At 50.0% G+C, this 60,948-nt stretch overlaps 4 protein-coding genes, 1 non-coding gene and 1 pseudogene across 7 annotated transcripts; 3 read left to right on the top strand and 3 right to left on the bottom strand.

The window, feature by feature from the left end:
• Window positions 1–5,699: 5,699 nt before the first annotated feature.
• On the top strand, window positions 5,700–6,754 carry SDHAF1 (succinate dehydrogenase complex assembly factor 1). The gene has a single exon (XM_049786682.1). It carries the CDS (start codon window positions 5,734–5,736, stop codon window positions 6,052–6,054), a length of 321 nt encoding a protein of 106 aa, XP_049642639.1. The 5' UTR covers window positions 5,700–5,733; the 3' UTR covers window positions 6,055–6,754.
• Window positions 6,755–8,318: 1,564 nt separating this feature from the next.
• On the bottom strand, window positions 8,319–12,958 carry SYNE4 (spectrin repeat containing nuclear envelope family member 4). Its single transcript, XM_049786702.1, is given in 8 exon segments — window positions 8,319–8,533; window positions 8,615–8,673; window positions 9,287–9,384; window positions 10,647–10,908; window positions 10,995–11,174; window positions 11,406–11,549; window positions 12,618–12,765; window positions 12,870–12,958. Coding segments are annotated over 8 exon segments (1,158 nt in total). The 3' UTR covers window positions 8,319–8,355.
• A 1,634-nt stretch (window positions 12,959–14,592) lies between these two features.
• Window positions 14,593–20,730, bottom strand: ALKBH6 (alkB homolog 6). Its single transcript, XM_049786659.1, has 6 exons — window positions 20,640–20,730; window positions 20,278–20,346; window positions 18,041–18,101; window positions 16,450–16,601; window positions 16,178–16,294; window positions 14,593–15,186 (listed from the first exon to the last, which is right to left on the bottom strand). Exons 1-6 carry the CDS (start codon window positions 20,700–20,702, stop codon window positions 14,923–14,925), a joined length of 726 nt encoding a protein of 241 aa, XP_049642616.1. The 5' UTR covers window positions 20,703–20,730; the 3' UTR covers window positions 14,593–14,922.
• A 1,930-nt stretch (window positions 20,731–22,660) lies between these two features.
• On the bottom strand, window positions 22,661–43,190 carry CLIP3 (CAP-Gly domain containing linker protein 3). 3 transcript variants are annotated; one of them, XM_049786599.1, is made up of 14 exons: window positions 43,055–43,190; window positions 42,561–42,743; window positions 36,050–36,189; window positions 35,864–35,957; window positions 35,524–35,685; window positions 34,858–34,973; window positions 33,827–34,063; window positions 29,425–29,560; window positions 29,159–29,287; window positions 25,502–25,645; window positions 25,312–25,435; window positions 25,056–25,120; window positions 24,602–24,674; window positions 22,661–24,160 (listed from the first exon to the last, which is right to left on the bottom strand). In XM_049786599.1, exons 2-14 carry the CDS (start codon window positions 42,727–42,729, stop codon window positions 24,106–24,108), a joined length of 1,644 nt encoding a protein of 547 aa, XP_049642556.1. In that variant the 5' UTR covers window positions 42,730–42,743; window positions 43,055–43,190; the 3' UTR covers window positions 22,661–24,105. The 3 variants fall into 3 exon arrangements, with proteins under 3 accessions (XP_049642556.1, XP_049642554.1, XP_049642555.1); XM_049786597.1 differs by having other exon boundaries at window positions 34,858–34,976; XM_049786598.1 differs by having other exon boundaries at window positions 34,858–34,976; window positions 42,561–42,790.
• A 3,823-nt stretch (window positions 43,191–47,013) lies between these two features.
• Window positions 47,014–48,902, top strand: LOC126028496 (nucleolar protein 56-like; annotated as a pseudogene).
• Window positions 48,903–55,739: 6,837 nt separating this feature from the next.
• On the top strand, window positions 55,740–55,858 carry LOC126028813 (5S ribosomal RNA). The gene has a single exon (XR_007502522.1). It is a non-coding gene; the product is annotated as a 5S ribosomal RNA (ribosomal RNA).
• Window positions 55,859–60,948: the final 5,090 nt, after the last annotated feature.

Raw genomic sequence — 60,948 nt, forward strand, 5'->3', positions numbered from 1 at the left:
TCCTGGATTAGGGGACCATATGGGACACCGGGGGATCGAACCGCAGTCCATCCAAGGCTAATGCAGGCAAGGCAGGCACCTTACCTCTTGCTCCACCGCTCGGCCCCTTCTTTTCTTTTCTTTTCTTTATTTATTTGGGTGGGTTGGGCCACACCCAGCTGTGCTCAGGAGTTACCGGCTCTGTGCTCAGAAATCACTCCTGGCAAGCTTAGGGGAACCATAGGGGATGCTGAGGATCTAACCCAGGCCAGCCATATGCAAGGCAAATGCTCTACCTACTGTGCTACTATTCCTGTTTTTTCTTTTAACTTTATAGCCTTTGTACCTTTTCTTATATTAGACTTTGGTGTTTTGTTGATGTTTTTTTTTGGTTTGTTTTTTTTTTTTTTTTTTTGGTTTTTGTGTTGTTGTTGTTGTTGTTGTTTTTGGATCACACCCGGCGGTACTCAGGGGTTACTCCTGGCTCTGCGCTCAGAAGTCACTCCTGGCAGGCTCAAGGACCATATGGGATGCTGGATTTGAACTGGGGTCCATCCTGTGTTGGCTGCATGCAAGGCAAATGCCTTACCACTGTACTATCACTCCAGCCCCTCAGGTTTTTGTTTCTAAGGACTTTCTGTAAATTAGGAAATTTAGTTCTCTGTGATTTGGATTACACGTGAGTTTTATTGTTAATGTTCATAGTGTTTGCAGGGTTTTTTTGGGGGTGGCAGAGGAACATTGGTGGTATTCAGGGATTATTCCTGGCTCTGCAAACAGATCCACTACTGGCAGACCTTCAGAGACCATATGGGGTGCTGGGGACTGAATATGGGTTGACCAGATATAAGGCAAATGCTCAGCTCACTGTACTATCTCTCTGTCCCCTTTTGATATTTTTGTTTGTTTGCTTGCTTGCTTGCTTTTTACCTAGTTTGAGATGTGTCTTTTTGACTCTGCAGGTGGGGGAGGAATTCATCCTGCCAGGCTGTCAGGAGCGCTGTGTGTGTCTGTCAGGTCATGGTCTCCAGTGCCAGCCCTTTTCCTGCACGCAAGGCACAAGCTGTATCCTCAATGGAGGCTTGTGGTGCTGTGAGTCAGGGGATGGGGCCACGTGTCGCCTGGTGCCTGGGGGCCTCCTCACCACCTTTGATGGCTTCAGGGGGCTGGCACCCACACCTGTTACACCCTGTGCCTATGAACTGGCCACCCTGATGGGCTCTGGATCCCAAGATCCTGACTGGTTCCATGTCACTGCTGATTTCCCACCCTGTCCCGGCTGCTCTACTCCACAAGCTCGGGTGATCATTGGCTTCCGGGATGGCTGTGCAGCTGTGGGACCCAATGGAGATGTCTGGGTAAGAGATCCTCGACTCCCACCCCAGCCAAGATCCCCCTCCTTGTAATCTGGTCATGGTTCTAGAGCTCTTCTGGTCCACCAATGTCTCTTCTTATCATTCTGATCTCACACTGACCACCACTAAAATGTCCATAAACTTCCACCTGAACTTCTCAGAACCCCCTGACCTCACCTTCACCTAAGCCCTGCAGGACCAGAGTAGTAGCACAGTAGGTAAGGTGCTTGCTTGGTACACAGTCAATTCAGATTCAAACCCCAAACTCCATATGGTTCCCTGAATCCCACCAAGAGTGATTCGTGAGCACAGACCCAGGACCACTGTGGGGTGGGGCCTAAAATATAAATAAAACATCTGAGAATTGCTAAATGCCTGGGAACAAATAAGGATTGGAATAGAGCCTTAATCACAGGCCAGAATGTTGTGAGCAGTCTTGGAATTCTCAAGCTGTCTGTGGGAGTATCCCTAACGTCAGTCTGGGAAGAGACAGGAAGGAGGCATAGTGGAGGAAAAGGAGAAGTCATTTTTTGGGAATCTGATAAAAAGTAACACACACATGGACTCGGAGAGATAGCACAGCGGCATTTGCCTTGCAAGCAGCCAATCCAGGACCAAAGGTGGTTGGTTCGAAGCCCGGTGTCCCATATGGTCCTCCGTGCCTGCCAGGAGCTATTTCTGAGCAGACAGCCAGGAGTCACCCCTGAGCACTGCCGGGTGTGGCTCAAAAACCAAAAAAAAAAAAAAAAAGTAACACACACGTAACCCCACATGACTATGGATTCAGAATCAAGGAAATTATTGGGGACTTAAGAAACTACCAGATCCAGGGAGCAGCACCCAAAGTTAGAGACTGTCAGGGACACAATCTCCCTAGCCATGGAAGAAAGACAAGGAAGAAAGTATAAGCAAGGCTTAGCATGAATTGATTGTGACCATTTTTGTTTTTTTGTTGTTTTTTTTTTTTTTTTTTTTTTTGTGGTTTTTGGGTCACACCCAGCAGTGCTCAGGGGTTATTCCTGGCTCCAGGCTCAGAAATTGCTCCTGGCAGGCACGGGAGACCATATGGGACGCCGGGATTCGAACCGATGACCTCCTGCATGAAAGGCAAATGCCTTACCTCCATGCTATCTCTCCGGCCCCGATTGTGACCATTTTTGTTTTTAGGTCACACATATTGGTGCTCAGGGCTACTCCTGGCTTTGCACTCAAGAATCATTTCTGGTGGGCTCAGGGACCATATGGGATACAGGGGGATTGAACCACAGTTCATCCTATGTCAGCCACATGCAAGACAAATGCCCTACTGCTGCACCATTGCTCCAACCCCCAGCAGACATGTTTTATAAGCAAAAACAAACCAGAATGCCTGTACAGGGAAAGGAGCTAGCGGTGTCTTTGGAGGTTTATAGTAGGAAAAGGACTGGAGAAGCATCAGATGCAGCCTGGCAGGTGAAGAAGCCAAAGCTTTTGGTGAAGTGACCAAGCGACCCTAACTGTGGACTTGAGAGGTAGATACTGGGGGCTGTGGTGCCTGCCTTGCATATAACTGACCTGAGTTTGATCCTTGGCATCATAAATGGGTCCCCACATACCACCAGGAATGATTCCTGAGTACAGAGTGAGGAGTAAGGTCTATTATGTGCCCCCCCCCCAAAAAAAGGAGAGTGATGGAGAGTCCCAATGGTATCTTCAGCTTCTGGGGTAGCCCTGGCAAGCAATTCAACCTATTTGTGGCTGTTTGCTCTTCCTCAAAAAAAAAAAAAAATAGGACAAGAATAGTACCACCACCTAGGGCAGCTGTGAGGATACCTGTAAAGTGTTTGATACATGTTAAGTGCTTGGTAAATGTAAGCTGAGATCGCTCTTGCAGCTTTTAATTTCTCTATTATTTTATTTAAACACTATGGTTTACATAGTTGCTCACAATACATTTGTTTCTGGCATTCCATATTCCAACACCAGTCCCACCACCAGTATAAAATTCCCTCTATCAGGGGCCAGAGTGATAACACAATGGTAGGGTGTTTGCCTTGTATGCAGCTGACCCAGGATGGACCTCAGTTCGATTCCCAGCATCCCAAATAGTCCCAAGCCAGGAGCAACTTCTGAGTGCATAGCCAGGAATAACCCCTGAGCATCACCAGGAGTGGCCCAAAAACAAAAAAAGAAAAAAATATTCCCTCCATCATTGTCCTTGGATTCCCACCCATCCCCAAGCCTGTCTCGTTGGTAGCTACAAAATAATTGACTTTATGTTGCTTGTTTACAACTGAACGGTAATGGAATTAGTAGGGGAAAACGCTTCAGTAAAAGAAAATTTGTGAAAATTGTAGTATCTTACAATGGGGGGTCATTAAGTCATTGTCTAAGGTTTACTATGTGTTGATAATTGATTCTGTTATTGGTTTTGTTAGTTAACCTTTGTTTTGTTGACCTTTGTTTGTTGGCTTCCATACTATTTTTGACATCTAATTTGGTGTGTTCCTACCGGGGTGTCAGTATTGAAAACTTTGAATGTGTCTTGCGACTGTATGTGTCCACACACTCCATAAATTCCAGGTTGTGGCTGAGCTGGCAGTGACTGTAGACATGTCTGTGATGACAGGACTTCCAGGAAAAAGTATAGAAGAGATTAGGAGGTCAGCAAGCTGCCTTCATTTACTTCGAGAAGACCCTAGACATCTCAGCCAAAATTCCAGATATGCTCAGCCCAAATACCAGCACATCTGGAATTTTGGCTATTTAGGTATCTCTGCAGAGATCAGTTGTAAAGTGGTGAAGTTGGGCCATTGGTGGGCCAACAGCTATATACTATTACTTCAAACTTTCTCCCACTATTCTTGTTTTCATCGCGCTGGAGTCAACCCAGACTTAATTCTTCCAGCAAAGAGCTTGGAGAAGAACTCTTGGAGAACCGTTACAGGCAGAGGCGCGCCGCCGGCTGTCGGATTCTCAGTCCTGCTCTCCCTCAGGTGAACGGTCGTCGCACGCGTCTCCCTGCTCAGGTATGCGGGGGCGTGGTGGCCCGCTGGGCAGAAGGCTCCAGAGTGATCATCGAGAGGTCCCCGACACTGCGGGTGCAAGTGGGGCTCCAAGGGGTGGTCGCCCTGCGCGCCTCTCCCGCACTCCGAGGACGCCTGCGGGCCGCGTGCGGAGATTACAACGGGATTGCAGCCGACGACCTGAGATTCCCGGGGTCATTCCGGGGTGCCAACCTAGTAGACATGTTCCAAGGATGCCAGGCCCGGAGCTTCAGCAGCTGGTGAGGAGTCACCCCCTATTGCTCCTGGACAGTAGAGCACCACAGGTGCCAGTGGCTCGACTCCCAGGGCCACAAACAGTCCCTTGAGGGCCTAGAGCCACTATCTTTCTGCTTCTTCCCATAGCACCGAGCAGCCAGGCCGGCCAGCCGAGACACGAGAGCGTCTCTCTTGGCCCAGTCCCCAGAGTTGGGCCTCCAGGGCGGCGGGATTGCCAGGAGCGCCCTAAAACTGCCTCAATAAATAAATAAAACTAAAGAACTTGATTGTGCGTTTTTTCTCCCCGCGTCCCACAGTTCAGAAGGTTTTTTCTTTAATCTACAATGGTCTCAATTTCTTTTTTTTTTTTAATAAATATTTAAGCACCATGATTGCAAGCATGTTTGTAGTTGGGTTTCAGTTATAAACAGAACACCCTCCATCACCAGTGCAACATTCCTATCACCAGTGTCCCAAATCTCCCTCCTCCCCACCCCACTCCCGCCTGTACTCTGGCAGGCTTTCTATTTCCCTCATTCATTTATATTGTTATGATAGTTTTCAAGGTAGTTATTTTTCTGACTAAACTCATCACTCTTTGTGGTGAGCTTCAAGTAGTGAGCTGGAACTTCCAGCCCTCATCTCTGTTGTCTCTGGGCATTGTTACAATAATGTCTTTTGTTTTTCTTAAAACCCACAGATCAGTGAGACTATTCTGTGTCTATCTCTCTCCCTCTGACTTATTTCACTCAACATAATAGATTGCATGTATTGCATAATAGATTGTATGTATAGGAAAATTTCATGACTTCATCTCCTGACGCCTGCATAATATTACATTGTGTATATGTACCACAGTTTCTTTAGCCGTTCATCTGTGCAAGGGCACAGTTCAGAAATTTATCTCGACTCAGCTTCCACTTCCTTCCCCCACAACAGTCCAAGCATTCCCGTCCCTTCTTCAAGGACAGAGAGTCGCACCAGCGGGCCGGAAGTCCCGCCCCCTCCTGTCGCGATATTATGGCGTACAACCAACGGCAACCAATGAGGGCGCGAGAGCACCGGAAACCGGGGGGCTGGGGGCGGGGTTTCGGGAGAGCTCGGGGCGGAAGTGTTGCCGGAGAACCTCGGAGTCCGCAGCCCTGCTGCTCGCTGTCATGAGCAGGCCCAGCCGGTTGCAGAGACAAGTCCTGAGCTTATACCGCGAGCTGCTCCGCGCCGGACGCGGGAAGCCAGGCGCCGAGGCGCGGGTGCGGGCTGAGTTCCGGCAACACGCGTGCTTGCCGCGCTCCGACGTGCTGCGCATCGAGTACCTGTACCGTCGCGGGAAGCGCCAGTTGCAGTTGCTGCGTTCTGGCCACGCCACGGCCATGGGCGCCTTCGTACGCCTCCGGGACCCCACCAAAGAGCCGCCCCACCATGATGGGGAGCGTCCGACGAGCCTGGGGCCTCCTGAGACCGCGTCTGATGGACGGTGACAGGTGGATGGCCCAGGCTCATCAGATGGCTCATCTGATGATGGCCCAGGGGAACAGGGGCTCCTCCACCTGACTGCAAGGGACAATCGCTCACTTATTTAATGGGAAGCGAGAAGTCTTGAGAGATGCTCAAGGGACTGCAGGAGGTCAGAGGGTGACCTCTTGCGACCGGGGTTTCAAGGATCACCCTAGTCGATGGAGACAGATTTGGTGGATAGTAACAGTTTGGTCTCTGCGGTGCGAGCCTGGTCAGCTGCTGTGGATCAAGCTGAAAGTCACTCGGTGGAAAACTACTTCCTCTTACGACGGAAACCCCTTCTCAATCCTCAGAACACACACCCTGATTTGTCAAAGAGAAATACATACATGTAAATACCCTGCACTTACACACGCCCTTCTCCTATCTTTTTGTGATTCGGAGCAGAGCTGAGTTTTCTCGATGAGGACTTGGGTGAAGCTTTGATGGTTCTTGGTGAGAACCCCAGAATCCCCCCATCCCCACTTGGAAGTCCTAGCCCTGGCTGCCATTCGTTATGATGGACTAAAAACATGAGGAAGTGGCCAAGGTCAGTCACCCCCGACTGATCACCTGCCCAGACCTCTACTTGATGGTTCTAAAAAGGAAGCTTGAGTCCTCCTGTGCTCATCTTTCCTCAGGATTGCTTGAAGAAAGTGAATAAAATTTGGAGTGTGAATACTTGCGGGTTGGTGGTCTTTAAAGATTATGTGATGGGCATGGGTTTCTTTGAGGAGCCCCACTAGACAGGTTGGTTGAAGCAGCAGCTCTCTCTCTAGCATGGAGAGATACTACCCTGTCCTGACCCCCAGAAAACCCCAAATGACTCCTAGTAAGGTAGGAGAGACGAGGAGGCCTTATTATAACGCCTGAGGCAGTCATAAGGTCCACAAACCCTTTTTGTTTGGGGACCATACCTAATGATGCTTAGGCCTTCTGGCAGGGCTCTGGGGGACCATATGGGATGCCAGGAATCAAACCTGGGTCAGCTATATACAAGACCAGCACATTATCCACTGAACTATTGCTTCGGCCCCCTGCAAATCCTTTTTATGGATTCACAAAACCTGGGAACTTCATTCTCACATCCTGCTGAGGAGTTCTGTATCTGCTGCAAGCTGAGATTTTTGTCTCCAGGAATGTGGGAGGTAAAAAAGGACCCAGAGGCCTCTACCTGAAACATTTCTCTGGTTAAAGTGGGAAATGGGTGAAAAGTTTGTAGGTAGAAGGAGAGGATCTTAGAGAAGTATACACCTCAGACGGAGAAGACAGATGAAAGAAATTGTCTCAGCCCTAATTTCAACAGCGAAGGAAGATTCCCTAATAGATATAAAGTGAACATTAGAGCTTAAAGGGTTGAGCACAGGCTTTGCAGCAGGAGGCCCAGATTGGGTGGTTAAGGGCAGTTGGTCTCCACAGACCTCCAACTTCCTGCACCAAGTCCACAGTCCTTGAGCAATGGAAAGTTCCTAACTTTAGTTGGAACTCCACTCCCTGACCCACCAGCCTCAATTTCCACCCACCCCCATTCTCCTACTCAAAGAAACTACTTGTCCTTAGATTTTTGCCTCAGGGTCTGAGGAAACCCAACCCATATATATAGGGCTGGTTCAGCTCAGGTACTGTAGAAAGGACTGGAGAGCTACCACAGCAGGTAAAGCCTTGTACTTGGCCAACCTTAGTTTGATCCCTGATAACCGATAGGGTCCCTCAAGCTTGCCAGGAGTAATCCCTGAGTACTGCTGGATGTGGTTTAAAAAAAAAGGGCTGTCCAGTCACCGCAGGGCCATGGCATCACTTTTGAGTATCCAAGAATCCCATATCTTCACAAGCCTGCTCTAGACCAAATGCTGGTGTCTCTCCAAATTCATAGGGATGGCTTAAGGAGGGAGTTGTGCAGCTGTGAGAAATTATTAGATCTAGAGGGTGGAGCCCTAATCCCATTACCCAAAGAGCTGTCTTGCCCCTTCTGCCATGAGGCATGGGCCAGAGTATGAAGCATGAAGCATATACTCCTCAGGCAGGCATCACATCTGCTAGGCCTGGATCTTGCACTTCACTGCCACCAGCACAGAGTTGAGTCAGAGACCAGGAGTCTGGTCTGAGGTGACAGTACAGGCTGCCAACTCATGTTTGATCCCTGGCATCCCATACAGTTCCCCAAACACTGCCAGGAGAAGTTCCTGCCATTTACTAGACAGATGTGCCTCCCACCCACTAAAAACAAAAGAGCAAGAGTGACTAGTCCAATAGCAGTGAATCTTTATTACACGTCTGCTTGGGCCTTAGAGTGGGGGAGGCCCATTGACATAGCTGAGCACCAGGTAAGGTGTCCTGGCCAGCTGGCTAGACGAGCAGCAGGGGTCCCCTGACATGGGCAGCAGCACTGTGGCCCCCATCAGGAGAAGGAAGAGAAGGAGGATGAAGAAGGTCAGGGGCCACCAGATTGCAGGAGCTGGGGTCCTGCAAGCGGAAATGCTGCTTTAAAAGAGGGGTCAGAGCTGCCCCCTTGCCCCTATTCCTAAACCCCACCTGATATCTCACCCTGGCGCTGCTGTCAGCATCATCTCCTGGAGCCTGGGAGGTGCATGCCGCTTCTTGGCCTTCCAGTGGACAGCAGGTGGCAAGTTACTTGGGGAGTGGACTAATCCATGTTGCCCAAGAGCTAAAGAGTTCCTTTCCCGGCACCCTCATAGTCCCCAGGGCCTCATATGGATTTGGCCCCACAGGAATAGCTGTCTCTCTGTACCTATCCTTCCAGTCAGTCCCCTTTACCTAGAAACTAGAAACACTGGCTAAATCTAGGGCTTGAGGTTCCTGTGCAGCCAGATCCATCCCTCCACTTCCATAATTGAACAGGCAATCAGAGCTTCATCAGCCACTGTCAGGGGTGGAGCCAAAATCAGAACTGAACCCTGGTCTTGCGGAGCAGGTAAAGTGAGTACAAAGTGAGTATGTCGCTCTTGGACAGCCCTTGGGGGAGTGAGGAGCTCCAGGAAAGGAGGAACTGAGCCCTGATAGCATTCAACATCCTGAGTTCAGAAAAGCCGGAATTTCCACTTTCAGTTCCATGGAGAAACAACATGCCCTTTGTGCCTAATTTGGCTTGGAATGTATGACACCCCCAAAAACATGATTCCCCAATGAGGATGCATTGAGTGTGGCTCAGAAGAAGCAAAGATTCCCATTGATATATCTGGCTAAAAACCAGCTCACCTGATTTTTCTGGAGCAGGGAGTGTCTCTGATGTCCTGCTAAGTGTTTTCGACGGCTAAGGCCTGACATGAGCAGGTCCTATGGGGCAAGAGAGGTATGAGGTCCTGGGAGAACTGGTGACAGAGACACAAAGTTGGGGAAAGGTCAGATGAACTTGTCATAGAAGTGAGAGTGAGAAGCGAGATCTCGGAAGGGACAGGAGGGCAAAGCCAAAATAATGAAGAGAAGCAGGGAAGCTGTTAACTTGGGTTTGAGTCCCAGCACCCATAGAGTCCCCTGATTTGTAGGAGTCCCAGCACCCATAGAGTCCCCTGATCCCTAGGAACAGAGCCAGGAGTAAGCTCTGAGCAGCACCAAGTGTGGCCCAAACACCACCCCACCTCCCCCAAAAAAATAAAAAATAAAAGCAAACAAACATTAAGGGAAGAGAGACATTCATTCAACAAATTGTGTTCCTGCCAGGCACTGTTCTTAGGGACTGGGACAGAAAGAGACAATGCCCTGACAGTCACAGTTCAGGAAACAGGAGTCCATAAATTAACAAGACAATGGAAAATGAAGACAGGTGGTGAATTCATGCAGGGCTGTAAAGACAATATTTGGAGGCTAGGACCAGCCTCTGAAGAAAGGACCTGTGAACAAAGAGCAAAGATGAATAAAGGGAGTGTAGGGGGCAAGGGGTGCTAGGGAACTCCAAGTAGGGCACAACACTTAAAGGTCTGAAGAAGGGCTGGAGAGGAAGCTCTGGGATTAACAGAGCTTGTACACACCAAACTGGGTTCTGTAAGGGGACATATGGTCCCCTAAGCACTGCCAGGAGTAACCCCCAAACTCAAAGCCAAGAGTAAGTCCTGAGCACTGCTGGATGTGACCCCAAACAAACACACAAAAGGCCTGAAGAAGGGACAGGAGGCTGGCATGGGTGTAGCAGGTGAGAGCAAGAGAGGAAATTCAGGGGCCTGAGTGGTGGTGCAAGAGGTATGGTATCTGCCTTGCACACGCTAACCTAGGAAAGACCGTGGTTTGATCCCCCAGCATCCCATATGGTCCCCCAAGCCAGGAGCAATTTCTGAGCACATAGCCAGGAGTAACCCCTGAGTGTCACCAGGTGTGGCCCAAAAGCGAGAGAGAGAGAGAGAGAGAGAGAGAGAGAGAGAGAGAGAGAGAGAGAGAGAGAGAGAGAGAGAGATGCAGACATGGGCAAGAGGAAACAGAGGCATGAGTGGGAGGATAAAAAAGAGAGCTGGAGAGACAGAGATGACAAAGACAGGGAGAAGAAATCCCATGAGAGAAGGAAATGGGAAGCCCTCTCAGAAGGGAAGGCCCCCAGTATCCTGTGAGTGCAGGATGGGGGAATCGCCAGCTTCTCTCACCTCAAGGCCTTGACCCCTGCTTTGGGGACGCCAATAGCCACACAGCTCACAGGGGGCTCCTGGAGTCCAGGCCATCCTTCGTGCCAGAGGGCCAATGCCACCCACATCCCCTGCTGGATCCCACTCCAGCTCTGCAGGACTGGGGAGGCTGCTGGGTGCCCAAGGGCCCCAGATCCCACCAGGTCCTGGTCTGTCTGAGTCTCCCTCCACTTCTAAGTCCTGGTCCAGTGTGTCAGCCTCCTCGAATACCTATTCAGAGGACAGAAGTCAGGGGCTGGGAGCATGGGCCCTGGACTGGGGACCTCCAGGGCAGGTCATACCAGGCTGGAACTGACCAGCTGAGCCTGCAGCTGCCACAGTCGCCAGAAGATGCTGTCCCGGTGGGTTCCCAGCGCCCTCAGGATCTGCTCTAAGGATGCCCGGGCCTGCGGTTCACTCCTCTGTGCCAGCCTCTCTCCAAATGCCACCAAGGCATCCACACGCTCTGCTGCTCCGCGCAGATCTGCCTGCAGGGCCTGGAGACACATGGTTGGAGGGCGCACACACACACACACACACACACACACACACACACACACACACACACACACACACAGCAGGGGGTACCAAAGGTTCATAACTCAAGCTACAGCTCCTCTACTTTTCTTCCAGACACTTGGACCATGAAATAAACTCATTTCCCACCCCTCAAAATCAAACCAGCACCCACACTCACCCTCTCTGCACCTGCAATCCACACTCCCCACCTGCAGTTGGACGATCCTGCTCTGTGCCGATGCCCAGCGCCCCATGCCCCGCTCCAAGTCCTGCAGCCGAAGGCTGAGCCCCAACAGACAAAGGTGCAGATTGTCTTGCTCAACGTCCAGTACCTCCCTGCTAGAAATGGGGCACTGGGGGACATAAGGGCTGAATCAAGACCAGTGAGCCAACCCAGATATTGTGCCATTTCTGTTGCCACCCCTCTTTTGTAGCTTCTAATATTTAGGGTGCTTCCCCACCAGAATCTGTCACGTCAAGTCTGTCCCAGAAAAGTCCCTCTTCCAGCCCCCAGAATTGTTTCAGCTGGAGTCAGGCTTCATGACCTTAGTTCCAAGTGTCCAGACCGACAGGGTCCTAAAGACTGAGACGTGTGGTGTGTGTGGGTCTAGACAGTAAGAGGTATTGGAACTGGATAATCCAAAGAGTGGGCCTGAGGTGGAATAATTCTGAAATTAAAACCTGATGGGGACTAGAGAGGTAGGACAGGGGTTAAGGCACTTGCTTTGCATGTGGCTGGTCCAGGTTCAATCCCCAACACTGCCTATGGTTCCCAGACTGACTATTGCTATTACCAGGACTGAGTACAGCCTGAATACAGTAATACCCAGCCCTGAGTACAGCTGGGTGTGATACCAAAACAAACCAAAACTACTGACAGACTGTTCCCCATATACCCACCTCACAGCTGCCTGTAGAATTAAAGGCTGGAGGCCAGAGAAACAGTAAAGGGATTATAATTTTTGTTTGTTTGTTTTTTGTTTGTTTGTTTGTTTTTAGCCCACACCCGGCAGTGCTCAGGGGTTACTCCTGGTTGTCTGCTCAGAAATAGCTCCTGGCAGGCACGGGGGACCATATGGGACACCGGGATTCGAACCAACCACCTTTGGTCCTGGATCGGCTGCTTGCAAGGCAAACGCCACTGTACTATCTCTCCGGGCCCAGTAAAGTGATTATGGTGATTGCCTTGCACACAGTCAAACCTGGTTTGATCCCTGCCACCCCATATGGTCCCCCAAGTACCACCAGGAGTGATTTAAGACTGTAGAGCCAGGAATAAGACCTGGGCACCACCAGGTGTGACCCCAAAACAAAATTTAAAGGCTTGTCCAGAACCTCACCTCATCTCCGGGGTGGATTTCAGATTCTGGGGAACAGAGAGGAGATGAGAGAGGCACAGGAACTGGATCACCACAGCTCACCTCAGGGTGCTTCCGCCCAACTCGATCCTCAGGGGCAGGTGTTGGCAATGTGGAGGACTCAGCAGCAGATTCAGCACCCCTTAGACTGCCTAGGAAACGCTCTGAAGAGTCCAAGGAGTCCTCCCCCAGTTCTGAGGCCTGTTCTGGCCTGCGGCATTGACAGGCCAGATAAATGAGATGAGCCTGTTACTCCAAAAAGAAAACTATCCCCCCCCCCTTTTGGACCCAACTTTCAGCAATGCCAACATCTACCTGATGGCAGCAATTTCCACTTCTCTAGGAGCTCCAGGGGGGTGGGTGTCTGAGGGGAGTCTAGGGGTCAGCAGTGGAGTCAGGGCCATTGTTGGGGGTCTGGGAACAGACCAAAGAGGAGCTCCAGCAGCAGCAGCACCTTTACCCTACCTGGGGGGACCCAGCCAGAACTCCCATTGGCCAGAAACAGCCAAGGGCCTAGGGGCAGGCTCAGCTGGACACCTCCCAGAAACCTGACCCAGGTAACTTTATGCCTTGCCCAGGTGACTCTTAAGCACTACTTAACTCTTTCCTCCCTGGGAGACCAGTGGCTGAACCTCCCAAGCTGAGCTCACCCCAGCTATATCCCCACTCAAGAGGCCTGGATTCTGTGCGCAGCGGTATGGAGTTTGCCTTGCATGCAGCCAACACAGGGTGGACCCCAGTTTGATTCCCAGCATCCCGTATGGTCCTCCGAGCCTGCCAGGAGCGATTTCTGAGTGCAGAGCCAGAAATAACCCCTCAGCACCACTGGGTGTGAACCAAAAGCCATCCCCCCTAAAAAAAATGAATATCAAAGGAGTACAGTGGGTGGGGCGCTTGTCTTGCTTATGACCATTTTGAACATGCCAGGAGTGACCCCTGAGCACTAAGCAAGGAGTAAGTCCTGAGTACCAAAGGTACCACCGAGTGTGACCCTCTTCCCCAAAATAATATCAAAGACCATCAACTCCAAGCTCTCCTCCTTGGCAAACACCCCAATGACAGACTTTGCGAGAGGCCCTTTATTTTATTTTATTATTTTTTGGGGGGGCCCACACCTGGTAACGCTCAGGAGTTACTCCTGGCTATACGCTCAGAAATAGCTCCTGGCTTGGGGGACCATATGGGACACCGGGGATTGAACCGCGGTCCATCCTAGGCTAAGCGCAGGCAAGGAAGGCACCTTACCTCTAGCGCCCCCATGCCGGCCCTGCGAGAGACCCTTTAGTTTAATAGTATATAAACTAATTTGGCAAAGGAAAAGTTGCCTGTTTACATCTCCTGAAAGGTGTACCTTTTTACTTGTGGTGCAATTGTCCATATCTTTGGAATCTTTCTTGACCTTAGGGTGCATTTCCCCATTCTGGATTTTCCATGGTTTCCCACTTGAGATATGTATTTTGATCTTTTTTTTTTCAATATGGAGAAAAACAGCCCCCCCCCCAACACACAAACACACTTTCTATTCCAGATAAACTTGCTTTACTTCACTACTTGTGTCCTGAAATTCTTTGCTCCGAGGGAAGGCAACAGACTTGGAGGGCCTGAATATGGTCTAGGACTGACTTTCCTGCAAAGAAGTTTCCTGCTCCAGCCTGAGTCCAAAGCTCCCCCCAAGAAATGGGGTGTCAGGGATTATTTCCCACGCCAGGCAGAACAAGTGGAACTCTGGTGCAGTTTGATGACCACCTTGTGGGGCTGGTGAGACATGAGGTCTGTACCATGCAGAGGCTCAGAGCAGACTCACTTCAGCCCTAGACTTCCCAGGCATTTCCTGTGATTACCCCAACTGGGAAAGATGGAAGCTGCAGACTTCCACTGTGGGGTCTTCGCCACTTTCCTTCCTGTAGGGGACCCTGTGTCTTTCTTTGGTGGGAGCCCTCTCCCATCAGCAACACAAGCATCTAGCCTGCTACCCCAAATCCAAGAACAGAGTACTTTTTGTTAGTTTATTTGAAACACATTGATTTCATGTTGTGACTTCTTTTTTTTTGTCACACCTGGCACCACTCAGGGGTTACTCCTGGCTCTACACTCAGAAATTGCCCCTGGCAGGCTAAGGGGACCAAATGGGATGCCAGGATTCGAACCACCATCTGTTCTGGTTCAGTTGTTTGCAAGGCAAATGCCCTACCTCTGTGCTGTCACTCCAGCCCCATGGTGTGACTTCTTGGCATTTCCACACAGTAATTAGAAGTTTAGATAATTCGGAGGAGGCACCTCTGCTGCAGGCTGCATAGAGCACAGGGTCCCAGAGGCCGGGAATCTGGGCCGTGTTTGGGCAGGAGGATCCCAGAGACTGGGAATGCAGTCACTTGCCGAGCAGAAGGCCAGTGCGCAGCACACGGGGCACTCGGCGGATGGTCAGCGAGATGCGGGTGCCTCGCACCAGGCGTGCTCCGGGCTGTGCCAAGGTACAGGAGGCTGCGTTGGGTGGCAAGGAGGTTGGGTCCAGTTCATCTACACTGGCAGGCGCGATGCCATGGAGGAGGCTCGTGTAGGCAGGGCCTCGAAGCACCAAAAGGCTTCGAGGTTCCAACAGCAGTGAGGTAGCGGGCCTGAGTGGGGGGCAAGGCTGTGAAGAAGGTTCTACATCAGTGGAACTCCAGAGAGTGAAGGTGGAAAAGAGGTTTGGGAGGGTGAGGTCAGGGAATAAGATTAGCAAATTCCCACAGGCACAGGCTAGAGAGTCAGGTGTTTTCAAATGAATGGAGATGTCAGGAGTGACAAACCTCTGTTGGGAGGAAGGTCCCCAGGCCAGAACTTTCTTAGAAAGGCTGAGAAAGTGGGTGTCTAAGGAAAGGAAAGCAGTCAGCTGAATGGAAGAATCTCTGATCCCAGAACTGGGTGGAGCTGTGCCAAGGGCAGAGATCAGGATGGGTGGCACAAGGTGGTACAGAAGGGATATGAGAGCAGTCATGAGCTTGTAAACTAAAATAGGGAGCCCTGGGGGGGGGCAGAGAAATGCACAGTGGGTGGAGCATTTGCCTTGCAGATGGCTGACCTGGGTTCAATCCTTGGCACCCTAGTTTTCTGAGCCTGCCAGGAGTGATTCCTGAGTGCAGAGCCAGGAAAAACACCTGAGCATCACCAGGTGTGGCTCCTAAACAAAACCAACAAAAAGAGGTCCAAACATCCTCACAGAGGGCAGCTGGGAAATCTGGAAATCCTTGAGCAAATCCTGTATTGAAGTGCGACTCTGGGGTTGTCCTCTCTACAGGTTACATTTTTGGAGTGGCAGGTGCTCTGTGACATGAGCACAAAACACTAGGTTGCTGAAGGGGATACCAGGGCCATCAGTGAGTAATGTTGGGGAGTCAGAGAAAGTGAATGTCTGCTGCAGAGCTGGAGACCCTGCAGAGGTTTGTAGACCATTGGCTTTGGAGCACTCTGAGCATGGGAGCCCTGGTGCATGTGCTACTTTGATTTCTGGGCACCCTATCGATAGATGGGCTGGGTGTCTGGGGGATATAGGTGAGCTCCATCTTCCCAGTATGAGGAACGGAGAGGAAACAGAGGAATTAGGAGTGGTTGGGAGGGAGGGATGGCACTGTGCCAGGGCTTACCTGCTCTGTGAGCTCATCATCCTTTGGCTGACGGGGTGGATAGAAGTCCAGCAGGGTGTGGGAGCCCAGGCTGATGGTGCTGACAGTTGGATAGTAAAGTGGCCCATCTTCATGGGGCTAGAGAGTGGGAACCAGAATGGAACAGGGCAGGAGTCCACGCTCCCACCCTCAGGGATGATGGGGGTCCTCCCAGAAAGGACTAGGACAGAATGGGGGTGGGTGGGATATGAGGGCCAGGGATTGAGGTGAGAGTGTGGAGGGGAGGAGCTTACCATTATGCCCTCTCCAGGCAAATACTGGTTCACCAAGACGTGATTGGCTGGGAGACCCCCAAAGAGGCTGAGATCAGACACTTTGTCCACATATCGCTGGAGCCACATGGGCAGCCGTTCAGGAACCATCCCCCGGGGATGGGGGAGTCCACCTGAAAGGGAGGAGGGGCCTGAGGGCACCAAGCTAAGGATCCTGGCACATGGGGACCTCATGAAAGATAGCCCAGTGTTGTTAGTAGCACACAGATTCCCAACCCTTCAAACATTTTTTTCCAAAACCCAGACTCTTCAAGATGCCCCCACACTCACTAGGACATTCCTAACTTTTAAAGTTTTTTAAAGCGGTAAGGATGGATCCTCGTTCTATTCCCAACATCCCATATGGTCCCCCGAGTCCCCCAGGGGTAATTTCTGAGCATAGAGCCAGGTGTTACCCCTGAGTGCTGCCAGTGTGACCCAAAAACCAAAAAAATAAGTAAAGTTTTTTTTTTTTAAATTGAACTATGGGGGGGGCGGGAAAAAAAATTGAACTACGGGGGCCGGAGATATAGCATGGAGGTAAGGCATTTGCCTCTCATGCAGAAGGTCAGTGGTTCGAATCCCAGTGTCCCATATGATCCCCTGAGCCTGCCAGGAGTGATTTCTGAGCACAGAGCCAAGAGTAATTTCTGAGCACTGCTGGGTGTTGTACTCGTCTCGCTTCTGCCCTTTAATGGGAGAGATCTCCGGCCAGCAGCTTTCTCTCAACCAGGACAGAAGGTAGAAGGCGAATACAAATAATTCGCAAGTGTTAAGCTCTTTTGTGAACACCTAGAAAATTAAGCCGTAGAAGTTAATAAAACGCTCAAGCTGAGTTCCTGTCAAGAGGTTTATTGAGGGAGCAAGCAGAGTTTTTATGCCCTGCTTCAGTGGGAGGAGCAAAAACATAGGATTGAAACTTAAACCAATCAGATTTGTACAGGTACAACGATTTTAACCAATGGGAGCAGACACACTTTGATGGCGGGAAGGATAAGGAGAAACCTGGCAGGATGGGGGGGAGGGGAAGCAAATCCTTAATAGATCTTACAGTTTAAACCTTACAAAAACCTATCTATAATTGCGTGTATGAGAGCAGTTACAAAAATAGGTTCCATGGAAAGATTTAAGGAATCTAGTTAAGCCAGATTCTCTGTGGTGAGCTAAATTTATTTGCAGGGTTCTTTTGGCTCAGGGCTATGCAAACTTATGGCTTGAATCAGGCAGCGGTGAAAAATCCATTGAATATGTGGGTGTACGGTCGCCCACAGGGTGTGACCCAAAAAAAAAAATTGAACTACATCTGGGTATGCTCAGGGGTTATTCCTGGCTTTGTATTCAAGAATTATTACTGGTGAAATTCAGGGGGCTAAAATTGAGTCAGCCATAAAAAGCAAGCACCCTACCTGCTGTACTAACTCTTTGGCCTTGAAATTCCCAATATTTTATGACCTCTACTAACTTTCGGACTCCTCCTGGCTCTGGAATTCCTTGAGTAGTGAAAAGTACTACAGAATTTGAGATTATCCACCCCAAGCAGCATGTCTCAGCCCTCCCTGCCAGGGACACTTACCCCAATTCTGTAACTTCCTCCCGGAGAGCTGGGTCCACTTTGGCTTGGGTGCATTGAAGACCTGAGAATGAGGAAGTCTCAGGACCAGCCTCTCTCATTCCCCCAACCAGGTCAACACACAGGTTTGACCAGGGTGGAAACGGGTCAGCACTGTCTTTGGATCATTCTTAGGGACAGTGTGTCCCCAGGACCTGGGGTTTTGCCCTCTCCCTTGCAGAAACCCACAGGTGCCTACAGGGATGGGGGAAGAAACTGGAGCTACAATGGCCATGGAATCTTCTCAGGGTCTATTAAAGCTACACTAGACTGCCTCAACCTAGCAGTGTGTAATTTCCAGATTCTTGAACTACCTCAGCACAGCCTGAGTTCTGGAATCTATATGTCCTTGCTGTTTTGGTGAAGAAACATGCTAAATCTAACATAGTGAAGAGAATACTTCAATAAAACTCCACTGCCAATATTCCAAAGGTCTAGAATGGGTACTTTCTTTTTTTTTTTAGAATGGGTACTTTCCAATAAATTTGCGCCTATCAATATAATTCTGATTGTCTACATGGTTATAAGGATGGTTGTTCCTGCCCAAAGATCTGAGTTATATACATTTTTTAATCACAAGAATTCAAATGGGGGGGCGGAGAGATAGCATGAAGGTAATGCATTTGCCTTGCGTGCAGAAGGTCGGTGGTTCAAATCCCGGCATCCCATATGGTCCCCCGAACCTGCCAGAATCGATTTCTGAGCATAGAGCCAAAAGTAACCCCTGAGCACTGCCGGGTATGACCCAAAAACCAAAAAAAAAAAAAAAAAGAGAGAGAGAGAAAGAGAGAGAGAGAGAGAGAGAGAGAGAGAGAGAGAGAATTCAAATGGGGACCAGAGAGATAGTACAGTGAGCAAGGCTCTTGCTTTGCATGTGGCTGACTAGGGTTTAATCTTTGGTGCCCATAAAGGTCTCTGAGCCCCCACCAAAGGTGATCCCTGAGTGTAGAGCCACAAGTAAACCCTGTCATCAGGTGTGGCAAGAAAAAGAGAGAAGAAAGAAAGAAAAGAAAGAAAGAAAGAAAGAAAGAAAGAAAGAAAGAAAGAGAGAGAGAGAGAGAGAGAGAGAGAGAGGGAGGGAGGGAGGGAGGGAGGGAGGAAGGAAGGAAGGAAGGAAGGAAGGAAGGAAGGAAGGAAGGAAGGAAGGAAGGAAGGAAGGAAGGAAGGAAGGAAGGAAGGAAGGAAGGAAGGAAGGAAGGAAGGAAGAACTAAAACATCTATAATCATTTCTCAACACATGAATCTTCTGTACTTTCTGGTACCCAAACTTGACTGGACTAACTGGAACAATACCTGTGTTCTATAGCAATGATTCTGAGGCTGCAAGAGGCTTTCCCAGGGCAAGAACTCTGACCTCTGTAAGTTTTTTCTTGTGGGGGAGGTTACAACTAGCAGCGCTTAGGGATTATTCCTGACTGCACTCAGAAAATTATTCCTGGACCAGAGAGATAGCATGGAGGTAAGGCATTTGTCTTGCATGCAGAAGGACGATGGTTCAAATCCCAGCATCCCATATGGTCCCCTGAGCCTGTCAGAAGCGAGTCCACTATGCTATCACTCAGCCCCAGTTCTTTCTCCAAACTATGAGCAGAGCAGGCATCATGGGCTGGCACAGGACAGGTGGTCTGGCCTTAAGAAACTTGTTCCCTGGCCCGGAGGGATAGCAGAGCGGCGTTTGCCTTGCAAGCAGCTGATCCAGGACCAAAGGTGTTTGGTTCGAAACCCGGTGTCCCATATGGTCCCCCGTGCCTGCCAGGAGCTATTTCTGAGCAGACAGCCAGGAGTAACCCCTGAGCATCGCCGGGTGTGGCCCCCCAAAAAAAAGAAACTTGTTCCCAATACAATGGGCCATCTGACCTCAGAAGAGCATAACCTCCAGATCACTCAGGTGTCTGGTCTATGTTAGAACAGAATCTGGGGTTTGAACAGAGCACTCTCCGTTGATAACATCCTGCTCTCAGAGCAGGACTGTGTTGTCTCAGCTGAGTCTAAGCTCCATCAAGACCACCTCCTTTGGGAGAATCACTCTGGTTTCCTGACTATCAAGCATCCTTCCAGACAAACCTCTGAAGGTCCTGATAAAGAATGAGGGAGGGTGGGGAATGGGTGCTCTGAGGTGCTTCTCTTCCTTCCAGCCTGGGGCACTTTCAGGGTAAGTGGAATTGGAGGGGGTAAAACCAATTAGAGGACACTGGGATCACCTGGCGAAGCAAATACTCCTCCTCTTCCTTGGAGATGAAGTCAGGGATGTAGTAGATTACAGGTGGTGCCTAGGATAGAGAGACAAGACTTCCTTTTAGTGTGACCTTCTGATCTGATCCATATAGGGGTTCTATCACCAATGCCTTCCCTCTTAAGCTAGGCTCAGGACACCCCAACAGGTGGCAGAGCCTTGTAGCCATTTTTGGAGGTGGGAATGATGGTGAGGGTGATTGACTGGACCCTAAGGATCAACCTGAATTTGAAGGTAGGGGGCAATCCCAGCTCAACTCATAGTTATCCTGTCCTCTGCTCTGCCTCCCACCTCGGGCTCCACCTTCACCCTCTGCACCCTCCTGACAACCTGCTCCACCAAGAATGGTTCCAGCGCTGGGACCCTGACATCCTCCATTGACACGGATTCCATGTACCCAGTCCTGTGAGGGGGAGACAAGATCATTAAGACTTCCCCCACCCCACCCTCAGTTATGGCAGCTCTTCCATCCTGTCACCCACCAGGGTCCTCCCACTGACAGCCAGTGGTTGAAAGGCACTTGGTTTCTTTTTGGTTTGTTTGTTTGTGGACCACACCCAGCGGTGCTCAGGGGTTACTCCTGGCTCTGTACTTAGAAATCACTCCTGGCAGACTCCAGGGCCCATATGTAATGCTGGATATTGAACCTGGGTCTGTCACGGTGAGCCACATGCAAGGCAAACACCCTACCCACTGAGAAAGGTGAATTTTTTGTTTGTTTGTTTTTGGGCCACACCCAGCAGCACTCAGGGGTTACTCCTGGCAGGCTCTGGGGACCATATGGGATGCCGGGGATCAAATCCTGTTGGTCCATATGCAAGGCAAAATGCTCTAATCACTCCAGTCTTTAACTGGTTTCTTTTTCTTTTCTTTTTTTTGTTTTTGTTTTGTTTGTTTGTTTGTTTGTTTGGGGGGGTTGGTTTTGGGGTCACACCCGGCAGCGCTCAGGGGTTACTCCTGGCTCTACGCTCAGAAATCTCTCCCAGCAGGCTCGGGGGACCATATAGGATGCTGGGATTTGAACCACCTTCCTTCTGCATGCAAGGCAAACGCCTTGCCTCCATGCTATCTCTCCAGCCCCTTTCTTTTTTGTTTTTGTTTTGTTTTGGGGCCACATCCGACGGTGCTCAGGGGTTATTCCTGGCTCTGTGTTCAGAAATCACTTTCGGCAGGCTCAGAGGACCATATGGGATGCCAGAGATCGAACGCGGTCAGGTGCATGCAAGGCAAACGCCCTTCCTTGTGCTATCGTTCTGGCCCCCTTCAGCTGGATTCTAAGCCAAATGCTCGGCAAAACAAATACCACCCAGGTTCCCTGCCGAGATACTGGGAGCACCCAGACAGAGCTCCCAAATTCTATCTAACAGGGTCCATCAAACTACATATATCTGCCTTTCTCAAGAGCTTCATACATCATCCTGGATGCACCCCAGAACCCCTTTAAATATCTTCATTTGAGGTCCCACACTACTAACTTCAGATCGGTACTTCTGAGCAGGATTCCCTAGGGACATTCAGGGTCCTCATGGACCCTCCTCCTCCTCTTCCATGCCCCGTTCTGGCCAGGGATGTAGCTCTGGGGTACAGCACTGGAGACCCTGGGTTGGACCAGGAGACTACCAAATCAAAACCAGATACCCCCACTTTTGCTGATAATCTGAACCTTCTCGGACATGTCTCTCCATCTCCTCTGTTCCTCCCCACCCTGGACCATGTCAGACATGTCAGACAAGCGACACATTACTGCAGGCCCCACTGCAGGCCCCAGGGTCTAACTCCTCCAATCTTCCTAATCCTAATCCTATTCAATCTTTTAGGACCCCACACTCTGAGAGTCAAGGATTCCCATCAGCGCTCTCCCAAGCCCTCATCCTCAGCCCTCGCAAACCTCAGTCACCCACAAACTGACCGTCCACAGAGTCCCCTCCACAATCCAAATTCAACATCCCTAATCCCCTTCCAAGTCACTTCCGCCTCCCATTCCCGACGCAGGACGCTCAGCCCAATGGGAATGCTCAAAGAGCCTAAGTGCCCGCCTTCCACCCAATCGGCGTTCTCATCTGAGATCCCGCCCCTCGCCGCCGTTTTCTGATAGGCTGCGCCTCCAGTCCCCCTGAGCCAATAGGAAGCTTTTCCGGAGGCGGGTGTTGTCTGACAACGACCAATCAGAGCTCCGGGCTTTGAAACCTATTGAGGCCCAGACTGGAGAGGTGGCTGCAGAAAAAACACTGTATTTTCAGAAACATTGCTGCAGACTAGGGCATGGTTTCATGGTGCTGAGCCAGATCTAAAGGGTTCCTCGCCCGGCTCCCCACACGGGCACAGAGGCAAACACTGACTCGACACAGAGAAACCATAGAAACGTCTTTATTGAAGGGGACAGGAGTCATGCCGAGGGGACATGCAGTGAAGGGGCAGTTGTGAGCTGTCCTTGGTGGTCAGGGCCCCAGATCCTCCCTGGACCCCCCTGGGCCTTCAAGGGTTTCCCTCAGACTGTTGGTCTGGCCCGGGTGCTGTGAGGTCCTTTGGGCCAGTCACTCAGATTTGGTGTTTGGGACCTGTGACCAGAAGGTAGATTGAGATGAGGGCTCCAGCATTTCAGATCCCCTCAAGGCCTTGGGGCCCTTCATGTATTAGAGGTGGACTTTTAGAATTTAGGGTTCCCTTAGGTCTGGGATTCTTAGAATTTGAACGTCTTGAGATCCATGAAGGTGGTTTCCAGGGATGAAAATTCCAGTTTGGGGTCTCTTGGTGCCTATGAACAGGGCTTGAGGTGCCCAGTAGCCCGGGATATATATCCTGTCTGCAGTCTCCTCTATCCCAGGCACAAGGACCTCTATAATTGAGTTTTCTGGGGGGCTGGGGGTCGGGATTTTAAATTTGGGGATTCGCCGCCAAATCTATGATTTGAGGATCCTGGGACTAAGGAGCCTTTGGGCCTTCTAGGGGGTTATAGGACTTGGCACAGGGGAGTTTGGGACATGTACTCTTGGGGCTTAGGATCCCCAGAGTGTCATAATGGGGCCTCCAAATTTTGGGGTCCCCCAAAGGGGGAAGTCATTAAAAAATAGAGAATTTTTCTGGGAACCTGGCCAGCACAACGGCTGTGGGCCGTGTAAGGTGGGCTTCATACAAGGCACTGGGGGTTTCTTGAGGGTGCAGAGGGCAGGAAGACTTGGGGGTCCTGTAATTAGCACTTCCAGGACTGTTTTGGTGTCTATAAATTGGGGGTGACAGTAGGCTGGTTGATGTGGGTCTCTCCTCGAGAGGTAAGAGCAGGGTCTTGTTAATGACAGGGGTCAATGATTGCCGTTAAGGGCTCAAAGATGATCGTGGTGGGTCACAGATTCTAGAGGGGGCTGATGTTCAATGCAGGAGAGAGGCATGAAGGTCTATTACTGTTGTTCTGGAGGTGTTAACTGCATTTAGTCAAGAGGTCCTGATGTGGTGGGGAGGGACTTGACAATGAGAGACTTGGGAATGTTCTGTTGAGGAGCATCACATGGAGGTCACCATCATTTTGGGGGATGTGAAAATCTGCTCATTAAGGGGTCTGTTCTGAGGGGTTAGGATAGGAACTAGCCTGAAGGTGCTACACTCAGGGAATCTCTTTCTGGGTAACTTGGGGTCTGTATTTGGGGGGTTATCGTGTTAATAATGGGGCCTCAGTGGTCGAGGGTTGGCTAATGGGGGTCTCTATTCTGGATGTATTACTGGGAATCTATCTCGGGGTGACTTAGGAGCATCTTGTGTCAGGAGACGCTGGAGGGGGTTCTTTGTGGGCAAGCCCGGGCCTCTAAGACTGCATCTCTGCCCTCAGCATCCAGGGAAACCAGCAGCAGAAGAGCAACCTGGAAAGGAAAATCAGGCATGTCTGAGTACAGGAACATGAAGACCCATCACCAGGCTCTTCCCCCAGGCTGGAATCAGCCTTTTCTGGCTTCACCAGCCCTGAGGAGGCCTTCTCAGTTCCTGCAGGGCTGAGGACCATGTCCCTCTTCCATCTGCCCCTTCAAAGCTAAAGCCACCAGGACTAGGGAGAGAACTCAAAGCCCAGCATGCACAGGGCCCAGCTTGGACCCCACTATCACATGGCCTCCCAAGCACCAGTGTGGCCCCTATAAGTCACTTTAGGGACTCACTCCCTAAACACTCTGGATCAGTACATAGCTCCCATGCTCTCCTAACTGCTATTTCCAGCCCCACCCAGAGCTCCAACCCCCAAACCCCTGTGCTGGTCTGTGAGAGCTATGCCCTGAGCACCCCATGAGGAACAGGGGGCAGCAACATACCTGGAGATGGAGTTCTCTGAGGCGATGTCCTTTGGGGTCCGGACTGTCGTGAAGGTGCGTTTGGGCTGTGTCACTGAAAGGGCAGCAGGATCCAAAGGAAGGGATGACAGTTTTACCTGTGTCCCTAATCCCACCTCAAACCCTCTCATTAATACTCTCACTAAGACTCACCCATCACCCCACCATCTAACAGGATTCCACAGTACAGATGCCCACCTGGACTCTTTATTAATATATCTCATGATCCCCAATATCCACCCATGTCCCAGAGCCCACCCAGAGCTGTTACTAACATCTCTGTACCCCCACAGCATCTGTCCTTTTGGGATCCTGTCATCATTTCTCTGTCCCCAATTAAATTTCAGAATTTAAAATCCTGTCACCTCATAAACTCACAACCCTGTCTCCTCTCTTTAGACCCACATCCCTTCCCATCCTGCAATCCCCAACTTACTTGTCACCTGGTGCACTTTTTTGGCTCCCACATTGTCCCCAGGGGGGTCAGTGGATCCACCAATTCTGGGGAGACATGGGAAGAGAAGTCAGAGACATAAGGGCCTGACTAAGAACAGAGCCCTGGCCTTTGTGAAAGATGGGGAGTGGGTGTCCACACTGTCCAAGAAAAGGGAAGATAGCAGGAGTTTGTGCAGTTAGGAGTGGGGATCAAGATTGGGGGGGTGCTGGGGTGGGACAGGCCTGCCTGCATTCACCTCTGAATTCTCGATGCTGGCGCAAAGACTCCATGCCGTGGCGGGCAGGTGAAGTACCGGACACCAAAGACAGAGCCATCATGCTTGCCTGTAGGCTGCTCGAGCTCAATACCATACCAGTAACCTGCAGTGGGAAAGTGTCAGGATGCCCAGATACCCCAGGCCCCCCAGCCCAAGCCCCCAGACTCACCTGGAGCAAAGTCTGTCTTCCCATAGAAGCGCACAACCCCCTGCTTCTGGCCTGCAACGAGTACTTGGTCTCCAACCTCAGCCTTGGCCCCATCACGCTGCTGCAGACTGCCCAGGGATGGGGATGAGGGTGGCTTCTTCTTGCCTGGGGATGCAGAGTCCACGGGGAGGGGAGGGTCAGGGCTCTCTGAGTTACATGGGGCTCCCCCACAGAAAAAAGAAAACTCTCTTCTGATTCCAATCAGAGGAAGTCCAGAGCTTTCTCAAGAAAAAAAAATTGGGGCCAGAGAGATAGCATGTAAGCAGGGTGTTTGCCTTGCATGCAGAAGAATGGTGATTCAAATCCTAGCATCCCATATGGTCCCCCGAGCCTGCCAAGAGCAGTTTCTGAGCGTAGAGCCAGGAGTAACCCCTGAATGCTGCCAAGTGTGATACCCCCAAAAATTTTTCATATGGAGATGGGGTGCCACACTGGTGGTGCTCAGGTCTTACTCCTGGCTCTGGCTCAGGTATCATTCCTGATGGGGCTCAGGGAACCATGTGAGGTTCCAAGGATTGAACCAGGGTGAGCTGAAAGTGCAATGCTAAACACCCTACCCACTATACTATCTCTCCAGTCCCTTTATAATTTTTTGTTTGTTTGTTTCTCAGGGGCCATACCAAGCAGTGCTCAGGGTTTACTCTTATGTCTATATTCTGGGACCATTAAGATCATAAGGGGGGGCCAGCGAGGTGGTGCTAGAGGTAAGGTGTCTGCCTTGCAAGCACTAGTGTAGGACAGACTGCGTTTCGATCCCCCAGCGTCCCATATGGTCCCCCAAGCCAGGGGCAATTTCTGAGCGCTTAGCCAGGAGTAACCCCTGAGCATCAAACGGGTGTGGCCCAAAAGAAAAAAAAAAAAAGATCATATGGGGTCGGGGCCGAAGATAACATGGAGGTAGGGTGTTTGCCTTTCATGCAGAAGGATAGTGGTTTAAATCCCGGCATCCCATATGGTCCCCTGAGCCTGCCAGGAGCAATTTCTGAGTGCAAAACCAGGAGTAACCCTTGAGCGCTGCCGGGCGTGACTCAAAAACCAAAAAAAAAAAAAAAAAGATCATAAGGGGTACCAGGGATCGAACCCAGGTCAGAAGCATACAAGTCAAGTGCCTTACTGTCTGTCTAGCTCCTCTTCTCCTAAACTTTGAGGCTTTGGATAGAAAAGGACACTGAATTTCCCTATCACAAAACCAGAGGGATATGCATAGGGCAAAGGGAAACTGGGTCAAATGCCTGCAGAACAAACCTTCTTTCTTTGGAAAAATAAAAAAAAAAAAACAGTAAGAGGGGCTGGAGTGATAACACAGCCAAGTAGGACTTTTGCCTTGCACATGGCCAACCTATGTTCAATCCCTGACATCCCATATGGTCTTCTGAACCTGCCAGGAGTGATATCTGAGTGCAGAGCCAGGAGTAACCTCTGACCACTGCTGGATGTGGCTCAAAAATAACAACAACAACAAAAATAGTAAGAGAACAACTGGTCAAAAATCTCACACTGGAGATTCTGTCTATAGACCTGAGTGGAGGTAAGAGGGAGATTGGATGGAGCAGGGATTAGGAGGGACCCTTGGTAACTGGTGGAGTGAAGCAGGCTGTGCAGATGGATGTGATGTCAGAATGGTGTACTGTGGAAATGTGGCGAATAGTGTTGTAAGTCCCAGTACCAGAATACAAAAAAAGTTTTTTTTTGTTTAGTTTTTGGGTCACACCTGGCAACACTCAGGGGCCACTCCTGGCTCTATGCTCAGAAGTTGCTCCTGGCAGGCCCAGGGATCATATAGGATGCCGGGATTCAAACCACCGTCCTTCAGCATGCAAGGCAAACACCCTACCTCCATGCTATCTCTCCGGCCCCTGAATACAAATTTATTTTATTTATTTGTTTGTTTTCATTGTGAGCCATACCTTGCAGTGCTCAGGGCTTCCTTCAGCTCAGGGATCATTCATTCCTAGTTGATAGTTGGGCGACCATATGGAATGCCAGGGATCAAACCTGGGTTGACTATGTGCAACTTTGCCTTATTACTTGTATTACTCGAAGTGATTGCTAAGCACAGAGCCACAGAGAAATCTCTGCACGCCACTGGATGTGGCCCAAAAATAAAAACAAACCTTTGAGCCAAAGCCATAGTGAGTAGAGTGCTTGCCTTGCATGCCGCCAACCCAAATTAGGTACCCAGTACCACAAATGGTCCCCCAAGCCACAGGAGATCCCGGAGTGAAATTCTTGAGCACTGCTGAGTGTGGCCCCCAAACCAAAAACCAAACAAACAAACTAAAAAACAAGACTTTTTAGAAGCCTCCTTTCTGAAAGCAGAGCTATCCACTAATTCATCGAAGTCAGAACCCCAGCACTGTCCTATTAAAATGAGGAACAGGGCAGAAAAGAAGCTACAGAAGAATATGAAAAGACTATCAAGAGTCCAAGGCTGGGGGCCGGGCGGTGGCGCTAAAGGTAAGGTGCCTGCCTTACCTGCGCTAGCCTAGGACGGACCGCGGTTCGATCCCTCGGCACCCCATATGGTCCCCCAAGCCAGGAGCGACTTCTGAGCGCATAGCCAGGAGTAACCCCTGAGCGTCACCGGGTGTGGCCCAAAAACCAAAAAAAAAAAAAAAAAAAGAGTCCAAGGCTGGGGCCAGAGAGATAGCATGGAGGTAAGTCATTTGCCTTGCATGCAGAAGATCAGTGGTTCGAATCCCGGCATCCCATATGGTCCCCCGAGCAGGCCAGGAGCGATTTCTGAGTGTACAGCCAGGAGTACCCCTAAGCGCTGCCAGGTGTGATCCAAAAACCAAAAAAAACCAAAAGAAGAAGAAGAAGAACAAGAATAACAAGAACAAGAACAAGAAGAACAAGAAGAAGAGAAGAAGAAGAAGAACAAGAAGAAGAAGAAGAAGAACAAGAACAAGAACAAGAACAAGAAGAACAAGAACAAGAAGAAGAAGAAGAGGAGGAGGAGGAGGAGGAGGAGGAGGAGGAGAAGAAGAAGAAGAAGAAGAAGAAGAAGAAGAAGAAGAAGAAGAAGAAGAAGAAGAAGAAGAAAGAAGAAAAGAAGAGAAGAGAAGAAGAAGAGGAGGAGGAGAAGAAGAAGAAGAAGAAAAGAAAAAGAAGGAGAAGAAGGAAAAGGAGAAGAAAAGAAGAAGAAAAGAAGAAAAGAAGAAGAAGAAGAAGAAGAAAAGAAGAAGAAGAAGAAGAAGAAGAAGAAGAAGAAGAAGAAGAAGAAGAAGAAGAAGAAGAAGAAGAAGAAGAAGAAGAAGAAGAAGAAGAAGAAGAAGAAGAAGAAACTGAGGCACAGAAATCAGGGGCTGGAATTGGTCTCTAAAAGGGGAGTAGGGTCCAGAAATATAGTTAAATGGTTTAAGTGGCAGAGCAAAAACCTTGAACATGGGTTCCATCCCTGGTACCACGTGATCTCCCAAACACCTAAGTGTGACCCTGGACACCCCCAGCATAGCCAGGTGGCCCCTAGACTCCAGCACCCCAAGACGCGGCCCACACAACAGAAACAATAGCTTTGCTCTTTGATGCAAATGGGAGTTCAGTATCACAGAAGCTGGGTTCCCCTCAAATCACCCCCAATTTGGTCTCTCTAACCCTTTTGAGACCCCCTCTGACCTTTATGTTCTCTGCGTCCTTTGCCAGTAACACGGGAGAAGTCCATTCGGGGGGTCCGAGGAGTGGAGGTGACAGATGAGGGGGGCGCATCCACTGCTTTGGAGATCTTGGACACAGAAGCAAAGAGACCTGGGGGCAGACAGAGCCTAGGCTGGAAGCTGTTCACATCTCTGCCATCTGCCCTCACCCTTGAGCCAGCCCTGATGAGCAGCATCTGTACTAAGTGTACCCCATCCATACCCTTTAGAGACCCAGTCAGGACTGACCCTGTTTTGGGGGGCAGATGAAGTAGCGGACTCCCCCAACGCTGCCATCGTTCTTGCCCTCCGGTTCATCCAGCTCCACGCCTACCCACTGGCCGCTGGCAAACTCAGTGGTCCCACAGAACCGCAGCGTGCCCGTCTGAGGAGAGAAGGCAGTGAGAGCTCACTGGCAATCGAGGCAGCATGGTGTGAAGGGAGCCCCTCAGTGCAGTCAATGACTTCCCTTCACCATGCCTCAATGACCATAGTTGCAAAGTGGGAAGAGGAAGGTACCAACCTGAGGGCCAGAGAGATAGAATAGGAGGTAAGATGCTTGCCTTGCTTTGAGCCACCCTGGCATTCCATATGGATTCTCAATCACCACCAGGAATACAGCACCAGAAGTAATCCCTGCGCACTGCTAAGTGCAGCTCAAAAATCAAACCAAAATAAAACAATAAAACAAAACAAAAAGCTCCTACAGTGCCTACGGTGCTCAGTTCTGCCAAGGATCACTCTTGTTTTGTTTTGCTTTGTGCCACACCCAGTGGTGCTCAGGGGCTACTTGCAAAGGCCCAAGGCTGCCAGGGCTTCAAGGCTGCATGGGGCAAAGGTCCAAGGCTGCCAAGGCCTGGTGCTGCAAAGCTCACAGAAGGCTGTGAGTCCTGGGTGCTGGTTCGGGACTTGTGCCCAGCCAGAAACCCAGGGATACCAACATGTAGTTACCGACTGCTCAGGACTGAGAAAGAGAGGAGAGAGATCAAGTATCTTTTTTATTCCTTCTGGAGTCTGAGGAGGAGAGAGATAGATAGAAATTCATCCCTGGGGGAGGCCCTGATACAAAAAAGAAAGGAAAAGATACAAAGCAGGCAGCATTTCTCTGATGCTTTTATCTCTGGCCTCCTATGGACCAGCAGGTGCTGCTCTATTCACTACTCTGCCCCCCCCAACTGTCCAAGTTTTTACTTTTATACCCAGCATGACAAAGGGGCATGTCTAAAGGGGCATGTTCAGGCTCATCTGTCATTCAGTGGGGTTAGCCAGGGGCTTGTCCAAGTCCAACTACCATACATCAACAGTTACTCCTGGCTCTGCACTCAGAAATCACTCCTGGCAGGTTCAGGAGACCATACAGGATGTTGGGGTTGGCTGCATACAAAGCAGCTGTGCTATGCACAATAGCTGTGCTATTGCTCCAGCCCCTGTCAGAGATCACTCTTGAGCACAAAGCCAGGAGTAAACCCTGAGTGTGGTCCTCCCCACACCCACCAAAAAAGGCATCAATCTTATTGGATGGCAACAGAGCTGCCTTGTCTCTGGCAGTAAGTAGTTCCAACCACTTGGGACCATTTAAATTTTAACTTTTGGTGGGCTGCAGCAATAGTACAAGGGTAAGATGTTTGCCTTGCAGGTGCACATGGCCAAAATGGTCATTAAGCTCTTTCAGGAGCAATCCCTGAGCAGAGCCTGGAGTAAGCCCTGAACACTGCTGGATGTGATCCAAAAAATAACCCAAAATAAATCAGTAAAGAAATAAAATCAGAAGCTGGAGTGACAGCACAGCAGGTAAGGGGTTTGCCTTGCATGTAACCAATCTAGGTTTGATCCCCAGCATCCCATATGCTCCCCCAAGCAGGTCCAGGAGGAGTAACCCCTGAGTGCTGCCGGATGTGGCAAAAAATAAAAAATAAATAAAATCACAAGATCTAAGTACTAAAAGTATAAAATAAAATAAAATAAACCTTCCATTTCCGCAGTGGGCACTTGCCCAACCTTAGTGATTTAGTCGTCACTGGTGCCCCATGGCTATAAACAGCACAATAAAACTTTTTAACACCCCTAAAAGGTAACTAGACAGAGTATCAGAGGGCAGAGAGAGCAGTGGACAGGCTGTGGGGTTGGAGAGGGTTCCATGAGCCATGGCCTTCGTTGCTCTGTCCTTTCAGCTGAGAAATGTTTAGGCCTCGATTTCATCTACAGAATGGGGCTACCCATCTCCCACATAGACTGCTGTGGGTTAAACAAGAATCCAAAGCACAGATTAGGCAGTGGGTATGTTATCAGCATTGCTCAAGTCTCTTTTGGCCTCTTTAAACTGTGTTTGGTCTCTGAAATGGAAATTTTTTTCTTTTTCTCTTTGTTTTAGGGGTGACATCTGCCTGTGTTCAGGGGTTACACTTAGCTTAGGAATCACTTGTGGCAGGCTCAGGGATGCTGGGGATTGAACCCAGATCAATCGTGTGCAAGGCAAGAGCTCTATCCGCTGTGCTATTGCTCCAGCCCCCTGAGATGGGATTTTTTTTTTTTTTTTGGCTTTTTAAGCTACACCTGGTAGTGCTCAGGGATTACTCCTGGCTCTGAGGTCAGAAATTGTTCCTGACAGGCTTGGGGAACCTTATGGGATGCTAGGACTCGAACTTGGATCCGTCCCAGGTTGGTCATGTGTAAGGCAAACACCCTACCACTGTGTTATTGCTCGGTCCCCTGAGATGAGATTTTATTTATTTATTTATTTTTGTTTTGGGGGCCACACCCAGTGATGCTCAGGGGTTACTCCTGGCTATACACTCAGAAATCACTCCTGGCTTTAGGAACCATATGAGATGCTGAGGGATTGAATTTGGTCCGTCCTAGGCGAGTTCATGCAAAGCAAATGCCCTACCGCTTGCACCACCGCTCTGGCCCCCCTGAGATGGGATTTTTAATTTCACACATTTGGGAGAATTGATGTAGGGTTTAGACACATGTTTGGCACATGCAGAGAACTCAGTAGGTATCTGCTGGAAGTGCTCAGCACTAAATTGATTCATATATCCCTGAGGGGGATATTAGATATATTGTACAGATGTAAAGTGGACTCAATAGATCCAGGTCCCACAGCAAAAAAGTCCATAACCTCCATGCTATGCTGCTTCTCTGAGAGGGTAGCAATGGGACTACAGGTCTGCCATGATGGTATCACAGCTTAACCTGAGTCTCCTAGTCTTCTGGTAAAATGAGGTGAGATAACTCCTGCTGGTTTCAAACCTGTTAATATCGTTTGCTTGGTCATGAGAGAGAGAGAAGACTTTCAGAATAGGGCTGACTCATCCAAACACATTTTGAGGGGATCAGAGGTCACTTCTAGAGGCTAAGGGAACATATGAGAATGCTAGGAATCAAACCCCAGTTGGTGGCATTTACTATTGCTATATATTATTACTGTATATCTCCACTGTATTATTGCTCTGTATTATTGTATTATTACCCCACACTCAAACTCTTGACTCAGAAACAAATGCTGACTGATAGTTTCTCTCTGTACAAAAAAAAATCCAAATTCCTTGCTGGCCTGCAGGGTGCAGTGAGCCAGCTCCCACTGTCCTCTACCTCACCATCTCTTGAAAATTCCCCTCCTTCCCCTACCTTCCTCTGGCCCCCTAAACCTGCAGTTCCATAGCCCCCATATTCCTACAGGGGCAGTGTCTTTCTATCTCAATTCCAACACCATCTCCTCCAACAAGCCTTCCTGAAACACCCCTATGGAGACCATTTCTGCCCTCAGCTGGGACAAATTACAAAATTCCAAGCACTTAATGACATTTCAAATCCTTATTCTACCAGAAAGCACCTGGACTTTGAGCTGAAATTTTTGAGTTGGTTTTGGGGTTTTTGTTTGTTTGTTTGTTTGTTTGTTTTGTTTTGGGGCCATACCCAGAGGCACTCAGGGGTTACTCCTGGCTTTGAACTCAGAAATCACTCCTGGCAGGCTTGGGAAGCCATATGGGAAGCCAGGAATTGAACTCGGATCCATCCTGATCAGTTGCATGCATGGCAAACACCCTACCACTGTGCTATTGCTCCAGCCTGAGTTGAGTTTTTGAAGTCTTGCTCCTTCATGAGAAACAGAATTTCCACAAGAGGCTGACACAGCCCTGTGTTGGGTCTAGCTCATTCCGAGTGACAACAGGTGATGAATCACAGCTGGAATATCCACATCTATGAGACTGTCCCTGGTGACCTTTAGACCTGCTCCTCTACCTGAATCCCTTCTCTATCCCATCTCCTGTTTCCCTGCACCTAACTCTTCTCTCCCATCAGCTCTGATTGCTTGGCCTGTACCTTCTTCATCAGAGCACTGGGCATACCGAAGTGGAGGTGAAACTTGAGCAGGGACTGCAAGGCCCCAGAGACCCACGGGAATAGCGCTGCACTCATCACTCAACTTGTGCGTCCCAGGACAGCTACTCTGGGCTGTCCTTGTTCAGTGAGGACATTGGGACTGTTTTCTGTCCTGAGATGAAAACTCAGAACAGAGTGGGACTCAGGGGACAGAAGAGTGGAGGGAGGAAACCAGGACTGGAAGAGGGCAGACTAGGTCAGGGACAGGGACAGGGAAGATCTGCACTTGGCCCCGGGCCCTTCCCAACATGCCCCAGGTTCTGACCTTCTGGCCATCCAGGAGAACTCGGTCTCCCAGGCGCAGGCCCAGTGCGCTGAGCATGAGATTGCCAGGGACGTTGTCATAGTTGGGGAGTGTGACCTTGGGGAGGGCACAGGAGAGTGGCACGGCCTCTTCCAGCAGCGTCCGCAGCTCCTTGGCCACCAGTGCTGCCTCGGCCTTGTCCAGAGACATGTCCATGGGGTCCGGAACCACCTCTGCTGGCACCTGTCCCTTTCGGTTCTGGGGGCCAAAAGAAAGAGACAAGGCAGACTCAGAGGTCAGGCCCCAAATAGGCCTGGTGTCGGTGAAGCAGAGAAGGGACTAGGTTGTACCCTGGGCCTACGTAGGAATTAGTAATGGAGGTACTGGTCTGTAGACCAGACGTTACAGTGCTCTGTCCACAGACCTCAAGCTAAGATGTAAGTAGCTGAGGGAGGTTCAGGTGGGAGTCAATAGGCATCAGGAAGGCCCATGTGCCAGGGGACCAGTGAACTGAAAATAGGTACAGGGCTTGGGGGTCCTACTAGTCAATGGGAAATAGGAGAGGAAGGGCCTCAAGAGGGACAGAACATGCCCCTGAAAGTGATATGCACAGAGCAGGGGGAGCTGCAAGTAACTGGCATTGGGGAGCAACCTAGATGTCTACTGTGTGCATGAGGGGGTCAGGGAGTATGTAGAGGATTTCTGGGGTCGGTCTCCACTCTGCTTTCATCATGATCTGGCAATACTGACAGCAGAATCACCACGGTTCAAAGAGAAAATTCCTGCTAAGAAGCTCTGGCCAAATTCATCACTTACGTTCTCTGCCTCATTTTCTTCACTGTAAAACAGGGCTCCTATGCGTGCTACAAATGTCAGCGGCCCTTTTCCTTTGTTGAGGGTACAGGTGCTTTTGGCAATATTTTGGGAGCTCCCAAACATACCAGGGGACTGGGGACTGGCCTGTCTTAACCTCCTCGGAAGCTGCTGGCCAGAACAGAATGGAGAAAGGAGGGGGCAGGCAGATAATGGGGGCCGGGCCAAGCATGCAGTACCCGCAGCGCTGGGTTGGCACCGTGCTCCAGCAAACACTTGGCGGCTCCCAGGCACAGGTTGGAAGCTGCGATGTGCAGGGCTGAGCCGTGGTTGAAGTCGCTGCATGTGGAGTTCACTACTGGGAGGGGTGCAAAAGGAAAATTCGGGGTGAGCAGCAGGACCCGCAGCCATCTAGCCTTCACCTTCAACACTGGGGCATGCAGAGCTCCACCCCAGAGTCGCCCCTTCCACCCTTGGTCTTGTCCCTCCTGTCCAGGTCCAACCCTGTCCTGTAGGGGTGGGCAGAGGCCCTTTCCCACTGGGCTAGCATCCTGATCCCGCCTGTTACCCTGGTCCCCATCAACCTCAGCTGGCCCCATCACTTTGCATCCCGATCCAGCCCTCCTTTGAGGAGAAGGGGTAATGGAGCATTTTAGGGCCACAGCCAGAGGTCCTCAAGGGTTACTCCTGGCTCTGTGCCCAGGAATTACTCGTGGCAGGCTTAGGGAACCATATGGGATTCTAGGGATCGAATCCCACCAGGTGGGCCACATGCAACGCAAATGCCCTATCCATTGTACCATGGTTCCAGGCCCCAGTGCCAACTTTCTTGCTCCATATCCTCTACCCCCAAACCCTGTGCAGCTACTTCTGCTCACACTCCTCAGCTTCTCCGGGGGTCTCACCTCGGGGCCGTGCACCCTTCAGTAGCACACGCACAAGGTCGGGCACGTCAAAATAGGCCGCATAGTGAAGCGCGTTCATGTTGGTCCAACGGCTGCGTAAGGTCACGTCGGCGCCCAGTGCCAGCAACTGCTGGGACAGGCGCACAGCTGCGGCTGGGTCCCCTGTGCAACAGTGTGGGTCAGTTTAGGTCCCTCCAGGGCATAGAGAAGAAGGCCTTGGGCCTCAGGGATTGCTCCTGGGATCTTAGGTTAGTTCAGGATGGGGGGGGAGGGGAGACACATAGACTCAGGGTTTGGGGTGGGTTTAGGGTTTTCAGGTTTGAAGGGACTGGAGCCTCACCGACTCCGTGGGCCCCCGCCTTGCACGCATAGTGGAGGAGTGTCATGTCCGTCAGTCCATCGCGATCGTTCACGTGGCAGCCACGGCGCAAAATCTGAAGATCAGGAACAGAGAAGAATAAGCGTTAGGGTTCAGACATGTCAGGAACCCCTTCCTCGCTCGCCCCACCTGCTTCAGGGCTCTCACCTCATTGCCAATGACATCGATCTTGTGTTGAACTTGGGGTACCCACTGGCGCACAATGGCAAACAGTTCGGGGATGGTGGTCTGGGGGTCGAACAGAATCTCCTGGCATGCAGGGTCATTGGGGTCGAAGAAGGTAAAGGCTGGGATGGTGAGAGATTTAAAGGTTACTCAGGTATGCTGACTCCCCACCCACTTTTTTATTTTGAAACAAAAGGGAGATCTTGGGGCCTGAGCTATAGCACAGTGGTAGGGTAGGGCGTTTGCCTTGCGCGTGGCAGGTCTGAGTTCAATTCCAGGCATCCCATATGGTCCTCTGAGCCTGCCAGCAGCAATTTCTAAATGCAGAGCCAGGAATAACCCTGAGCACCACCCAGTGTGACAATCCCTCCCCCCAAAATAAAACCCCAAAAAAGGGCGATCTTGCACTTTGCCTTTAAATCCTTTTAATTCATAGGCCAGAGAGACAGAGAGGGTATGGCGTTGCCTAAACACCACTGACACAAATTTAATCCCCAGTACCCACGCATATGGTTCCCTGAGCCCACCAGGAGTGATCCCTGAGTGCAGAGTCAGGAGTAAGCCTTGAGGGGCCGGGCGGTGGCGCTAAAGGTAAGGTGCCTGCCTTGCCTGCGCTAGCCTTGGACGGACCGCGGTTCGATCCCCCGGTGTCCCATATGGTCCCCCGAGCCAGGAGCAACTTCTGAGCGCATAGCCAGGAGTAACCCCTGAGCGTTACTGGGTGTGGCCCAAAAAACCAAAAAACCAAAAAAAAAAAAAAAAAGGAGTAAGCCTTGAACACCACTAAAACATAGATAACTAGAAAATAAACTCTTTTAATTCAGGGGTTTAACCTACTGGTGTATTTAGCCACAGGCTTTGTGGCCCACCAGAGGTTGCAAAATCAGGAGTTTCACATTAAATCTGGACGCTTAGGGTATCTTGAACAGTGCGCTCAGAACCCTGTCCTATGGCAGCAAACACTATCCTGACAAGACAAGACAAGGAGCTGTACCCTGGAGTTTCCACACTCTGGAGTCCCCAGGCCCTAGCCAACCTAAGCTCTGTCACCAAGTGGCCACGATTCAGCCCCAACTCTAGAGGGGGGAAAAAATCTGAATTTTTTTTTGTTTGTTTTATTTTTGGGCCAAACCCAGTGGTGCTCAGGGGTTACTTCTGGCTCAGAAATCACTCCTGGAAGCCTCAGGGGACCATATGGAATGCTGAAGATCAAGCCAGGATCAGCTGCATGCCAGACAAAAGCCCTACCTGCTGTGCTATCACTTCAGCCCCAAGTAATTCATTCATTCTTTCTTTCTTTCTTTCTTTCTTTCTTTCTTTCTTTCTTTCTTTCTTTCTTTCTTTCTTTCTTTCCTTTCTTTCTTTCTCTTTCTTCCTTCCTTTCTTCCTTTCTTCCTTCCTTCCTTCCTTCCTTCCTTCCTTCCTTCCTTCCTTCCTTCCTTCCTTCCTTCCTTCCTTCCTCCCTCCCTCCCTCCCTCCCTCCCTCCCTCCCTCCCTCTCTCTCTCTCTCTTTCTTTCTTTTGTTTTTTTTTGGGCCACACCCGGTGATGCTCAAGGGTTACTCCTGGCTATGCGCTCAGAAATCGCTCCTGGCTTGGGGGACCATATGGAATGCTGGAGAATCGAACGGCAACATGTCCTAGGCTAGTGCCTGCAAGGCAGACACCTTACCGTTCTGCACCACCGCACCGACCCGTAAATCTTTTTTTTTTTTGGGGGGGGGAGTCACACCGGCAGCACTCAGGGGTTACTCCAGGCTCTAGCCGGAGAGATAGCATGGAGGTAAGGCGTTTGCCTTGCATGCAGAAGGACAGCGGTTGGAATCGCGGCATCCCATATGGTCCTCTGAGCCTGCCAGGAGCGATTTCTGAGCTTAGAGCCAGGAGTAACCCCTGAGCGCTGCCAGGTGTGACCCAAACACAAAAACAAAACAAAAAAAATGCATGATAGCACAGCGGTAGGGCATTTGCCTTGCACGCAGCCAACCATGGACAAACCGGGGTTTCATTCCCAGTATCCCATATAGTTCCCGGAGCCTGCCAGGAACAATTTCTGAGCACAGAGCCAGGAGTAACCCCCAAGCGCCTTGGGGAAAGAAAGAAAGAAAGAAAGAAAGAAAGAAAGAAAGAAAGAAAGAAAGAAAGAAAGAAAGAAAGAAAGAAAGAAAGAAAGAAAGAAAGAAAGAAAGAAAGAAAGAAAGAAAGAAAGAAAGAAAGAAAGGAGGGAGGGAGGGAGGGAGGGAGGGAGGGAGGGAGGGAGGGAGGGAGGGAGGGAGGGAGGGAGAGAGGGAGGGAGGGAGGGAGGGAGAAGAAAGAAAAGAAAAGAAAAGAAAAGAAAAGAAAAGAAAAGAAAAGAAAAGAAAGAAAATAAAATTATGTGAGCAGGCTGAGGGCCACGGGTGGTGGCATGGATTTTCTCTATTCTGGGATCATTGGTGGAGGGAAGTCGACACTGGTGGTGGGATTGGCCCTGAAACACTGTATGTCTGAAACCCAACTTTGAAAAACTTTGTAAATTACAATGGTTTCAAATTAAAAAATTTTTAAATGTTGAGGCCACAGCGGTGGTGTCGCAGTAGGGCGTTTGTTTGCCTTGCAAGCAGCTGACCTAGGACAGATCACAGTTCAATTCTCCTGCGTCCAATATGGTCCCCCAAGCCAAGAGAGATTTCTGAGCGCATAGCCAAGAGTAACCCTTCAGCATCACCGAATGTGGCCCAAAATCCAAAACATAAATATATATTTTTTTTTTTGGTTTTTGGGCCACACCCAGTAACGCTCAGGGGTTACTCCTGGCTATGTGCTCAGAGTTGCTCCTGGCTTGGGGGACCATATGGGACACCGGGGGATCGAACCGCGGTCCGTCCAAGGCTAGCGCAGGCAAGGCAGGCACCTTACCTTTAGCGCCACCGCCCGGCCCCGCATAAATATTTTTTTAATGTTATTTTGGGCCGGGGCCGGAGAGATAGCATGGAGGTAAGGCGTTTGCCTCTCATGCAGGAGGTCATCGGTTCGAATCCCGGCGTCCCATATATGGTCCTCCCGTGCCTGCCAGGAGCAATTTTTGAGCCTGGAGCCAGGAATAACCCCTGAGCACTGCCGGGTGTGACCCAAAAACCACAAAAAAAAAAAAAATGTTATTTTGGGCCTGAGCGACAGTGAGTAGGGTATTTGTGTTCGACCTGGGTTCGATTCCAGCATTCCATATGGTCCCCTGAGCTTGCCAAAAATAATTGCTGAGTGCAAAGTCAGGAGTAACTCCTGAGCACCATTGGGTGTAGCCCCAAAACAAAAACATAAAAGCTATTTTTCAAGGGTGAGAGCAATAGTATAGTGGGTAAGGCACCTGCCTTGCACATGGCCCACCAGTGTTCAATTCTTACTATCCTATATAGTCCCCTGAGCACTGTCAGAAGTGATCCCTGAGCACAGAGATAGGACAAAGCCTTAAGCACAGCCACGTATGGACCCCGCCCTCAATGCCCAAGAAAGCTTTTTTAAAAATAGTGTGCAGTCCACATCAAAGATATCCTCATAGGCAAGATCAAATCTCGGTCAGTTCGGGTGTGATGCCCAAAAAAATGCCTGGCTCTCTGCACTAGGCTCTGATGGATGCTGCTCTCTGGAGTAACAGCCAGAACAGAACTCGGGCCATGCAGGAATGTGGTACATGTTGAAAGGAGCACAGTTGTATGGCATTTGCCTTACACACGAGGCTGACCCAGGACAAACCTGGGTTCAATCCCTGGCATCTCCTATGGTCCCCCGAGCCAGGAGCGATTTCTGAGCATATAGCCAGGAGTAACCACTGAGCATGACCAGGTGTGGCCCAACAACGAGAGAGAGAGAGAGAGAGAGAGAGAGAGAGAGAGAGAGAGAGAGAGAGAGAGAGAGAGACAGAGAGACAGAGAGACAGAGAGACAGAGAGACAGAGAGAGACAGAGAGACAGAGAGAGACAGAGAGAGACAGAGACAGAGAGACAGAGACAGAGACAGACAGAGAGAGAGAGAGAGAGAGAGAGAGAGAGAGAGAGAGAGCAGAATGGTCAGATTATGCAGAACTCAGGAGGTGCTGAGACAACAGTGTCAGGAATCAGCCAGAGTGGCCCTGTTAAACTCCAAGTCACATTGGGGGCCAGGGTGATAGCACAGCAGGTCTGAGGTTTACCTTACATGCAGCTGACCTGGGTTTGATCCCCGGCACCCTACATGGTCCCCTGAGCAATGCCAGGAATAATTCCAGAGCACAAATCCAGGAATAACCCCCGAGGACTGCCAGGGATGGCCCCCCAAACAAATAAGCAAACAAAACTCCCAGTCACTTTAGAGCCCTCCCAAGCTCACTCAGCTGTGTAACTGGCAGTGTATAGGCCCTGCGCACACTGGCCTTACCTAGCTCTGTCTTCTCCCTCCCCTTGTTTGCCTCTGGCCTTTCAGACCTTCCACTGCATCAGGCAACTTTTGGTCTCAGGGGCTCTGCATTTGCTGTTTTCCTTCATCCAGTCTCAGATCTTCTCAAGGCTTTGTAGGTCTTTGTGCAAATGTCAGCTCTTCAAAAGCTTCCCAGCCCCCCTTTACCCCCATCAGGCCCTTGCCTAGCATCTCTATAGTTAAAGGACAAACGCTTCAAAGATCACTAAACTTGCTAAAGGCTTGCTTCCCTCTGTACCTTTCTCTTATTCCCTTTCCCTCATCCTCTACATTTCTTACTTGCCTCCCTCACAAGGATGTGATCGTTAAATGTTGGCTTTTCCTTGTTCACTTCCTAAATCCACAAGGCTCAGCACAGCCCCTGGCAGGTGTAAGGGGCTCAGTCAACTGCTGCAGAATTCATAGAAAAAATGTAGTCAACTGATACACCATTTCCAGGGGAGTCCACCCAGCCCTCTGTCCTAGGCCACATTTTCAGGTTCCTTCCCATTCTGGAACCAAACAGTCCTTATTCTTACAGGCAGGATCCTGACTTTCCCAGGCCCCCAGGCCCCAGCCACACCACCAAAGGACACCTGCCAATTTTCAGGGTACATTAACTTGTCTCTCTGACCCACAGATACATACCGTCCCTCCCATCTGATGCTTGTGGGGCCTCCAGTCTAATTTTTAAATCTCCCAGCTGTGTTTTCCAGCCCCAACTTCTAAAAGCTCCTCCTGAATCCAACTGTGCCTGAGTGCCATCCTCTCTACTTACCCAGAAGCCAGAAAAAGCTTTTGAAAATATAAACCAATCAAGCAATCCTCTTCTTTTGAATGCGCGCGCACGCGCGCGCACACACACACACACACACACACACACACACAGCCACACCTTGCGGCGCTCAGGGGTTACTCCTGGCTCTGTGCTCAGAAACCGCTCCTTGCTAGGGGGACCATATGGGTTGCAGGGGATCGAAACCACATCTGTCCTGGGTCAGCCACATGCAAGGCAAATGCCCTACCACTGTGCTATCACTGTGCTGCCACTTCGGCCCCAAAACTCTTCCAGCTGAGCTCCAGAAAGCTCCTTTCACCTCAATTCTACTCAAGCCCTCACTGCACCCAGTGATTAAGGCCCAAGTCCAGTCCCTTCTCAGGGCCTTTGCACTTGTGGTCTACTTCGGGCTCTCTTCCTCCTGCATTCCAATGCATGGTTCCTCTTTAGACTCAGACCTCAGCCCAAATACCACCTGGCCAGGAAAGACCCATCCTGACAGCAGAGTTAGCCGGCATCCAGGAGTCTGTCTGTCTGTCTCTTCTTTCAGAGCCTCCACTTGAGTCTGAATGCAAGCAACCTGACTTCTGCAACCATTATTTTATATAGCCCCACTCTGATGAGGGCAGAGGTCATGCCTGGATAGGACCCTATTAATATGTACCCCTGCATGCAGCTTGTCACAGAGTAAAAGATAAATCCAGGATGCATGATTAAACAATTTGAGTGTTCAAATTGAGACCAACTCAATTCTGCCCCTCCTCCCTCCGCACCTACTCCTGTGGCTGTCTCCCCAAAGACACCCCTTTCCCTGATCAGCCCCTCACTCATCCCTGGGTGTCTCGCAAATGTTACCTCTCCAAAAAGGCACCTCCTAAAAAGGAAACCTCCTGCAGCATCTTGTTCTGTCTAACAGAATTCTCATCAAACCTTGGCCTCTTCTATTTACAGTATTTTTATTCTTATTTATGTGGTCTTTACGGCTCCTGGGAGCTCTCCCGGGGCAAAGTCTGGGTCTTCTGGAGTCTGCGCGGTGGCCCCAGCTCCCAGCAAATAACCAGGTCTGTGGTAAGCACTTAACCAGTTTGTTAAATGACTGAATGGTGTGTTGCCAATCAAAGGCACGATTATACTCCCGCTGCCATTTTTCCAAGGAGTGCATGAATGAGTTAATGGAGAGGCGATCCAAGGGTTTCACCACCAAGACGCTCAACCCATATTCAGATCCCCCCAAGTCCTCCCTGCAAGTCCCCCAAGAAAGCTCAGCCCGCCCCCCTGAGGACCCTCGGCTGGGGGTTCTGGTTACCGTAATCCTTGGGGAGGGGGGCAGGGGCCGAGGGGTGCACCACAGGCTTCTGCCTGCGCTCCTGGGTGGGGCTGGGAGCCTCAGGCACCGGTTCCTCCTCCTCCTCCTCTTCTTCCTCCTCGCCCCGGGGCGGCGGTGGGGCCATCGGGGCAGGATCTGTCTTAGTCATGGTCCCCAGTAGCCCTGTCGGGGTGAGGGGGTGCAGAGTCAGGGGCGACCTTCAGGCCAATCTTGAAAGCAGAGGTCAGCTAGCGAGGTCCCCCCCCCAGCGCCCCACGCCCCCCAGCTCTGGCTTTGGAGCAATCGGAGAAACGCCCAGCACCCATCGGAGGAGCCTGGCGTGGGGGTCCAGCGCCAGCACCTCCCCGAGGCCTAGCCCCCCATTCTTCTTCTCCCGAGTCCAGGCCGCCCCCCTCCCGGGGTTTGTTTATCTGGGGATGCAGGATGCTCGGTCCCTCCCCTTCTCCCTCCTGCCTCCCCTCTTCTCTCCTTACCTTGGGCAGACTCGGGCTGAGGCTGGGGAGACTGGAGTAATGGGGTGTCAGTGTCCGGGGAGGTGGAGGGGGGGGAGAGGGAGACAGAGAAGTGGGGGATGAGGCCCAGACGCTGAGCGGGGTGTGGGGGGGCAGAGGGAGGGCCTCGGAGTGCGCCTGCGCCGTGGCACCCCCCCCCCAACCGGGCGCGGGGGAGGAGATGCTGGAGGCCTCCGGCTGGGGGACCAACGCGGATGATGGAGAGAGATCGAGAGGGCCGCCACACCGGGAGGAGAGGCTCAGGAGAGGGCAGCGGCAGAGACAGCCCAAGGGGAGGGATGGGGAAAGCGGACCCGGGTGGGTTTTTTTTTTTTTTTTTTTTTTTTTTTTGTCGGTCTCCGATCGCCTCCCCCTGCAAATCAGACCAGTTGGGATGGGGCGGGGACTCCGTGTGGGGTGGTGACAGGTGCTTTTGTCTCGCAGGTTTCAGACTAATCTCCACTCCGTATGAAAAGAGAGGCTCAGATGGGGCGGTTTGCCAAGGTCCCCATCAGCAGCGTTATCAACACATCCTTGTTTACAGAGCACCTGCCAGCCCAGAAAGATTGGGCCATTTGCTCTAGGGCACACAGGGAGTAGATGATGGAACTTGAAAGCCAGCAGCGGGTAGGTCGAGTAGGTCTGAGCTTTCAGGCCCAGTGGCTCGAATTGTGTTTCCCAGACACAAGGCCAATGGGCCCCTTTAGTTCTCTCAGATACTGTAGATCTTCTTCCAGGAAGATGCCCCAGAGCCAGCTCAGGCCTCCTCGGTTCCATGTACTTACTGACAAGGCTGTCACACCTGACTACAGTGACTGACACCTGCCAACAACACCCAACCCGCGGGCCGAGTCACCGGTCAGTCTTGGTCTTTTCTGTGTGCAACCCCAGCAAGGGCTTCTGCGTGTGGGAGCCCCTAAATGCAGGATATGCTGGGGAGGTGACTCAAGTTGGAGAGCACAGGCCTGTCATGTATAGGGCCCTGAGCTCATCCCCTGGAACGGAATGCCTAGCCCCCCACAAGCAGCATTAGGTCTGGCCCTGGGCCTTGGAGCACTGCTGAGTTAAGCATATAAACAATATATATACATATATAATATGTACATATATTATATATATAAAAGGTTCCGGGGCTGGTGAAGTGGCGCTAGAGGTATAGTGTCTGCCTTGCAAGCACTAGCCAAGGAAGGATTGCAGTTTGATCCCCCGGCGTCCCATATGGTCCCCCCAAGCCAGGGGCGACTTCTGAGCACTTAGCCAGGAGTAACCCCTGAGCATCAAACGGGTGTGGCCCAAAATAAATAAATAAATAAATAAATAAAAATAAAAATAAAAGGTTTAAATACAAAATTTATTTCCAGGGCCAGAGAGTTAGCACACACAGTAAGGCTTTGGCTTGCTTTGGCTTGATCCCCAGCACCTCTAGAGTGTTCGCTACACACAAAGCCAGGGAGTAAGTCCTGAGCACTGCCAGATGTGGCCCCAAAACTAAACTGGCCCTCTCCCTGCATATTTCTTCTGCTCCCCCAGATTATGGAAGCAGTCTCTTGCCTGTAGGGAAGCTGTTTCTACTTCCCTTGTGCTCCCACATGCAGCCTTAAGGGCCTATCAGGCTCCACTCACAGCAGGACCTTCCTTGTCTCCTATGACCCTGGCTGGCCTTGCTGTACACAGCTCCAACCACAGCCAGATCACAAGACTCCCTACTTCCTTCACGCCCCCACAACTTCCTAGCCACCTCACTTCTCTCCTCACTCCAGCACCTTTTCCTTTTACCTGCAGTCATCTCCCTCCAGGTGCTGGCTTCTCTCCTTCCCTCAGACATTGACTTCTCAGGGAGATCTCAGCTTTCCCTAAAATTGCACCCCAGCTCCTTTCCACCTTTAGTATTAGTGTTTTATGTTTGGGTCACACCCGGCAGCGCTCAGAGGTTACTCCTGGCTCTGTGCTCAGAAATCGCTCCTGGCAGGCTCAGGGGACCATATGGGATGCTGGGATTCAAACCACTGTCCATCCTGGATCGGCTCCTTGCAAGAAAAGCGCCTTACCACTGTGCTATCTCTCCGGCCCCATTATTAGTGTTTTTAATTTTTGTGGGATAGTGTTTTTGTTTTTGCTTTATGTTTGTTTTGGGGCCATACCAAGTTGTGCTCAGGAGTTATCCTGGCTCTGTACTTAGGGATCACTCCTGGCAGGCTCAGGGGACAGTGTGGGATGGCCAGGGATAGAACCTGGATTAACTGCATGCAAGGCAAGTGCCTAACCCCTGGAACTATCACTTTGGCCCCAAGTTTTGTCCTTGGGCCACACCTGGCTGTGCTTCAGGCATCACTCCTGATGGCTTGGGGACCATATGAGGTGATAAAAATCAAACTGTGGTCTGACAAGAACATCTTACTTAGTTTTTTGTTTTAGTTTGGTTTTTGGGTCACACCTGGCAGTGCTTAGGGATTACTCCTGGCTCTGCACTCAGAAATCGCTCCTGGAAGGCTGTGGGACTATATTGGATGTTAGGAATGAAACCTAGGTCTGTCCCGGGTCAGCCACATGCAAGGCAAACACCTATTGTTGAGCTATCATTCTGTCACCGGAAAACATTTTACTTGTGTTGGGTTACTTTCTGTCCCCTTACACACATGTATTTTTGTTTTGGGGCCACACTCAGCAGCGCTCAGGGATCACATCAGTGGACCCATATAGGATGGCAGAATCAAACGCCCTCCCCATTGTACTATAGCTTGGGCCCTTATTTAGATTTTTATTTGGGGGCAAAATCCAGTGGCGCTCAGGGGTTCCTCCTGGCTCTGTTCTCAGAAATTACCTCTGGCAGGCTCAGGGGACCATATGGGATATTGGATATTGAACCCAGGTCAACCGCATGTGAAGCAAATGCCCTCCCCACTGTGCTATCTTCCAGCCCCCTTATTTAGCACCCTATATTGCTTAGGGGCTACCCCTGGCTTCAGGCTTGTAGAGGTCCCTCCCAGTGGTGCTCTAGACAACCTGCAGTGTGGGGAGATCAAGCCCAGGCTTCTTGCCTGCAAGGCCCAAATTCACCATCTCCAGCCCCACTTGATGTCAGGGCGCTGGCAGCTGTTCTCCCTGGAACATGCGGTGTCTACCAGCTCCTCACCATCCTAGTTACTGTTCAGTGCAGCCTCCCTGTCTCCCCTCCCCCATTCCTGCTATGGCACTTCCACCAGCTTGAGCAGTAAAATTTATTAGTTTATTAGTTCCTCATCAACTCCAGCTGAGGATGGCATGTGCCGGCAGGGTTGTGACTGTGTCACTGCTGTACCCAGTGTGGCACCAAGCTTGACAGAGGGTAGGTGTGACTCTTGGGGACAAACATAGCTGCCCCCAGGCTCCATGAGCAATCATTTGGGGGGGGGGGAATTGGGTCATATCTGGTGGCACTCAGGGGTTACTCCTGGCTCTGTACTCAGAAATCACTCCTGGCAGACTCGGGGGACCATCTGGGATGTCGGAAATTGAACTGGAGTCTATCCTGGGTTGGCTGCATGCAAGGCAAACGACCTACTGCTGTGCTACAGCTCCAGACCCTCCATGAGCATCTTGAGCCAGCAAATGTTCAAGCTGTAGGGGGCTGGGACTTGGTACCTAGGGGCAGAGAGACTGATGGGACACTTGGGCCCTAAGGTTTAAAAGGCACCTAGACAGGGCTGGGGTCAGAGCCAGGCCTCTGGGGAGGAATCTGGGGGAGGAAGGGGCAGTGTACATCCAGATGTACGAGTCTCTTCCTCTGTCCTCTGGCGCCTCATATCATATTCCCAGTCCTGTGTACTACAATGGGGTACACTCTGTCCTGGCATCTAGAGTGGGGTCAGGGGCTCTGGCCTCAGACTACAGCTATGTGGGATCAGCTGCAGATAATGATGAAATTTTTCAGGGCCCAGGAGCTGTGTGGTCTAGGTAGAAAAATGGTGGAGAAGGGGGAAGGTGAAGGGAAGGAAGAGGAGACAGGGATGGAGGAGACAGGGGGAAAATTTGGGGTAGTAAGAAAGTGGAGAGAGGTGGGGAGGAGATGCATATTAAGAAAAGTATGGGCCCCAGGGCCCAGCATATTTTTCAAATCCTTGAAGACAAGGGGCAACACCCCAAAATATGGACTCATTTTCCACTCTACTTTCATTGGTCGAGCAGCTGCCATGAACAAAGGCCGCATCTCCAGATACCTGGCAAACAAATGCAGTATTGCCTATGAATCGATTGCTTCTCTGAAGTGCCCACAAGTGTGTTTGGCGAGAAACTTCGAGAGCAAGTTGAGGAGCGGCTATCCTTCTATGAGATGGGAGTGACTCCACGGAAGAATCTGGTTGTCATGAAGGAGGCAATGGTTGAGGCAGAGGAAGCGGCTGCTGAGACTGCCAGAAAACTGCAGAAGGAAGAGAAGAAACGCTTGAAGAAGGAAAAGAAACGCTTGGCCGCAGCTGCCCTTGCCTCTTCAGAAAACAGCACCCCCGAGACCACTACCCCTGAGGAGTGTGAGGAGCCAAGTGAAAGGCCCAAAAAGAAGAAAAAGAAAAAAAAAACAAAAAAACTGGGAGGTGCCTCAAGAGAACGGATGAAGAACCCTCTGCCTCCAAACCCAAGAAGAAAAAGGCATTTTCCATGGAAGAGCAAATTAATAGTGATGATCTTGAAGAGACCACTGTCACTGTAAGTCTTCCTAAGAGGAAGAGGTCACCAGCTAGTGATCAGGAAGCTGAAAACAAGGTTTCCAAGAAAAAGAAGCGGAAATTCTCCCTTAAGAAGGAGCCACTCGGGCCGGGCGGTGGCGCTAAAGGTAAGGTGCCTGCCTTGCCTGCGCTAGCCTTGGACGGACCGCGGTTCGATCCCCCGGTGTCCCATATGGTCCCCCAAGCCAGGAGCAACTTCTGAGCACATAGCCAGGAGTAACCCCTGAGCGTTACCGGGTGTGGCCCAAAAACCAAAAAAAAAAAAAAAAAAAAAAAAAAAGAAGGAGCCACTCAGCAGCCCTGAAGAAACTGGGTGCAGCATTAAGAGTAATAGCAGTGCCAAGAAAAAGAAAAAGTCACAAAAACAATCTCAGGAAGACTAAAAGGACATTTGAGTGACACCCTGTACCCCCAATAAAGACATTTAAATTCCACCAAAAAAAAAAAAGTATGGGGGGGGGGGTCAGAGAGGTAGCATGGAGGTAAGGTGTTTACCTTGCATGCAAAAGGACAGCATCCCATATGGTCCCCTGAGCCTGCCAGGAGCAATTTCTGAGCGTAGAGCCAGGAGTAACCCCTGAGCGCTGCCGGGTATGACCCAAAAACCAAAAAAAAAAAAGAAATAAAAAGAAGAAAAGGATGGGGAGCTGGAGAGACAGCACAGCGGTAAGGCATTTGCCTTGCACGAAGCAGAACAGAATGGACGGTAGTTTGAATCCCAGTATCCGATATGGTTCCCCATGTCTGCAAGAAGTGAATTCTGGGCACAGAGCCAGGAGTAACATCCCATTGCCCCCCCCCCAAAATAGAACAAAGATGTGAGCAGATCCATTCCCAGAGCAAAAAGGCATGAGGTGAAGGCCAAGAAATGGGGATGGTGGGGACAAGATATGGAAATGAGAGAAATGTAGGGGCAGAGGAACAGAGACACCACAGATGGTGCGGGGGACAGAGTAAGATGAAGATGAGACCCAGGGAGTCAAGCAGACAGGGGTGGGGAACAGAAACACAAGGATGAGTGTGGAAAGAGAGGAGAGGGGAGATGGGTGGGACAGAGGGGTGCAGTCAGTCAGGGGCCTCAGGGGCTCCAGCCTGATGCTGCTCCATTTTCAGCCTGCCTCATGCCCTAGTAGCTTCAGACCAGAGTCACAAAGAGAAAAGCCAAGATTGGGGACCAGAATGTGGCCAGAGCACTTGCCTTGTATGAGGCCCTGGATTCAATTCTTTCTAGTCTCTAGAACTCTACTGGTTATGGCCTGGGGGGAAAAAAGTAATAAAAAAAAAAAGAAAATTGGGGCCGGGAAGGTGGCGCTAGAGGTAAGGTGTCTGCCTTGTAAGCGCTAGCCAAGGAAGGACCGTGGTTCGATCCCCCGGTGTCCCATATGGTCGCCCCAAACCAGGGGCGATTTCTGAGCGCATAGCCAGGAGTAACCCCTGAGCATCAAACAGGTGTGGCCCAAAAACCAAAAAAATGAAAGGAAGGAAGGAAGGAAGGAAGGAAGGAAGGAAGGAAGGAAGGAAGGAAGGAAGGAAGGAAGGAAGGAAGGAAGGAAGGAAGGAAGGAAGGAAGGAGGGAGGGAAGGAGGGAAGGAAGGAAGGGAGGGAGGGAGGGAGGGAGGGAGGGAGGGAGGGAGGAAAGAGAGAGAGAGAGGAAGGAAGGAAGGAAGGAAGGAAGGAAGGAAGGAAGGAAGGAAGGAAGGAAGGAAGGAAGGAAGGAAGGAAGGGAGGGAGGGAGGGAGGGAGGGAGAGAGGGAGGGAGGAAAGAGAGGGAGGGAGGAAAGAGAGAGAGGAAGGAAGGAAGGAAGGAAGGAAGGAAGGAAGGAAGGAAGGAAGGAAGGAAGGAAGGAAGGAAGGAAGAAAGAAAGAAAGAAAGAAAGAAAGAAAGAAAGAAAGAAAGAAAGAAAGAAAGAAAGAAAGAAAGAAAGAAAGAAAGAAAGAAAGAAAGAAAGAAAGAAAGAAAAACAAACCCTAAATAGTCCAAGTGCAGTCCTGGCTAAGTGGCGCTGTCTGGGAGCCTGCAGCCAGTACTGCCAGGTCTGCAGTATCTTTAGGCAAGATACTGGATCCATCTTTATTCCTCTTGTTTTTAGCATCTGGAAAAAGGGGACAGCAGCACTAAAGGGCACAGTTTTCAATATGTTATTGATTAGCCTGCATCTGACAGAGCAGAAGGGGCTCCTGAAATAATATTAATAAACGGAGTGATTGTGACTTGGCCTTGCCAGTTCGATCTTGTCCCAGAGAAGCCGGACATTGCCACATGGGCGAATAGCTGATTCTCAGACACCGGCCTAGGGTCTGAAAGCGGCCACACACCACAAGGCTGATTATTACCCGGCACTCAGGCACGCATGGGGCACAGCCAGCCAGGCCCACACACTTAGTCTGTGCAACTGCAGCGACAGCTGTTCTAGGGTCCCCAGCTACTAGAGTGCCACACAGGGTGCTGGAGCACTCCCAGCACTGCATCTAAGCTACCCTGGGGATGTGGGATGGGGCCAGGCCACAGTTGTCCTTGGGGGGAGACAGTGACATCAGGAACACAGGGGTCCTGGATCTGTAGGTGTGGGCTCCAATAGTAGCAGATGCACCATGCTGGGGGAAGGGCCGGCAAGTTAGACTTCCTGCAGAGACTTCTGGGGCACTGCCAGTTTTGGGGGCTTCCAAACCATCTCAGTATAAGGCTGGGGTGGTGTCGGGAGGGAGATTTCAGCTGCAGTAGAAGATAAAGAGGGGTAGGGTGAGGGAAGGGGGGCTGGGTTCTGGTTCTCACCTGGGCAGGCAGTGGCACCCTGGAGAAGATGGAAGGCACTGTGTCATAGGGGCGCAGGTAGCGTACCCCTCCCCCAGCTCCACTGGAGCAGGAGGCCATGAAGTGCTCACTTGCACAGGTGCTGTTTGGTGGTAGCTGGGCACCCAGTGCTCTCGTCACATTGCCACAGCCCATGTGCTGCATCCAGGTCTGCAGTGGAAATCTGAAGGGTGGCAGGAGTTAGAGGGTTAAGCCCAAGCCTGAGGTTCTGGTCTCCAAATCTGTGCTCCTGCACCAAAAAACACTGACAAACTCTCACGAACCCACAGCATTTTTTGGTTTGTTTTGGGGCCACACCCAGCATACTTCTGTTTATGCACTGAGGGATCATTCCTGGCTGGATTGGGGGACCGTATAGAGTCCCAGGGACTGAACTTAGGTCAGCCATGTGCAAGGTAAGCATCTCATTCCCTTCCCTGCTTTACTATCTTCCAGTCCAAATAAAAGTCTTTTTATTGTTATTGTTTTGTTTTGGGGCCACCTCCAGGAGAGCTCAGGACATATTTCTGGTTCTGTGCTCAGGGCTCACTGTTAGTAAACTCAGGGGACCATATGGGATGCCTTGGATTGAACCCAGGTTAGTCATGTGCAAGGCAATGCCCTACCCACTGTACTATTGCTCCAGCCCCAAAAGTCATTATTTGTGGGGGAGGATACGCCCCCTGGCCTTGTTGCTCAGAAATTATTCTAGCAATGCTCAGGGGACCAGATGGGATGCCAGAGATCGAAGCCAGATCAGTCAAGTGCAAGGCATATGCTCTAGCTGCTGCACTATTGCCGTGTCCTCACCCAAATTATTTTTTAAATTGAAATCACTGAATTAAGAACGTCAATAAATTCCATTGAATATTTAGATAATTATACCTCACAGAAGCCATATATGTTTTTCTGCTATGTAAACTACTGACCACCTCTTTCTTCTTTGCAAACTCAGAATGACTAGATAAATGTATAAAAACCCTGCTCTTTGAATAAATGGGCTAGATCCAAATCTAGTCACAATTCGCTGACTCCTATGCCCAGTCTCCTATAGGACCTTGCTGCCGTGTCCAGCCATTCCTACCTAACCCCGAGCGGTCCATGGCACTTAAACTTTCAAGTATGTCTTTCCTTGGTTTGTCTTTTTTTTTTTTTTTTTGGTGTTTGGGCCACATCCGGCAGTGCTCAGGAATAGCACCTGGAAGGCACGAGGGACCATATGGGACACTGGGATTCGAACCAACCACCTTAGGTCCTGGATCGGCTGCTTTCGAGACAAATGCCACTGTGCTATCTCTCCAGCCATGGTTTGTCTTATTTTTTTTTTTTATTTTGGTTTTGGGGCCACACCCAGTGATGTTCCTTGCTATGCGCTCAGAATCCTGGCTTGGGGGACCATATGGGACATCGGGGAATTGAACTGTGGTCTGTCCAAGGCTAGTGCGGGCAAGGCAAATGCCCTACCATTTGCACCACCGCTCTGGCCCCTTTGGTTTGTCATTTTATGTATCAGAATATTGCTGCCATTAGTTCTGATCGCGTGGACAGGACTTCTCTGACTGAGGATGATTTCTTGCTTTTCCTGGGAGGATCAGAGAGGGATGACTTCGTTTCATATGGCGACTGAGGAAGTTCTGACTGGAGAAGGCCAGAGAGCACAATGGACATGGATGAATTTCTGTCTTTGGTTCTGCTGCAAACACACGACTTGGCAGCCTCCACAGCACTCCCCCTTCCAATCAGGAGATCAGCAAAGGCTTCATCCCACAATACCCTGCTACTGCCCGAAGGTGTTCGTAGGTCTCCAGCATCACATCTTTGTAGAGCTTCCTCTGAGAGGCGTCCAGGCACAGCTACTCCTCAGGGGAGAAGCTCACGGCCACATCAGGGAAGGTCACCGTGTTCTGAAGACAGGACGTCAGACGATGAGGCCTCATATTCTCCAGCCTGGATTATTCTCAAAGAGTAATAGCAATGCCCATTGCACAAACTTCTGGCTGAGACCCTGCAGCTCCGGGGAGCTCAGAGCATCCCTCGAGGGACAGTGAAGAGAAGTCCTGAGGTCACAGGGATCCCCAAAACTGGTTTGGGATAGTTGATGGCAATGGTGGCAAAATGGCACTTCCCTCTCATGGTCTGGCCCCCTCAAAATGTTTTTAAATGACAAAATAATTAAAGGCTGAAGAACCAGGAGTAAGTCCTTAACACCACTTGGTGTAGACCTAAAACAAAGCAAAACAAAACAAAACATGACAAATTGATCACCACCTCTCTGGCCTCCCTCCAACCCCTTTTAATAAAAGTTAATAATACCCAGGGGCCGGAGTGGTGGTGCAAGTAGTAGGGCATTTGCCTTGCACATGCTAACCTAGGACAGACCTTGGCTTGATCTCCTGGTGTCCCATATGGTCTCCCAAGCCAGGAGTGATTTCTGAGCATAGAGCCAGGAGTAACCCCTGAGCATCAACGGGTGTGGCCCAAAAAGCAAAAAAAAAAAAAAAAGTAAATACCCAGCAGGGCCAGAGAGAAAATGCAGATGGTACAGTGCTTGCTTACCTTCCATGTGGTTGACTATGTTTCCATCCCTGAAACCACATGGTCCCCAAAGTTAGCGAGGAAAAACTAAAGCACTGAGCTGGGAATCGCCCCTGAGCACCACAGGTGTGACCCAAAATCTGTCTTCAAAAGAAAAACTCACCTTTTGCTTCTTAGGGTTCTCAGCTCTACTGGGTGTTAAAAGTGGGGGCAGGGCAGAGAGTACAGCAGGTAAGGCACTTGCCTTGCATGCATCTGACCTGTATTCAATCTCCAGCATCCCACATAGTCCCCCAAGCACTGCCAGGAATAATTCCTCTGTGCAGAGCCAGGAGTAACCCCTGAGCATCGAGGGGTGTGGGCCAAAAACAAAAACAAAATGGGGAGAGGAAGAGTCATTGGAGAGCAGGACTTCTTTCAGGCAGGAAGTGAATTGCAGGGAGGCGGGCAGCTGAGGTGGAGGACAGAAGAGCTGATTCGGGGAAGAGCCTTGGCACCCAGAGTGCAGAACGCCAGGCACACGGCCAGATTTGGCCAGGAACCTTGCCTGCCGCAGTCCTACCACCTCCATCTGGAAGTCAGATCCCAGCCTCACTTATCCTGGACACACCAAGTCCCTACAGCGGCAATCTGAAGGCCCCATATCTGTCCATTTCAACTTTTATTTCAGGCCACAATGGCCCTAATTAAGGCTATATTTCAGGCTTCTTTGTAGTTGGTGGGACAATATAACTGGCCAACAAACACTTTGTGTTATTCAGGACATGAAGGAATGAAGCAATTGGGTAGGCTAGATAGTACAGCTGTGTTTGTCTCACACACAGCTGACCAGGATTCAATCTCCAGCTCTTTATATGGTCCCCTGAGCTTCTTCAGGAGTGATCCCTGAGCACGGAGCCAGGATAAACTAAGAGGACCATTGGGTGTGGCTCCCAAACTCCACCCTCCCAGAAAAAAAACCTTCCTTGTTTGGACTTGTTCTTATTTTCTTTTGTTCCTCTAAATGGAAATGGACAATACCACTCTATAAAAACCTACTTAAGGGCCAGAGAAGTAGGACAATGGCAAAATACTTAGTTTGTATGTGATTCAATTCCTGACACCATACAAGGTTCCCTGGTCTTGCCAGGAGTAATCTCTGAGCACTGCTGAGTGTGGCCTCTGAACAAAAACAACAACAAAGCAAAAATGAACTTACCTTAGGGACATAGTCTGTGGAGCTGAAGTGTTAGTAGAGCGAGAAGGGCATTTGTCTTGCACAGAGCTGACCCAGGTTGGCATTCCATATGGGCTCCACAGCCCATCAGTAATGATTCCTAAGTGAGCCAAGAATTAACTTGTTACCTCTGAGCACTGCTGGATATGGCCCAACACTCCCTCTCCAAATCATAAAAATAAGAACATAGCCTGTGGTCTTTTTGTTTTTGTCTTTGGGCCACACCTGGTGACGCTCAGGGGTCACTCCGGGCTATGAGCTCAGAAATCACTCCTGGCTTGGGGGACCATATAGAAATCTAAGGGATCGAACCACAGTCCGTCCTAGGTTAGCACGTGCAAGGCAGATGCCTTACCACTTTCGCTACAGCTCCAGGCCCTGCCTGTGGTCTTTTTTTTTTTTTTTTTTTGGTTTTTGGGCCACACCCGGCAGTGCTCAGGGGTTACTCCTGGCTGTCTGCTCAGAAATAGCTCCTGGCAGGCACGGGGGACCATATGGGACACCGGGATTCGAACCAACCACCTTTGGTCCTGGATCGGCTGCTTGCAAGGCAAACTTGTGCTATCTCTCCGGGCCCGCCTGTGGTCTTTTTAACACAGCAGGTATTGCTGGTCAACTGTGGTTTCAGCTGCAGGTCTGCATAGTACTGCAGTCTACAGGGTTAAAATATTTATAAGCCTCATTGATTTAGAACAGTGATTTGTTTCATTGTATGGTCTTTGGGTTACACCTGTGGTGCTCAGGGCTTACTCCTGGCTTTGCTCAAGGGACCACATGGGATGCTGAGAACTGAGCTCGGTTCAGTTACATACAAGGCAAATGCCCTATCTGCTGTACTGTCACTCTGGCCCTGATTTTTTATTATTTGTTTATTGGTTTGGGGGCACACCCTGTAGTGTTCAGGTTTTTCTCCTGATTCTGCACTCAAGGATAACTCCTGGCAGGCTCTGGAGACCGGACATCAAACCTGGGTTGGATGCAGAAAAGGAAAATACCATACCCAGTATACTATCATCCAAGCCCTGGCTTTTTATTTGTAAATGAAAGGTAATTATATTACTGAATAAAAGAAAAATGTATACAAGAAAAGTTTGGGATCATCTTTACCACATACTACTTCTGTAATAAAATTCCAAGTTTCAACTCTGAAGATATTCACAAGATAGATTTTTTTTTTTAGCATGTGACCACATTGTCTGTGTGGTTAAGTTTGGTTTTGTTTGTTTGTTTTTGGGTCACACCCGGCAGCAATCAGAGGTTCCTCCTGGCTCTATGCTCAGAAATCGCTCCTGGCAGGCTCGGGGACCATTATGGGATGCCAGGATTCGAACCACTGTCCTTCTGCATGCAAGGCAAACATCCTACCTCCATACTATCTCTCTGGCCCCTTGTTTTTTTGTTTTGTTTTGGTTGAAATCAGAAACAGTCTACAGCCATACCATCCTGAATGTGCCCAATCTCATCTGATCTCGGAAGCTAAGCAGGGTCGGGTCTGGTTAGTACTTGGATGGGAGACCACTTGGGAATACCAGGTGCTATAGGCTTAAAAAAGGGGGGCGGGGGAGACACGGAGAAATAGCACAGTGGCAAGGCATTTGCCTTGCATGCAGAAAGACGGTGGTTCGAATCCCAGCATCCCATATGGTCCCCCAAGCTTACTGGGGGCAATTTCTTTTCTTTTTTCTTTTTTTTTTTTTTTTTTTTTTTGGTGTTTAGGCCACACCCGACGGTGCTCAGAGGTTATTCCTGGCTGTCTGCTCAGAAATAGCTCCTGGCAGGCACGGGGGACCATATGGGACACCGGGATTCGAACCAACCACCTTTGGTCCTGGATCGGCTGCTTGCAAGGCAAACGCCGCTATGCTATCTCTCCGGGCCCATTACTGGGGGCAATTTCTGAGCGTAAAGCCAGGAGTAACCCCTGAGTGCTATCGGGTGTAACCCAAAAACTGAAAAAAAAAAAAAAAAGAAATCAGAAACAGACATAGAAATGCTCCAATAGAGCAGGAAGGGTACTTGTCTTGTGTGTGGACCACCTGGGTTCAATTCCCAGCCCTGCCAGGAGAGTAATCCCTGAGCCTTGAGCCAGGACTAAAACCTGAGCACCAAGTATGATCCAAAAGCAAAATAAGACAAAAACAAAACAAAACAAAAAAATCAGATACAAAACTCAATATATTCTCACTATTCTCATATGCATCTGTTTTTGTTTGTTTGTTTGTTTTTGGGCCACACCCGGCAGTGCTCAGGGGTTACTCCTGGCTGTCTGCTCAGAAATAGCTCCTGAAAGGCACGAGGGACCATATGGGACACTGGGATTCAAACCAACCACCTTTGGTCCTGGATCGGCTGTTGCGCTGTGCTATCTCTCCAGGCCCGTTTTTTTGTTTTGTTTTGTTTTGTTTTGTTTTTCTTCAGATTGGAGAGGCCTACTCTCAGCTGTGAAAAAGCCCTGAGCTTTTCCTGGCACTACATTCAGGTATGGTGGACTCAGGGAACCATATGGGATGCTGGAGATCAAACCCAGCATTGGCCATGTATAAAGCAAATGTCTACCTGCTGTACTATCACTCTGGCCCTTCTTAAATGGATTTTACAAGACACTTAGCACAGGGCCAAAGTGATCATAGGGCATTTGCCTTGTATGTGATCAACCTAGGTTGAGTTCAATGCCCGAAATCCCATACAGTTCCTAAGCTGGGTCCTGAGTAATACCAGTGTGCAAAGACAGGAGTAACTTTTGGCCATCAATGGGAGTAGCACATTACATTAATTGGAAATTGTCTTTGCTGAAAAATATTATAAAAGTGATACTGTTTTATGACTTTTAAATGTTTCATTACTGGATTTGAACAGGAGGATGAGGAAAATACCCAATAGAAAAATGGAAAAAAAAAAAAAAAAAGGGCCTGGACAGATAGCACAGCAGTGTTTGCCTTGCAAGCAGCTGATCCAAGACCAAAGGTGGTTGGTTCAAATCCCGGTGTCCCATATGGTCCCCCGTGCCTGCCAGGAGCTATTTCTGAGCAGACAGCCAGGAGTAACCCCTGAGCACCGCCGGGTGTGGCCCCCCCACCAAAAAAAAAAAAAAAAGAAAAAGAAAAGAAAAGAAAAGATAGATAGAACAGCAGTTTCTTTTGTTTGTTTGTTTTTGGGTTACACTCGGCAGTACTCAGGGGTTACTCCTGGTTCTGTGCTCAAAAATCACTCCTGGCAGGCTCGGGGGACCATATGGTATGCCGGGACTCGAACCTCCATCCTTCTGCATGCAATCCAAATGCCCCACCTCCATGCTATCTCTCCAGCCGAGCAGGTTTTTTTTGTTTGTTTGTTTGTTTTGTGTTGAGGTTACACCCAGTGATGCTCAGAACTTACTTCTGGCTGTGTACTCAGGTATTATTTCTAGTGATACTTGGGGGACCATATGGGATGCCAGGGATTGAACCCTAGTCAGATGTGTGCTAGGCAAGCACCCTGCCTGCTGTACCATCTCTCCAGCCCTGAGCAGTGTGTTTTAACTGCTGATCCAAGTACTCTGATAGATCTATAAGTGTGAAAAGGTTGAAAACCACTGATCTAGAATATGTAGTAGCGCACACTACTAGAAGTAATCTGCTAACATAATCAAAAACTTCTTCAAGGTTACTAAAAATAACTCCTTAGGGCTGGAGCATAGTGCAGCAGGTAAGATGTATTCTTTGCATGTGGGAAAACCTGGTTTGATTCCTGGTACCCCTAAATGGTTCTCTGAGCCCACCAGGAAGAATCCCAGAGTGAAGGCCCAGGAGTCAGCCCTGAGCACTAGTGGATGTGGCCCAGAAACCAAAGCCAACCAACCAAACAAAAACAGTTAAAGAATACATATTTAGGGTGGGCCAGAGAGCTAGCACAGCAGTAAGGTGTTTGCCTTGCACAGAGCCGACACAGGGAGGACTCCAGTTTAAATCCCGGCATCCCATATGGTCCTCCAAGCCTGCCAGGAGCAAATTCTGAGAGCAGAACCAGGAGTAACCCCTGAACACTGAGAGTGACCAAAAAACAAACAAACAAACAAATATATATACAGGGGTCGGAGTGATAGCACAGCAGTAAGGCATTTGCCTTGCATGCAGCCAACCCAGGATGGACCCCTGTTCAATCCCCAGCATCCCATATGGTCCCCCAACCCTGCAAGTAGCAATTTATTTTGTTTGTTTTGTTCTGTTTTTTGGGTCACACCCAGTGGCAGCACACAGGGGTTACTCCTGGCTCTGTGCTCAGAAATCGCTCTTAGCAGGCACAGGGACCATATGGGATGCCAGGATTCGAACTACCATCCGTCCTGGGTTGGCCGCATGCAAGGCAAACTCCCTACCACTGTGCTATCTCTCCCGCTCCTCAAGGAGCAATTTCTGAGCACAGACCTAGGAGTAATCCCTGAGCGCTGCCGAATGTGACCCCCACCCCAAAAAATAATACATATCCTGGGGGACCAAAGACTTGCCTTACACTCAGCAACTGACTGAGGTTCAATCCCAGTATCTGCACTGCCAGAAGTGATTTCTGAGTGCAGAGTCAGGAGTATGTCAATGAGCATTGCAGGATGTGACCCCAAATAAAACAAAAGACTATATGTTTCAGCCTCCTTTGCATCTGGGAGTAGTCACAGGGTAAGGTTTCTGGGAAGGCTTTATAGAGGGAGCTAATATACTATGAAGAGTAATATACTATGAGGAGTTAAATTCCTTTGCCTCATTTACTTTTTCTTTCCTTGTTCTTACTTCTAGAACTGGCAGGGCATGAGGGTTAGGACACTGGTAAGCACCTTGGACAGAAGCTGAATACTAAGGAGGACAGAGCACAAAGACCAGTGACCATGTGGCATAGAACACTGGCCAGCCAACTCCTGCGTTTTGGCTTTTCCTCCTTCCTTTCCCTTTGTTGCTATTCTATGTCCAGAGGGTCATGCACTGAATGTGGAACACCCCAGGTCAAATGTATTGTGCTGGGGCCGGAGTGGTGGCGCAACTGGTAAAACGTCTGCCTTGCCCACGCTAGCCTAGGACGGACTGCGGTGTCCCATATGGTCCTCCAAGCCAGGGGCAATTTCTGAGTGCATAGCCAGAAGTAAACCCTAAATGTCACCAGGTGTGGCCCAAAACCAAAAAAAAAAAAGTATTGTGCTTTGTTTGGCAGTGCCAGGGCCTGCATTAATGAAGTGATGCCATAGGGATTGAGCATAGGATCTCGAGCCTGTAAAGCTTGATCCTACAGCCATAGTTTGTTTATGGCACTGGGATTCAGACTTTGTTAGTACCAGATGAAGTTCTGAGCTGATGGTTGTCCCCTCTATGGTACCTCTCTAATTAGAAATGACTTTTGTGGGCCAGAGCAATAGTATAGTAGGTAGGGTGTTTGCCTTACAGGCAGCCAACTCGGGTTTGATTATCAGCATCCCATATGGTCCCAGAGCCTGCCAGGAGTAATTTCTCAGCACTGAGCCATGAATAACCCCTGAGCACCAATGGGTGTGCCCCCCCCCAAATGTCTTTCACTGTTTCTTAAAGAAACTAAAATGCAACTAATAAGTTTCCTTGGGCTACTAGGGAGGCTTTCAAATTAATTCCTGACAATCATTTCCCTCAGTGTTTCACCTCTTCCTACCCAGCATCCATGTCTTCTCCTGAATCTCCTCTGAAAGAAACTTTTCACCCAATTCTTAGATGAGTTTCTTGTGTAAGACTGACCGGCAGGGGCTGATGTGATAATACAGTGGATGGGTCCCTGTCTTGTATGTATCTGACCCATGTTCGATTCCCTGTACCTTGGGCCTCTCCAGGAGCAATGATCCCTTAGTGCAGAGCCTGGAGTAAGTCCTGAACACCGATAGATGCAGCTCCAAACCAAAACAACAATAACAACAGGAAAGACTAATGATTGGGTCTTGAGATGGGAATGGTAGCTTCAGCCTGGCAGTCATTGAAGCAATGGAGACTTACGGCTTTTATCAAGTCACCTGGCTGCCCTGTACAGCATGTCTGTCCTTACATTAGACATGAAGCAGCCAGAACAGTGCCTGGTGTACAGGAAATGCTAAGTTCTCTTCTATTGTTTCTATTGACACACAGAGAAGCTGTGAGCCCAGGAACAAGATGGAGCCTGGACATGAGAGTAAAGGTGACAAAGTAGAACCAGTTGGAACCAGTGGCTTTGACTGGGAATGTTATTTTTATTTAGTTACATCCAGCAATGCTCAGAGGTTACTCCTGGCTCTGCACTCAGGAATCATGCTTAGTGGGGCTTGGACAAACATATGGGATGCTGGGGATCACACCTGAGGCAGCTGCATGCAAGTCAAGTGCCCTACCCACTGTACTAGTGCTCCAACCCCTATTTCTTAATATAGTTTAGTTAGCGCTTTCCCTGTTTATGTTTCTTTTCTTTTCTTTATTTTTTTATTTTGGGTTTTGGGTCACACCCTGCAAGCGTTCAGGGGTTACTCCTGGCTCCATGCTCAGAAATCGCTTCTGGCAGGCACGGGGGACCATATGGGATGCCGGTACCCGAACCAATGACCTTCTGCATGCAAGTCAAATGCCTTAACTCCATGCTATCTCTCCGGCCCCATCCTGTTTGTATTTCTAACTTTACTGTC

Source organism: Suncus etruscus, chromosome 14 (assembly GCF_024139225.1).
Source record: "Suncus etruscus isolate mSunEtr1 chromosome 14, mSunEtr1.pri.cur, whole genome shotgun sequence".
Taxonomy (NCBI): domain Eukaryota; kingdom Metazoa; phylum Chordata; class Mammalia; order Eulipotyphla; family Soricidae; genus Suncus; species Suncus etruscus.

What these genes read in the sequence shown, in the direction of transcription:
- ALKBH6 (XM_049786659.1), bottom strand. Translation starts at nt 20,702, where the DNA reads ATGGAATCCGTGTCAATGGAGGATGTCAGGGTCCCAGCGCTGGAACCA. An exon ending in AACCATTCTTGGTGGAGCAG is followed by an intron (nt 20,347 to 20,639) that starts GTTGTCAGGAGG and finishes TCTCTATCCTAG; the next exon opens with GCACCACCTGTAATCTACTA. An exon ending in GAGGAAGTTACAGAATTGGG is followed by an intron (nt 16,602 to 18,040) that starts GTAAGTGTCCCT and finishes CCTCCCTTTCAG; the next exon opens with GTGGACTCCCCCATCCCCGG.
- SDHAF1 (XM_049786682.1), top strand. Translation starts at nt 5,734, where the DNA reads ATGAGCAGGCCCAGCCGGTTGCAGAGACAAGTCCTGAGCTTATACCGC.
- CLIP3 (XM_049786597.1), bottom strand. Translation starts at nt 42,729, where the DNA reads ATGACTAAGACAGATCCTGCCCCGATGGCCCCACCGCCGCCCCGGGGC. An exon ending in GAAGGGTGCACGGCCCCGAG is followed by an intron (nt 34,977 to 35,523) that starts GTGAGACCCCCG and finishes CACCCCTCCCAG; the next exon opens with TAGTGAACTCCACATGCAGC. An exon ending in TCAGAGAACTCCATCTCCAG is followed by an intron (nt 24,161 to 24,601) that starts GTATGTTGCTGC and finishes TTTCCTTTCCAG; the next exon opens with GTTGCTCTTCTGCTGCTGGT.